The sequence below is a fragment of the Bidens hawaiensis genome, unplaced genomic scaffold, assembly GCF_021521415.1.
Source record: "Bidens hawaiensis isolate Kalapana, Puna unplaced genomic scaffold, B.hawaiensis_p1.1 tig00000512_1, whole genome shotgun sequence".
Taxonomy (NCBI): domain Eukaryota; kingdom Viridiplantae; phylum Streptophyta; class Magnoliopsida; order Asterales; family Asteraceae; genus Bidens; species Bidens hawaiensis.
In genome coordinates, this window is record NW_027491033.1 from 2,799,314 (window position 1) to 2,871,402 (window position 72,089).

Below are 72,089 nucleotides of genomic sequence, written 5' to 3' on the forward strand. Positions count from 1 at the left end.
AGTTCAATCAACCTTTTTGTTTTTATCCAAAACCAATCCACATATATATCTTTAAATATTATTTTTCAAAATAAAATAAATATTTGTGAATCAAAATCCGTGAATATCGTTACAAGTTATTCAGCCGACAAGGAGGAAAATAATCGATAGGTACACGTGTCAACTTTCCATTGGTGGACCCCACAACTTGTACAACTCACAATACTTTTTGGATTCCTCCAAACTTCTCTATTTAAACTCCATCCATTAACCACATAAATCAAATTTATTTTTTGTAACACTCCAGCCGATCATCTTACCCTCTCACCAAATACCATTACTCCCAATATTATTGGATAATCAAATACCTTTTACTAGCAGTAATGGCCGGTGGAGGACTAGCGGTCGCTGTGGCCGGAGGAGTCGAGTTTGAGGCCAAGATCACGCCTATTGTCATCATCTCATGCATTATGGCCGCTACTGGCGGTCTCATGTTCGGTTACGATGTTGGCGTTTCAGGTGAACACTTGATTCTTGTTATAGTCTAATAGATACTATCAAATTTCATGATCAATCTAAGATCGAGTCATGTTATAGTTACACTATCCCATCCTTTGTACATATAAAATATTTGTTATGTATATGTTGTTGTTTTATATATTTAATGTTATTAATAATGTATTTAAGGTGACAATAATGCTCTTTGGTCAATATCTAAACGACCGTTTTTTTAATTTAATTTAAAACACTGTGCCGTTCAGGAAAAACAAAATAAAATTTAAACACTAGTGAGATTATCTAATTGATTGATATTTTGATGTGGATGTACAGGTGGAGTGACGTCGATGCCGGATTTTCTAAAGAAGTTTTTTCCGGTGGTGTATCGAAAGACGAAAGAGGATCTTGATAGTAATTACTGCAAATATGATAATCAAGGGTTGCAGTTATTCACATCCTCGTTGTATCTGGCCGGACTTACCGCGACTTTCTTTGCGTCATATACAACGAGGCGGCTTGGAAGGAAGCTTACGATGTTGATCGCTGGAATTTTCTTCATCATCGGAGTTGCTTTTAATGCCGGAGCACAAGACCTTGCCATGCTCATTGTTGGTAGGATATTACTTGGTTGTGGGGTTGGTTTTGCTAATCAGGTTAGTTACTTTTTATTATTGTACGCTTTATATATTTATTATTATTATTATTATTATTATTATTATTATTATTATTATTATTATTATTATTATTGTCACTCGTTTATTACCGAAATTGACTAAAAGAGTCTCAAAATATCAAAACTCAAATTTTAAATGTATTTATACAAAATAAATGAATTAGATAAAGTCAACTTAATTGTGATCACAAGTACTTGAGTTCTATTTTACCCTCTAGTAGTTAATCTTTTATTATTTTTTTGTATTTAAATTGATAGTTTATAATTGACGTTTTTGTTTTGTTTTTATCGTTTCGGTCTGTTTCAAATTAAGTTATAAATGCACTGAGAAAAAACTGAAAGAGGTCTTTTAAGAATATTATGTGTTGGCAACTTGTCGAGTCTATATATATTAATCTACTTATTTAAATTATTATGTGTTAGCATGTTAGGGAGTTTGTATTTAGTCTATTTATTTAAATTTCGTGCACGTAGACAACAGGTTGTCTCTATATCTGTTGTCTTGCTTGTTACTTGGCAATTACTCAACAACTTTAGTCGTTTAAAGTAGTAAATTAAGAGAAAATTAATAGCATAAAATAAAATTATTTGGATTTATGCGTCAATCATCTTTGTATTAAAAATAATATAATCTCAACAAACTAAGATTCTAAATTGGACTTTTAACAACAATCATACGTATGCATAGTCAATATTGGCGCAGTTGATTGTTTGGTCTATTACCTAGGTCACATAGTTCGCTATTAAATTATTTATTCAATCATAGTTAACTTAAATACAAGTTAATAGTATTTCTGTCACAAATACTTAATTTTACTAATAATTTTTTATGTAAATATAATATCATTTAAATATATGCATAAAATTATCCATGTTAGATAAGGTTAACAAGTCCATTTGCTACTTTTATAGTTGTGTATGTGACTTTTTTTCTGGAACATTAAATGCATAAGATTCAAACTTTATATTATATATTTTGTTGAATAAATGACAGCCTTATTTTAAAGAGTATGACTAGATATAAGATAAAAAGGTTGCATCAAATCATGGGTTTTGTTGACAATTGAAATTGACGACATGTTTGGGCAACTATGCTTTGAATATTGCAATACTCATGTCTTGTGAATCATGTGATGCATATATTACTAACCTTTATATAGGATAGATCCATGTACTATATGATCATGTGTATCTATTTATTATATATAATAATATTATTATTATAAGAAAGAAGCAAAATATATTATGTAACTTTTGCTACCAACTAATTAATGGATTAATTTTTTACAATTAAATTTAAATTTTATAATAAAGTAATACATGATGTTAACATGACATAACCGATGTTAATTAGGTAAGCTACAAGTCCATGTTCTAAGTAAGAAAAAAGGTCTTGATTAGTGGTATAATTAGTTCAAAAGGAAACGTAATAAACTTGTTAAGTTACTTAAGTACATGACAAATTGTGAACTTTGTTGTTTAAATTACTACAAATTGTTTGGCACATGTAGACCAGTCAACAATTATATTAATCATTTTTCAACACATATTTGGTGCAGGCTGTTCCAGTTTTTCTTTCAGAAATTGCACCCACAAGGATACGTGGTGGCCTCAACATATTGTTTCAACTTAATGTCACTATTGGGATTCTATTCGCCAACCTTGTCAATTACGGCACTGCAAAGTAAGTTATAACAATCAACCATTCTTATTTTCATTATTTAAAATATGTCAATGATATGTTATTTTCAAACAACTTTATGATAAATATGGTTTTTCTTTTTCATTAATGCGTTAGTTATTTTTAAGATAGTGACTTTTGTCACACTTCTTGAAATATCAAGTATCAAACTTATTTAACAATAATATTTATGTTATATAGGATCGAAGGAGGCTGGGGCTGGAGACTCTCCCTAGGGTTAGCCGGAGTACCCGCATTACTCCTAACTGTCGGCGCACTCTTAGTCGTCGACACACCCAACAGCTTGATTGAACGAGGCAAACTTGAAGAAGGAAAAGCCGTCCTCAAAAAGATTCGTGGCACTGACAACGTTGAACCTGAGTACCTAGAACTCGTTGAAGCGAGTCGCATAGCTAAAGAGGTCAAACACCCATTCCGCAACCTCCTCCTCTCAAAAAACCGCCCCCAACTCATCATTGCCGTCGCGTTACAATTTTTCCAACAATTCACCGGCATCAACGCCATCATGTTTTACGCACCCGTGCTCTTTAGCACGTTAGGGTTCAAAAACGACGCCTCGCTTTACTCCGCGGTTATTACTGGAGCCGTGAATGTGTTGTCCACTGTTGTGTCCATTTATAGTGTTGACAAAGTTGGAAGAAGATTTCTTTTACTCCAAGCTGGAGTACAAATGTTTTTCGCGCAACTTGTGATCGCGATCGTGCTAGGGATTAAGGTTACCGACAACTCGAATGGCCTCCATAGTGGGTTCGCGATCTTGGTGGTTATTATGATATGCACATTTGTGTCCGCGTTTGCGTGGTCGTGGGGGCCGTTGGGGTGGTTGATACCGAGTGAGACGTTTCCTCTTGAGACGCGTTCAGCGGGACAAAGTGTGACCGTGTGCATTAACTTGTTCTTCACGTTTGTGATCGCGCAAGCGTTTTTGTCTATGCTTTGCCATTTCAAGTTCGGGATATTCTTGTTCTTTTCTGGTTGGGTGTTGATTATGTCATTTTTCGTGTGGTTTTTCGTGCCAGAGACGAAGAATATACCGATTGAAGAGATGACGGAGAGGGTGTGGAAGCAGCATTGGTTGTGGAAGAGGTATATGGTTGACGATGACGAATATGTTGAAGATGATTTAGCCAAGAAGAATGGGTTCGGTAATTAACTCGTTATAGGTTGATTTGAATCATATCGTTTTTGTTTTTTAATAAATAGGAAATGGGTGGCATAGGTTTATATAAATAATAAGAACTACATGGAGGAATTGATTTGTACTTGAGGTTTTATGTATCTTTCTAGCCGGAATGGGTGGATGATATATCAGTTTAGGGGTGTTTATCTGGTTTATAACTGGTTCTATATGTTAAAAAAAAAGTTTTAAGTTGAATTTTACATATAAAATGTTTGTCTTCAGTGGCGGATCCAGGTTCTTTCACCAGTGGGGGGAAAATTATGTTCGATATAAATACTCAGTTGTAACGGGTCAAAACAAGTCGAGTATAATGGGTCAAAACATGTTGATTGTGCAAGTTTTGGTTTTAAAAGCTACATTGCATAAATCAATTCAACTTAAAGAAAAAAACATGTAGAATGAATAGCCACTATGTCCAGACTCAGGAGCCTTGTAGTTGTATAAACCTATGCACTCCATCGTCAGTTACCCACTTACCCATGCATCAAAATATATATGCAGAAAAGTAATAGTTAATGCATACTATTGCTTTAATGGTTGATATTATAGCTAGTTCATTTAAAAAAACAAGAAATTGATTTGATGTTTTTCGTTTTCATTTGGGCTTTCTAAAGGCCAAGGTGCATTCTTAATTTTGTCTTGTGGGCACAGGGGCGGATTTATATAGAAAGGGGGTGGTTCCCCGAAACCACCTGAGTTTCGAAATAATAGTGTGCTTTTATATAGAAAATATTATAGGAACCATCTTATAAATTAGGAAGGAACCACTCTAACCTCAAGTATGCTCGCTGGTCGGCTGGTAAAGATTTGTTTTTGTACAGGTGAGGTCGCGAGTTCGATCCGGACTTGCTGCGTTTTTTTGGAACTGTTGGTTTTTTTATTTTTTTTTAACTAAGCGTTATTACCTTATATGTTATATCATATTAGGGTTTTAACTTTTTACCAGTTACCACATATCCACAGCCGCCCTCTCAAGAGTCACGCGCGCGCACACAGCCGCTGACCTGTTCTCCGACAGTCCGACCACCGCTCACCGCTGCTGCCCGCCGGCGCTCTCTTTTTCCGGCCATCCACACTCCAGAGAGCTCTGCGGCTCTGCCTTCAGCCTTCTACAAAGCTCGAAATCTCGAATCTTCCCACTTTAAAGGTATGTTCACATTCATTTGTTAAATGCTAATTACTTGTTCTTGTTAATTGTTATTTATTGTATTTTTATTGTGTAATGAACTTTGCCCGAACCATCGAACCGACCCGAACCTCAAACCGACCCGGAATTTTTTTATGTTAGACTCTTTGAAATTGAAGCGTCTATAAGTAAGTAGTGCACCACCCGAAAAAAATTCCTGGATCCGCCACTGTGTGGGCATGTGGGTTTTTTTTGGATTCCACTAACATATTAAGCTTGATGGGCTAATTTCAGTGGGGTCTATCCCCTCCCTGAAGCATGAATGAATCCGCCTATGTTTGTCTTGATGATTGTTTGTCAAATTATGTTTTTGTTAAATTTATGTGAAGATTGTCGATTTGTGTATGAATGTTAACGGAGAAATGATTAAGCATACCCTAAAGCTAAGATACACACTTTATAAATTTATATGAGCTTGATCACGCCAATGAGTAAATTGTCTTTCAAACGGCGATTACCAAATATTTTATTGTAAACAAAGGTGATTAGCAAAACAAGGTGATTAGCAAAACAAGCATTGCTCCGCACTGGTTCCTTTCTCTTTAGTGCGTAAGTCTATCGAAAGCCTTCAAATGATTTTCGAACTCATTGCAAACATATTTGAATATTACTATTTAAGAGAACAATAGATTCATCATGTCGTAACATAATATGCTAATCACCAAGATGACTAACTAAGTATGTTATGCATTTTATAATATGAATGATCTTCCAAGAACATATCCTACCTGATATTGTCACTTACACATCGTTGATTCATGGATTTTGCATCTTGCGTCGTTTGGGTGAAGTGTCTAGAATGTTATCAGAAATTGAGGGCAAAACGTTCTTTCCAAATGTTAGCATATAAGTGGATTCACTTTCCAAAGAAGAGTAGAAGACGTGGAAAGTGTTATCTGTCTTTAGACGACTCTTCGAGAAATCCATGTTATTTTGAAGCTTCCAAATAACTCACTATGCTACAAACAGAACAGCTCCCACCATCTTTCTTAGCCAAACTTAACGTCAAATCATCAAGGCAAACCTTAAGATCCGAAGGGAATCTTACCGGGAGATTCAACTTTAACCAACCTTCAATCAAATCCAAAAAGAAGAAGACTCGTTTTTGTTTGTAATAAGATCGAGATTCCACATATATATGTCGCAAGAACCGATCCTATCCCCTTACAGGTTCATTGTTGGTCATATCCATCGCTAATTAATCCAAACTCAATTGAACCATTTCATTGCATCATATGCCTCTTTTAAAGCATAAGAATCCATAGGGAATTTTTTTAAACAAAATGATTATTAAATCCGTTTCATGCCATTGACCATACTTATCAAGCGTAACAATACCACTTATGATTAACTTTGGAAAAAAAAATATAATAATAACATTAAAATATTAATAGAAAAGGAGCAATGCTTATAATCCAAATGTATCATTGACAAAATCTCCTGTAGATATGTACACATAAAATAAATGTTGGTGGAACATTTTCTTCATCGCCTTCTGTAGAGGTAGGGTACCAAAAAGACCCAAATACCCTTAAGTACCACCCGCGGGTTACGGAGAATCCTCTTATAAGCCACCCGCGGGACATATGGACCACCCGCATATCACGAATGAGGAGGAACGTCCTCACAACACGCGCGGAAGCGTCCTGGCATCCTCAAAAGTAATCCGCAGGACGAGATATCTGTCCGCTTAAACATCCAGAAGACAATGCCAGCGGGACAGCTGTCATCACTCAAATACTCTCTAGAAGAAGGTTCATGACTCTTACTTAGGAAATACGTGACTAGACAGCCAATAAATAAAGGACACCTGGCCAGTTTGTTATAACCGTGCACATGGCCAGGGTGCAATCCATCCTATCATTAGGCGACGCGTGTCCAGGTTGTTATACCCATGCACATGGGACGTATAGCTCAACCTATCACAAGAGGACACGCATCCAGGCAGTTATCAAAGATCTTCTGGAAAAAGACAGCTGGCCCAATCACCTTTCTACATCCTTCGGCTATAAATACCTTGTCAAACGGTATGAGGTACTCATTCACTCACTTGCATTCTGACTACACTTAGTCTGTTTACTTCAGTACTTTCTCCATTTATGAACGTTACTGATTCTCACGCCGGAGGGTGGTTATAGGAAGACCCCCCTCTTGTCCTTCCTGTAACGAGACTCACGGTGTCTGTTTTGCAGGTTCCGGTCATTGGACTTTGGGAAGTTATACTCATATCATTGGTAGTAATTATCGTATCTTACCCTGTGGACTCATTGGATCCAGGACCCATACCTGGGGATCGGATCCGTGTTTCTTCATTGGCGCCATCCGTGTTGGTGTTAGAACTGCATAATTTTGTCTCTGTCGGTTTTTTGGTTCGTTCGATATGATTAAACTTCCTGAAGGGCCGACGGGAACCCCTGCACCTGATTCACATGTAACTAACACAGAAGCACCTCCGGGTCTCAGTGTTTTTGCACGTATCACAACTCAGGGTGGCCGTGCTCTTGAGCGTATCACTGCTCTGGGGTCACGAATCACTGAGGTAACACCTGGGGGTTTTTCCCTAGAAAATGTTACAGCACCAACCGATCCCACCCCCACAAGCATGGGACGTGCCTTGGCACCGGAAGGTTCCAATTTGGGTCAAAAACGAATTACGGAAGAGACTCGCCGGAAATGGCCAGAGTTGGATATGGAAAATGATTAAGGCAATTCTGATATCGCGGGATCTCATCAACGTAATTCTAGATCCAGAGGAGCATTAACTCCTGAGGAGTGGCTCCACGTGCAACAACAAAGTTTGGTGGCTGAATACGAGCGAAGAAAACGTAATGAACGACTTCACGCTCGCACTTTGGATTATGAGGAATCTCCTAGGAGATCTCCTTCCCCTCCACCAATAGTGAGAGGAAGTCAGATTAGTTACAGCCAACAGGCGGAGCCAGAATTTGGCGAATTACCGAGGCTACGCCCTCGTCCTCGCATAGACATGCGGATACCATCCTATTTGGACGAGTTTGATAGTTATGATTCATCTTATCACCCGGGAGATTACAGTATGTATACCGGGGATAGTAGGATGAGCTCACAGGCGAGAAGCAGTCGTCCGCATGACATAGTCCGCCACACCGAGTACCATAGCAATGCTAAACGAGACTTTACCAAACCATACCGCCCCGCGGCTTTCGCCGAAAAATCAAAGTTTATAGCGAGCATTGTCATAGCACCCTTTCCTGTTAATGTTAAAATACCTACATCATAGGTAAATACAATGGTATGACTGATCCAAGCGATCATCTCCAGAATTTTTTGGCGGTAGGTGGTGTTAGTGGTTGGACGCTTCCCTATTGGTGTCACATGTTCGCATTGACACTAACAGGGGCAGCAAGAGAGTGGTTTGAAAAGTTACCTGATGGTGAAATTTCTAGCTGGGACGATTTGGTGAAAAAATTCTCAGCAGTTCAGTCAGCAAAAGAAACATACGCGGGACCAATCAGAAATTTTAGATGTCGTTCGGCGTGATAACGAGTCTATAGAAGATTTTATTACCAGGTTCAACGATGAGAGCCTGAACATCGGTGGAATTAGTAAAGACATGCTTCGGGGCACCTTCCGCAAAAACGTCAGATGTGATGATTTAGTCCGCACACTTACTGGCAGAGATGGAATGCCAAAAGAGTGGGACGATCTCATGACTGCGGCAAAGGTGTATGCTAACACTGAGAAAACATTGAGAAGTGGTAACCCAAAGCAAAAATTCAAAGTCGAGTTTCAAACTCCAAGACCTAATAGACAGGCGAAAGGCCCTATCTGATCAAGGCTTCAGCCAAGTGCGGAAGCATCAAAACCATTTGATGCGCGATCCCTCATAGGCAACAAAAATAAAGGGGGGGCCTCGATTACAGTTGGACTCCTCTTTCAAAGACTCCTACTGAAATCCTCACCACAGAAAATATAAGTTTCAGAAAGCCACAGCCATTAACAAGAAGATCATTCTTAGATGCCACGAAGCATTGTTCGTATCACGATGACATCGGTCATAATACGAATGAATGTAGAACACTAAAAAGTGAAATTGAGGCAGCTGTGAAATCTGGAAAACTCAAACATTTAGTGAAAGGGGGGAAACCTGACAATGGTAAAGCTCCCGCACGGGATATCCAAGGCCCGAGTAAAAAACAAGTCAGAGATTTAAACGTCCATATGATACAAGGCGGGTACGATACAAGGAAAAAGAGGAAGGAGTCAGATGATGAGGACTGGAAGAATGAGCCAGTGATCTTTCCTCGTATTAAGGGGGGGCCCGAATAACAAAAACCTCTTGATCATCACTGCTCAATTCGGACACTACCGTTCCCAATACGTCTTCTTCGACACCGGTAGTACTTCTGACATTATGTATGAACAATGTTTTGAATAGCTTGACGAGGAAGATAAGGAAAGATTAAAACCCATCCACGCTCCAGTATCGGGGTTCGGAGGGGAAATAATGCATCCGCGAGGTGTAATTTCCTTCCCAGTCACCTTAAGTGACGGAATTCACTCTAGGACCGAGGAAGTCGAATTTTTGGTTCTGCCAGCAACATTAAAACATGACATTATTCTTGGACGAGAAGCGATTGGTGACTTTAATGCTCATCCGTCCACAGCACACGATGCAGTAGGAGTTCCAACTTGCACTGGCATAGCAATAATTTATGTTAATCGGCATTGCTTTGCAACCGAGAGCTCAAAACCAAGCAAAATTCCAAAACAAACTGTGAAGACTAAACCAGAGAAATGGGTTTTAAACAAAAAATTTCCTGATCAAACTGTAACAATAGGACCAGCTATTTCCGAGATAGTGCGGACCTTCTTAAAACAGTTATTATCAAAGAATATTGATGTTTTTGCATGGCAACCCGCGGATATGACCGGTGTTCCGAGGAACATTGCGGAACACAAATTAAGGGTAAACCCGTTGTTTACGCCAATTGTTCAGAAACAACGTAAGATGGGTCCGGAACAAACAAAAGCAATGAATGAGCAAGTCCAGGACCTCTTACAAGCTGGAATCATCCGCCCAATTCGTTATCAGACCTGGGTTACTAATCCAGTTATTGTCCCCAAAAGCAATGGGTCATGGCGGATGTGTATCGATTTCAAATATCTAAATAAAGCGTGTCACAAAGATTGTTATCCTTTATCCGAAATAGACTCAAGGTTGATGTTGTGGCACCATTCAAATTAAAATGCTTTCTGGACGCTTACAAAGGCTACCATCAGATCCGCATGGCAGCGGGTGATGAGGACAAAACAACATTTCGTACCGATCAAGGCACTTTTTGTTACAAAATGATGCCTTTCGGACTGAAAAATGCGGGAGCCACATATCAATGATTAATGGACATAGCGTTCAAAGATCAAATTGGCCGAAATTTAGAAGTGTATATGGATGATCTCGTAATAAAAAGTGTTGAGGATGACCAGATGTTGAGAGATATTGAAGAGACGTTCGAAACCTTGAAAGGTATCAACATGAAGCTGAATCCGGCCAAGTGCTCATTTGGAATGGAAGAAGGAAAGTTTTTGGGAGTGATTGTCACGGATGCGAGCTTCAAAGCTAATCCAGATAAAGTTCAAGCTATAGCCCGCATGCCTTCCCCATCTTCCCTCAAAGAAGTTCTGACATTAAATGGTCGATTGGTTGCCTTGAATCATTTTTTGGCGAATCATGCAGCTAAGTCCTATCCTTTCATTTCAACTTTAAGAAATTGTCTCAAGAAAGCACAATTTAAGTGGACCGCGGAGGCCGAAAAAGCTTTTTTGGAGGTTAAAAAATGTTTGATGGAACTTCCCACGTTAACAGCGCCCCACGGGGGAGAACCTTTAACGTTATACCTATCAGCTTCAGACATTTCCATTGGGGCCTTCCTTCTGACCGATCGCAAGAATGTTCAAACACCGATCTACTACGTCAGCAGAACACTATCAGACCCAGAAACAAGATATTCCATGCTAGAAAAACTTGTTTTGGCACTGGTCTACGCTGCACGACGCCTCCGCAGGTACTTTCAAGGGCACCCCATCAATGTCTTAACTGGATACAAGCTCAAAAACGTTCTCAGCAAGCCAGAATTGTCTGGGCGATTGGCCAAATGGGCAATCGAACTAGGTGAACACGCAATAGAATACAAACCTAGGCCAGCAATCAAAGGGCAAGTGTTGGCGGACTTCGTGACAGAGGTCCCGCATCACAAAGAAAAAGATTGTTTGATTGAGCAACAACCCCAAGCACCCCCGGAATCAGGACAGATTTGGTCCTTATTTACGGATGGAGCTTCAAGCAGTGAGGGATGTGGCGCAGGCCTCAGGCTAGTAAATTCCGAAGGCCATGAGTTTACATATGCCATAAAGTTGGACTTCAAAAGTACCACCAACGAGGCAGAATATGAAGCTTTCTTGACGGGCTTGAGGATAGCTAAAAAGCTTGGGGTTAAGCATTTGGAAGCCCGAGTGGATTCCATGTTGATTGCGGGACAGATCAACGGCACATACGAAGCAAAAAATGATATCATGGCTTCATATGTGTCACAGGCGAAAAATCTGATGCTCCAATTCTCTTCTTGCAAAGTCATTCATATAAAGAGAAGTGAGAACAGATCAGCGGTTGCCCTCAGTAAATTGGATTCAACAAACTTCGAACACTTTGCCAAAGACATCCGCATCGAAATATTTGACCACCCGTCTGTCCCGCAACATAAGGTTTTAGTGATCCAAACGGGAGTGGAATCCTGGATGACAACGATTACAACATACCTGTCGTCCGGAGTACTTCCGGAGGGAAAAACAGCGGCCCGGAAGATAAAACACAAAGCCTTGAACTATCAAATACTTGACGGTGTCTTGTATCGACGTTCCTTCCTCGGACCACTACTACGATGTGTAGATGCTGAGGACGTGAACTACTTAATCAGAGAGGTTCACGAAGGCATTTGTGGTCTTCACGCTGGCCCGCGTATGGTCGTGGCGAAGTTAATGAATGCCGGATACTATTGGCCAGGGTTGCACTTGGATGCCGTGAACGAAATCAGAAAGTGTGATTCTTGCCAACGGCATGCCCCTAACACGCTACGACCAAAGAACGAATTAGTTCCGGTCACTTCAGCTTGGCAGTTCCAAAAATTTGCTATTGATATAATGGGACCTTTCCCTGAAGCCCCCGGCGGGTCAAATTCTTAATAGTAGCCATTGACTACTTTACAAAATGGGTGGAGGCCAAACCAGTTGCTTCTATAACGGCGGCAAGTGTAAAAAATTCTTGTGGGAATTTATCATATGCCGTTTTGGCCTCCCTTTAGAGCTCGTTAGTGACAACGGGACACAATTGCGGACAGTGGGTTACAAGAATGGTTAAAAGAGTTACACATTTCTCATACCTTCACCTCTGTAGCTCACCCACAAGCGAATGGTCAAGTTGAACGAGCTAATCGGACCATCAAAGGAGGAATCAAGGCCAGACTAGGAACTAAAAGGACGGGTTAGGTCGACGAATTGCCCCATGTGTTATGGGCTTTCCGCACTCAGAAAAATTCCAGTAATTTCGAAACCCCCTTTAGTTTGACTTATGGCACATAGGCCATGACTCCAGCCGAAATCGGAATCCCATCCGCCAGAGTTCTCATGATCGAGATAACGATCATGAACTCCGAATGAACCTTAACCTCCTTGAGGAAAGGAGAGAACTAGCATCAATCCGCGAGCATAATTAGAAACGACAGTTGCAAAAATATTATAACTCGCGGGTTCAAAGATGTGAATTCGATGCTGGAGACTTTGTCTTCCGCAATAATGAAGCCTCCGGGCAAGAGCCTTCGGGCAAGCTGGCTCCTACCTGGGAAGGACCTTATAAAATCCAGAAAGGTCTATCCAAAGGTGCCTATAAACTTGAAAGGTTGGACGGGGCAGAGATCCCTAGAACCTGGAATGGGGCCCAACTGAGAAAATGTTACATTTAGTTGGTCTTTCTTTTGGCCTGCGTGCCTAACTAGATGTTAAGAACCTTTGTAATTTCGTTTCTTGTAATTCGGCTTATGCCTTAGTTATGAAAATTTTCATTTCAGTCATTTGAAACTTGTATTATTACATAATCCTTTATTCGTACACAAAGAAGATCCGTCGAAAACACTTATATTATATAAAAAAAAGACAACAAAATAATAAACAAAGTGTGTCGGATGCAATAAAAAGCCTTCTTTATTTATACGAAAAGGGATTACAAATTGTGGAGAAGCCTAGCTAAAAAGAAAAGAAAGATCTATCTATGGCGCGACATCTTCGTGTTCCGCATCGTTGCCTCCCGCATCTTCCTCTTCTTCATCTTCTCCATCAAGCTCAAGAAGAGTCTTTAGCTGCTGGATACTATCTTCCTTGTCAGCAAGCTCGGAAATCTGGTCCGTCAAAGAAAATTTCAACGAATCAAAGTCCTTTATTTTCTACTTAAGGATGGCAGCAGTATCTTCACCAGCTAAGATGTATTCTTCAGGAAGCTTAGAAGTTGAACCAAATTGATAACCTTCTTGGAAGCCCATTTGGCGACCAGCTTGTTTAGAAACCTTCAGAAGGATAGCAAGCAGTTCCCAAGCTCATCACTAACCCGAACATCGTCGATGATCTGTTGAAATAATCATACATGAGTAACTCTAAAACATTTAGATTATTTATGATAAGAGTAAAACACATACCTTGGGAATGGCTTCCGACAGTAGCCATTTACGATCCGCTTTGGCTTGGACAAGTTCCGGCTTATGACTGACGCGTTCCAAGGCTTACGCACGGTTATTGGCATTAAGGTCAAGTAGACGTTTGTCCTTAGAAGCTGATTCAGCTTGAAGGGTCTCCGGCGAATTGGCTTGTTCATTCATCAATTTGGCTTGTTCGTCCAATTGTTTCTGGAGAGCACCCCTCGCTTCCTCAGCAGCGGATCGAGCAGCCCTTTCCGCCTCCAGGGCCTGGTTGGCTTTCCTAGCTTCATTGATAGCCCTAAGAGCTTCTTCTTTGGCATCGAAAGCAGAGGCCGCCAGTTCGTCCCATTCTTCATTCACGCCAGCCAATCTCTGGTTATCTCATGGGTAGTGGAAATAGAATTTGCCACATAGTAAGTATGGGAGTTCAGCAACTCCTGGCGGACACTGATGCGACGTCTTTCCTTTTCACCATGCGGAAGACTCTCCCGCAGAAATTCATAACATGCGTCCACGTCACGGAATGTCGAATCTCGACGTAAGGTCCAATTAGGTTAATGCGGGGTAGAGTCTTCCTCTTCAGGAGTAGGGGAAATTTGGGAAGCATAAGGGAACGTGCTTATACCCCCTTGATCCCTGAAACGGTAAACATTATAAGAGGGCGACACCTTGGCATGATCAGTCGTGTCGACCCTCTTATCCTTCAAAGGCGAATCATCCGACACAACTACCGGGTCCTTGGCAGTATTAGGAGGCGGTGGTGGCGGACGAGGAGATGACTCTTTCAGACCGGAAATACCTTCGGAAAGGTTATCCAGGCTCACTGAAAACCATTAATGAAGAATTAGGATTTGCTTTCTTGGATTTTTTCTTCTTTAAGGTAATCGTGACCGGATTAACCTAGCGCTTCCCAGCCACTTTGGAAACGTCCGCATCAACGACTGGACGTTTACCCGCGGCGGTGACATTATCAGCTTCCGGACCCTTGGCTTCCGCAGCAGCATTAACGTCGTCTTGACCCGCCGCCTGACTAGAAGTGGCTCGTTGACGGGTAAGACCTGCAATTGAGCCCACAGCTTTGTTAACATCAGTCGAATATACTTCTTCACAAAGTAATGACTCCTCACTAGATGAAAAGAGTACGATCACTCCGCTAGAAGTAATAGCAGTTACGGGTCGGGGTTTCAAAATGCCCTCACCTTTGAGTACGATATCTTGAACGTACTTCTCACCTTTGGCATACATAGGTTCGGAAACCAAAGGTTCCGGACGAAAGGCAGTAGGGAATAAAAAATTGTTGCGGGTTCGATCCAAAAAGGGGCCGTCCCTAGGTTCAATCGGACGACGTACCATCATCCCCCCTTCATGATCCAACAAGGTGCTGAAGGCGGAACCCTCACCTATACAAAGAATAAAACAAGTCAGACATTGGACGTTCATAGTAAAAGAGAAACACAGATATCATACGAAACTTACTCTTGTTGGTCATTTCGTAATACGGTTCGAACTTGGGAAATGGCCACAAACGGCTTATCTTGGCACTCACCATTGCCCCTTCATGAATTGGGCGCAGGGGAGTTGGCGTGGATATCAGCGTCTTATACCACGCCTGGCCCTCATGAGCACTAGCGGGAACCACAGGCATGGGAGCGCCCGCCTTGCGTTTGGTCATCTTGAAAGGAATGACGTCTTCCCGGATCCAGAAAAATTTTGGCTTCTAGCCATGGAGGCTACGAAGCCACTCCGTACCTATGGTCCTCTTCTCGATGGATGCAAAACTGTACCATCCATCACGAAAAGTCATCTTATAAAACACGACAAACATGCCAACAGTTGGTTCAAGATTGCGGGATTGGCAACAGAACTCGAAATGCCGAATCCTCAACATCCCAAAAGGATGGATCTGGGAGAGATGGACCCCATAAGTCGTCAGGATCGATTCGACAAACTTGGTCACCGGAATCCGGAAGTTCCCTGTTGTGAAGTGGTCTACGTATACGGCCATCTTCCTCGGAGGAGGGTTACTGGCAATAGAACCACTAGCAGGACGCTCCGGTTCCCACTCCGTCGGCAATCCGTACACATTTACAACGTCGTTATAATATTCTTCGCTTTGTCACTTCAAGTATGGGTATTCTTATTCTTTTCGGGTTAGGTGTTGGTTATGTCGGTTTTCATGCCAGGGACGAAGAATATACCGATTAAAGAGATGATGAAGAGGGTGTGGAAGCAACATTGGTTGTGGAAGAGGATTTCCACACCCTCTCTGTCATCCACAACTAATGTTGCTTCCGCACTTTGTTCGTCATCTCTTCAATTAGTATATTCTTCGTCACTAGCTAGCACAAAAAGGCCACACAAAACCCAATATAACCAACACCCAAACCAAAAGGAGCAACAATACCCCAATACTTGAAGTGACAAAGCATTGACATGAACGCTTGCGCGATCACAAATGTAAACAAGTTAACGTACACAGTCACACTTTGCCTCGCTGACAATATCTCAAGAGGAAACGGCTCAATTGGAATCAACCACCCCCACGACCACGACAACGCAAACGCCGACACGAATGCGCATATTATAATTACTACCAAGACCGTGAAACGATTACATAGGTTATCCGAGCTTTCAGTCCCCTTAATGCCTAGCACGATCACAATCACAATTTGCACGAAAAACATTTGTCCTTCAGCTTGGAGTAAAATAAAATTTCTACCAACATTGTTAACACTATAAATGGACACAACAGTGGACAGGACAATAACGACTCCAGTAATATGCGGAACAGAGCGAGGCGTCGTTTTTGAACCCTAACGTGCTGAAGAGCACAGGAGCGTATGACATGATGGCGTTGATGCCGTTGAATTGTTGGAAAAATTAACGCGACAACAATGATGAGTTGGGGGCGGTTTTTGGAGAGGAGGTTGCGGAAGGGGTGTGACTTCTTTAGCTATGCGGATCACTTCAACAAGTTCTAAGTACTCGGGTTCAACGTTGCCAGAGCCGCAAGTCTTTTTGAAGACGACTTTTCCTTCTAGTTTCCTTCGTTCAATCAAACTATTCGGCATGTCGCCCACTAAGAGGGCATCGATAGTTAAAGAGTAATGTGGGTACTCCGGCTAACCCTAGGGAGAGTCTCCAACCCCAGCCTCCTTTGATCCTATATAAACATAACTCGATACGATAACAAATCACACGCTCTTTTTTTATTAAAAACTAGTTTTTTACTCACGCTTCGCGGTACGGGCTATGAGTTTGCAAGTAAAGGATGTTATATAACATACTAAACGGCTCAGAGTCGTAACATTATAAACTCAAAATCAACATAATGAAGAATTAAGCTTTGCTGATCACATTTAAAAATAGAGAGTTTGACCCTAAATGTCAAACAATTGGGTATATCTTATCTCATATGCTATTTAAATAAGCAAAAATATTATAGGAGTAAACGGGGGTCTCACGGGTTGACGAATCCGTTTTGGAAGTTTTTTTTTTCCTCTTTGCTACCCACTAGCTTAAGTAGCGTAAGTTAGTAAATAATATGTTTTTAAATTTTGATCCGTTTAGTTTAGAATCCTTTCTAATCTGATGTTCAAAATTTACTAAACCTTGCAAATGCGGTGTATGCAAACTTTGAAAGTAGGAATATTCCCATTTTGCCCCTGCTATTAAATGTCAAGTAAATCTGCATAAATTATATCAAATCAAATTGCAACTATCTGTATCTCAAATCTCAATTATGAGGAATTCAAAAAATGCTTTTGTTGACTTTATGCCTTATGGCTTCCAATTGAAACAAAACTTCAATTCATCTGCAATCTGCCACTTTTAAGTTGAATCTAAAAATTCAACTTTTAAGGCCAAAACATAAGGATTTAAAGCAGCAATTAGTTCACCCAAACTGCTTTCCTAAAGTTAAATATCAATAAAGTCAAGACACAATTTTGTAAAACTAAGCTCTAAAGCACCCTTTAACTTTACGATTAGTTTAGTTATTTTAGGTCTAATCCACCCAATGCAAAAATAAATTTATATATATTATTATGACTTGATTAATTTTGTTTATGTTTTTGTCCTTGAGACTTTGAACTTTAAGTTGTTTATGTATATCCGTACATACCTTGACATTTTGTTTATGGATCTGGTACTGTTTATAATGATTTTATTTATATTTCCGCTAGGTGACCAAATTTTGATTTTGTTCATAACATAGTGAAAGTGAAACATTATTATTATTATTATTAAATAAATAAATAGGAGGATTTGTGAGACTTAATTACCTTCAATTTGAGTGTGTAAAAGATCTTTTATCTCTTTCTTGAATAACCTTAATTTCAGGGGCATCTTCTTTGTTTGTGAACTTTGGGGTGGGGTTCTGATAACTCAGTGTAGTGCGAGTGGAGTAAAGCAACAAGCACCGAGTTGGAATTGATGGGTGTGGATGTAGAAGAAGCATCAAGAACAAGAACAAGAACAAGATCCCCAATGCACCATATACCTGGGTGTACGTCCATGGTGTCTTAAATCTGGTGAATGAAAAGAACATGGGTACTGAGATCCCCAAGCTATCAGCTTTGTTTAATTTTTAAATAGATGCTTCTCATGCATTTGACCCGAATTCACTGGTATTGGTCTCATCAAACCCAGATATTTTCTTAAACAGGTTATAACATCTCATTAAATTTAAAACGAATCTCACAAAATATTTGATATAAAAATCTTATATACTAAAAATTAATATATGATTTATTTAAAATATATATATTATTTATAATTAAAAAACCAATTTTATAGTAAAAAAATAAACAGGTCTTGGGTCTCATTAAACTCATATAGCTTTTAAACCGGGTTATAACATCTCATTTATTTGTGAAATAATTTATCATCAAACCATAAGTATATTATTAACATTCATACAATAAAAAATATAAAACTTCAAAAAATAAATAAATATCATAAACAAATAATATAAAACAACCCCCGTAATACGGGGGATAAAAACTAGTAAAATATATAATATAATATGTCTTTTATGTTGTAAAAGTGAACTGAAAACCAAATATGTATTTCGGTTCGATCAGGCCCGTCTTCGAGAATTGATTAAAAATTTTGGGCCGAAGGCGAGTATAAATTCAGGCCTTTAAGTAAAATACAAATTTGATAACTCATATATAAAAATTAAATGATACGATGATAATTGTGATTTCGATAAACAAAACATAAATATTGTAGCAAAATAATCTAACTTAAATACCTGAACGAGACGTGACGCTCTCCTAACAATTTTTTATGCAAAACTCTCGATCAATTCTTGATAATCTATATTAGTTATTTACTATTAGTAATTATAAAAACTTAACAAAACAGTAAACATTAAACAATCAAAGTAATTAATGTCAGTGGAACCAAAACATTTCAATCAGAAGGTTACAAAAACATTTTTTATACTGTAACTCAACCTCTAGATTAACATATCGTTGTTTAATAATCACAATATTTTCTACAAAGTCTTTGCTTGAATTGTTTTTACTATAATATCCCTAACAATATGTCCCTAATTAACCAAAAAGAAATTCCTTAATCATATATTTTGTTAAAGAGAGAAAAAAAAACTAGAAAAAGTCAAATATATTTAATGCATCAAATGTAAATAGTAAAAATTATTTATTAATTACATATATTGTTAACAGGGTAGAAAACTTAGAAAAAGTCCAATAAAGTAATACAAAACAAACATGAAAAAAAAACTAATAAATAAATTAATAAACTTTCTAGTAGAAACCAAAAGATAAGTTAACTCAATTTATCAATTTATAAAAAGAATTGTAAAACAAGAAATTTCAAAACAATCTAATAATTTATTAATATGAAATAGTATGCATAATAAATTATAGGGGTTATGCTATGTGTAGTGGAGGGGTTACAAAATGAGGCATTTTGAGCCATGTAACGCCCAGTTAGCAAATGGTTGGCCTGAGGAGCCGAGGTTGAGGCCAAAATCAAGCCTATTGACATCATCTCTTGCATTACGGCCGGATTATTACAAAAAAAATTGATTGCCCGGTTAATGAATGGGGTTTAAACTTAAATAGAGAAATTTAAAGGAATCCAAAAAGGATTGTAAAGCTGTTAATAAGTTGTAACATAACTAAATTAAGTACATGTATGAATAAGGTAAAATAATATGGTTAATAGACACTATAAGAAATCAATCTAATATTTATTTTTTTATCTAAATCTCTAATTAATAAAGATATTTATTATGATGGATCTTTTTTTATTGAGATTTTAACAAGATTTTTTATCCACTTAAATCCTTATATTTCTTCATTCTCTCGTATAAATCTCTATTATTCTTCGTTTCTCTAGTAAATATAAAAAAAATGTAGTATTGTTGGTATTATTGTTGTTATTCAACCCACGAAATATACACGGTTTTAACCTGGTAATAAAACAATCTTGTATTACTTTTTTGACAGTTTGTGTTAACCTTTTTACAATGATATATACTGTTTGCGAAACAGTTTATATAATTTTTCAATCGTCTGAATTGACGTTTCGCTTTGGTTTTTATCATTCTGGTCTGTTTCAAAAAGAAAAATTAAGTATATGGCTACTTGAACTTTGTTGTTTGAATTACTGCAAGGTCTTTTGACACAAGCTGACCAGTCAACGAATAAAGTAATCAATTTTCAACATAAATTTGCTGCAGGCTGTTCCAGTTTTCCTTTCAGAAATTGCGTGGGGCTGAACATATTGTTTCAACTTAATGTCACAATTGGAATTCTTTTTGCCAGCCTTGTCAATTACGGCACTGCAAAGTAAATCCTAACACTTATTAAATTAAAAATTCTTATTTTCATGTCAAAAAGGTTATGTTATTTTCATACAACTTTATGATAAATTTTGTTTTTCATCTTTCATTAATAGGTTAGTTAATTTTTAAAGACTTTCGTCACGAGTCATGAAATATCAGACCGGTAGGGTGTTTAATGTTCAGTATCAAATTGATTAAAACGAAACCATTCACAATCGAACCAAAATGCATATCTGGTTTTCGATCCGTTTTTAAATTCGAAGGACGTATTATTAAAAATTAAAAGATGTATGATTCTCTATCCTATCAAATTCTATGTTTACTTAGGATCAAAGGAGACTGGGGGTGGAGACTCTCCCTAGGGTTAGCCGGAGTACCCATTACTCCTAACAATCAGCGCCCTCTTAGTAGTCGACACACCGAACAACCTGATCGAACGAGACAAACTCGAAGAAGGAAAGGTCGTCCACAAAAAGATTCGTGACACCGACAATGTTGAACCTGAGTACCTAGAACTCGTCGAAGCGAGCCGCATAGCTAAAGAAGTCAAAAACCCCTTCCACAACCTCCTCTTATACAAAAACTGCCTGCAACTAATCATTGTGGCCGCGTTACAATTCTTCCGACAATTCACCGGCATCATGTTTTATGCTTCTAGGGTTAAAAATACGACGCATCACTTTACTCCGCGGTTATTATTGGAGCCGTTAATGTCTTGTCCACTATTGTGTAAATTTATATTGCTGTCAAAGTTGGTAGAAGATTTCTTATACCACAAGCTTGAGTACAAATGTTTTTTGCACAAATTGTGATCGCGATCGTGCTAGGGATTAAGGTTACTGACAGCTCGAATAACCTTCATAATGGGTTTGCGATCTTGGTAGTTATTATGATATGCACATTTGTGTCAGCGTGGTCGTGGGGGGCTTTGGGATGGTTGATACCGAGTAAGACGTTTCCTCTTGAGACCGTGCGCATAAACTTGTTCACGTTTGTGAACGCACAAGCATTTTTGTCGATGCTTTGTCACTTCAAGTACGGGATATTCTTGTTCGTTTTGGGTTGGGTGTTGGTTATGCCGGTTTTCGTTTTTTGCGCCGGAGACGAAGAATATACGGATTGAAGAGATGACAGAGTGGTTGTGGAAGCACCCTCTCCGTCATCTCTTCAATCGGTACATTCTACGTCTCCAGCACGAAAAACCATATTAAAACCGACATAACCAACACCCAGCTCGAAAAGAGCAAGAAAATCCTAAACTTAAAATGATAAAGCATCGACAAAAATGCTTGCGTAATCACAAAAGTAAACAAGAAGTTAATGCACACGGTCACACTTTGCCTGGCTGACCACGTCTCAAGGGGAAATGTTGCACTTGGAATCAACCATCCCAACGGCCCCATGACCACACAAATGCCGACATAATGTGCATATCATAATTACCACCAAGACCGTGAAACGATTCCCTAGGTTATCTAAGCTTTCGATAGCCTAAATCCCTAGCACGATCGCAATCACAACTTGCGCGAAAACTTCTACCAACTTTGTCAACACTATAAATGGACACAATAGCGGACAAGACACATTAACGGCTTAAGTAATAACCATGGAGTAAATCGAAGCGTCATTTTTGAACTCTAACTTGCTAAAGAGCACAGGAGCGTAAAACATGAGGTGTTGGTAAATTGTTGGAAAAATTGTAACGCGACCACGATGATGAGTTGGTGGCGGTTTTTGGAGAGGAGGAGGTTGCGGAAGGGGTGCTTCATTTATATAGCTATGTGTCTCGCTTCAACGAGTTCTAGGTACTCTAATTCAACGTTGTCAATTCCACAAATCTTTTTGAGGACGGCTTTTCCTTCTCCTAGCATCCCTCGTACGATCAAACCGTTTGGCGTGTCAACAACTAAGAGGGCACCAATTGTTAGGAGTAGCGCGGGTATTGCGGCTAACCCAAGGGAGAGTCTCCAGCCCCAGCCTCCTTTGATCTTGAAAACATAAAAAGTTCGATAAGATAACAAATCATACCTCAACAAAACCTTGTTACACGCAGCCCGCTTGAAAAACCTGAAACTACTTTACTTTGTTGTTCTGTTTATCCTTTAGTGTCCAAAGCCTGTATTCATGATGATCAAACAAAATGTCAACTAAAAACCTCCAAACATCCTTTATAATCCTTAGTCCAATTCACCATACAGTTGAAGACAGACGTGAAATTTAACAACACAATTATGAGAAAAAGCACAAAAAAAAAAAAAAAAAAAAACATAAAACATAGCAGCAAGCACCTTGCAAATACAAACAGCTTAATCTCACATGTTAAAACTTGAGCTCAGATTAGTGCGTAATAAAGTGGAAAATGGGTGCTTGTACATAAAGCAACAAAATTAAGCAATAATCGAGAAGAAAAGTCCAGCTGGATGCAAAAAATACATACCTCATCGTCGTCACCATGAATCACTACAGATCGGAGCATTAATTTGAGGATTTAGGGTTTCTTATTGTAGATGGCGGTGCTAGGAGTAAACCACCGAATTGGAGGCATTCCAGCGTAGACTCAACACGTTGTGGTCAGGAGCTGCTGCAGCGAAGGAGATATGACCGGCTGCGCTAGTCCATTTTACCGTTTGGAACTAATAATGGAAGAGAGAGAGAGAGAGAGAGTTATGTTGCAGAGATAAAAATGGAGATGACGAATTTTGGAACTGAAAATACCAGAAAGGGAGATTGAAGGGTGTGTTTGGGATTCCTTATTTTTATCAATTTATAAGTTGTAAATTTTTTGAAAAGTCAATAACGTGTACAAGATGTTTGACAAATCATAAGGTTTTATGGATTTTAAGAGCAAGGCAAAATAAAGGGGTTTTGAAAAGTTAGGAATATGTAACTTATTAATTTAATGAGTTTGATTTACCTATTACACCCCTCTCACCCTTAAACCTCATTACACTCTTTTTAAGGGTTTTTCCCAACACATAAACCCCTTTATTTTGCCTTGCTCATAAGTTAAAATCCATAAGACCTTATGATTTGCCAAACATCTTGTACACCTTATTAACTTTTCAAAAAGTTTATAACTTATAAATTGATGAAAATAAGGAATCCCAAACACACCCTTCAATCTCCCTTTCTGGTATTTTCAGTTCCAAAATTCGTCATCTCCATTTTCATCTCTGCAACATAACTCTCTCTCTCTCTCTCTCTTCCATTATTAGTTCCAAACGGTAAAATGGACTAGTTCAAAGAGTGTCCTTTTTAATCATTTTGGTTTTTCCTAACACATAAGCTAATCCAAACATTTTTTTAAAAACTTCTTTTCAAAATTTCATAAGTTTATAAGTACTTTTAATCAAAAGTCCTTTTTCACTTAAATAAGCAATCCCAAACACACCCGAAGTTACTCATTCGAGTCCACTTAATGTAGTCCATTTTTTTTACGGACAACAAAATATCATAAAATAAAAACCATTACAAGCAAAGTGTTATCAACAAAAAAGATCTGGATAAAAATCCCTAGCTCCATTACAACTTATTTAAATTAAAACTATACCACCTCTTTCACGTAATCTTTGTAGGATAAACATTTTGCAACTTATAGATTTACTTTAAAAAAATCAAGAGATATAAAATCTAAAATGGTATTATCGTATAAAGATTTTGCAAGTTATGTATTATCGTTTTTATTTAATAAGTTTTTTTCTATTAATATTAGTTTACAAACCTATAAAGAAAAAATATAAAATAAAATATCGTTGAAGCCTCCATTCACCTGAACTATTAAGGATCATGTGGTTTTAGCAGGGGCTTTATTCAGTGCACAGTCATGGTCAGGTCAGCGTCATGTAGAGCAATATTAGAGGAAAAGTCCGGGGACAAGCTTTAACTACAACACATAGTCTTATGCGAAGAAATTTGTAGACCAACCAACAAGAAGATGTACAAACTTTGTTGCACAATGTACAAACTCAATTGCGCATCTAAGTTCCTAATTGTATGTATGTATGTATGTATGCATGCATGCATGCATGCATGTGTTTGCCAATTCCAAGTGACCCATGTTCGAATTCTACCCCACGATTTAGTTTTGACGACTCATGGTGATGATGAGAGACAAAGCGAATAGGCGGCGGTCGCTGGTTTGATCCTTCAATCTACCTCACCACACGGTTGTGCCTTCAGGCGAGTATATTCCGATGTGATGAATTCCACCAGTAGCTCATTTAAAGGATTCGTTGACCTAGTGGCGGATTCAGGTTTTTTTTTCAGGTGGTGCACTAGTTTTGAATGCTTCAATATCATGGAATCAGATATAAAATTTTGCATTGGTATGATGATCTGCGTTGGTTCATTACATAATAATGCGTTACCACTGCTTTAATTTGCTACTTATAATCTAAAATTTAACAAATAACTTAACAATTAATAAATGAACATAAACTCACTGTCACAGTAAGAGGATTCGAATAAGAGTAGCAAATAGCAAGGCTGGAGGAAGGAGGCCGGAGAAAGGTACAAGTTCGTGGCGTACGACAATGGTATGTGGTCGATCGGATGCTCGAGCTACAGGAGGAAGGAGGTGTGGCGCCTGTGTAAATTTGTATCTTTGTTTAAAAGTTTTTGTTTGTAAAACCCTGAAAGACTGCAAAAAAAAAATAGTGTAAAACGGATTTGAACTTGTGACATTCAATTAACCAACTCAAAGAGTTATCCACATCAACTTATATACTAACCAGATGGTTCTCTTATAATTTATAAAGTGGTGCACTATATTATTTTCTATATACAAGAATACACTATTATTTCGAAACTCGGGTGGTTCCTGAGAACCACCCATTTAAGAGGCGGATCCGCCCATGGTTAACCGTTCAAAATAAAAAAAAATGTAAAATTGAACCAAAAAAACCACATATGTATTTTAGTTCGTTACTCGTGACGAAGAGCATTCACATCCAATCCTCTGTCTTAAAATCCAAAATTATACAAAAAATCACAATATTTTCTTATTTCTTTCAATTAAATAATACTTTTTATACATTTATTATTATCATTTATCTTTCTTTCATTCATAACCACTTTCAAAATTTATTAAAAAATTATAAGGTGTTAATAGTATATTTTCAAATATACAAAAGAATTATTGCGTTTTTCTCTTATTCACTCGTAATACCCTAAACAACAATACGCTATAAAAACTTCAATCACATGTTTTAATAAATTGAATATGTTATACATTATTGTTTCATTATCTCTTGTTATCTCATTCCTTGAATCCAATTCGAGAATCCATTCACCCAAGTCGACTTCATCTCACTTTCATTCCAAATCTTCATTCACCCATCAAACTCCCATCCAAAATATCACCAAACTTGATGATGCCTACAAACTGTTCGACGAAATGTCTCAAACAAACCCTCTGCCATCTGTTGTCAAATTCAACATGTTATTAACTGCTGTCACCAACATGAACCACTATTCTTGCTCAATCAATCTTTTTAAACAAATGGGTGTTGTTCATATTCCGTTCGACACGTATACCATCAACATTGTGATCAAATGTTGCTGCAAACTGAACTATACTAACTTGGGCTTTGCGGTTCTGGGTTTTGCCTTCAAACATGCGGTTGCACCCGATGTTTGCACGTTTAACACCCTCTTAAACGGACTCGTTATAGAAGATAGGATCCTCGAGGTCGAATTGTTATTCAAAAAGCTTGTCAAGCAAGAAATTTGTGAACCCGATGTGGTTATGTACTCCACCGTGATTAAAGGACTTTGCAAGATTGGAAATAATTTTATCGCCATGAATTTGCTTAAGTTAATGTCGGGAACTGGTTGTAAACCTAGTGTTTTTACGTATAACACGATCATTGATAGTCTTTGCAAAGACAAACTGGTGGACGATGCGTTAAAAATCTTCAATCGGATGATATTCAAAGAACGCATCCCACCTGATATCGTCAATTGCACGTCATTGATTCATGGGTTTTGTATCTTGGGCCGTTGGGGTGAAGTTTCTAAAATGTTGAAAGTAATGGAAGGCAAAATGATCTCTCCGAATGTGCGTACGTTTAGCGTATTAGTCGACTCACTATCCAAAGAAGGAAGAGTAGAAGACGTGGAAAGTGTGATCGGTTTGATGATAAAACGAGGTGTAGATATTGATGTAATAATATACAACTCACTTCTTGACGTGTATTGCTTACGTGGCGAAATGATCAAAGCGAGAGAAGTTTTTGATTTAATCGTTTTTAGAGGTTTGACCCCGGATCTTGTTACTTATAATAGTTTGTTGAACGGATATTGCAAGAATTTAAACATACAAGAAGCCAAACATGTGTTTAAAGACATCATTAAACAAGGTTTGAAACCGGATGTAGTTACTTACAGTACCATGTTACAAGGATTATTTTTGTCGGGACATTGTGGGGCCGCACATGAGCTTTTAAACGAGATGCGTGCACAAGGGCTTTTTCCAAATTCATACACTTATGGAATAATATTCGATGGTTTATGCAAAAACCGTGAAGTGGATGAAGCGTTATCTTTGTTCCGTTCTATCAATGACAAGAATGTAAAATCTGATATTTATGTGTACAATATTCTTATAAATGGTGCAAGTAAGTGTGGGAAGTTTGATGTTGCTAAGACTCTTTTTAACGATTTATGTGTTGAAGGGTTGCAGCCTAACATTAGGACATATAATGTTTTTGTCGGGAGGGTTTAATAAGTGAAGCGAAGGAGTTGTTTTATAAAATGGAAGAGAGGGGTTGCGCTCCGAATAGTGTGACTTATAATCTTTTTCTTCAAGGACTTGTGAAGAACAAAGAATATGATGTGGTTAAGGAGTTTATGAAGGAAATGGATGAAAGAGGGTTCTCACTTGATGCTTCTAGTTTATCATTGTTAGTTAATCATATTGCAGCTAAATCACTTGATGCTTCAGTTTTATCATTGTCTACCAAAATATGTTAGCACTATTGCTTTTGAGTTGTAGGAAGTTTGAAAAGAAGGTATGTGATGCTTCAGTTTTTGTCATTGTCTACCTAATTAAGACGCCCAAAACATGTTGATAGTATTTGAGAATTGGATGCTAGGCATGTCTTTGTATTTTATTTTTTTATGTTACATTTTTTACTGAACTTTATTGTCATTAATCATTATTAAATGATATTATTATTGGATGATGGAGATTATACTGTTATTGTTTCAGGACACAATACTATGTAATTATTCAGTATAGAATGAATTTTATGTAAATGTTCAATGTCTCATTATTATGTAATATTTGTGTAGATTATCAATTTCTCTTGTAATATTATCAACTAAATATCTTACAACTTTTTAGGTACAAACAGACTTTGTTTTAATTACTAGGCATTTGTTTAATAACTATTTTAATCAACAAATCCTGAATTAATAAAAAAAAAAGATCTATAGAACAATGTCTTAAGAGGAATATGTTTAAATAACGTTCTTAAACATCACAATATGGTCAGAATGTACTACAATAATATAAAATAAATGTGGCTTTTGTATAGAATAATTGTTTTCAAAGAAGTTTTCGGCCTGAAGACTCGGATGCTGCAAGCTCTTCATACATACTTGCTATCGCTTTTGCAAAATGCTCCTTTGCTTGCGGCCTCTTAATCTGCAAAATCACGTGCGTTCACTTACTACGTGCCATTTAATCAGAGGTGACAAAATAAGCGAGTTGGATAACAGTTCAAAATAGGTGATTTTGGCACCGGTCAGAACAGGTTTTGGAACACCTTTTCCGAATGGTTCTAATGCTTTATAATAACCTGTATGCCGGGCACAGTTTGGAATAAAACTATAGGCTGTACTAAGCGTACCCCTCCTATTAATGTTTTACTAAACACGGCGTACGTTTGTTTAGGCAACCCAAAAATTATTTGAGAAGTTGTACTTAAAGTAAGTTTTGTGAACTTTCAACATATTTTATTCATTTGTCTCGTTTAAATTTTAAGCTGATTTTTTAAACCCTTTTGACCCGTTTCAGATGAAATAAAACCTGTATCAACTCACACAGAACTCACAAGTAAATGGGTCGAAATGGTCATCTTCTATATTTTCATTTTCTCCAAGAAAGAAAAGTATATATATATTTTTTTAATAAATTATGATGTTAGTATTTACCTTAAATGTTGGAGTGAGTAAACCATTTTCCATGGTGAATGGTTCGGCTACCAGAGTGACCGATCTTACAAACTCGAAACCTCTCAGCTGCATCACAATAACGTTTTTTGTGAAACCAAAAAAGCATAGATGGCAAATTATTCATAAAGTAATCATTATTGAAATAATTTGATGAACTTTTTTAATGTGACGAATGCTGCCTGAAGCCTATTATTAACTAAATTTAATTATTTGTTGAGATAATTTGATTTTCTAATCATATTTGTCAAATTAGTTGTTTATGAATAATTCAAATGATTTTGGAAAAAGAAGTTTTAATTGTTTTAGTCCCTTACCTGACACGTTCAACCAACCCATTTTGCAGCATCTAGTCTTTTCTATTAATAAACCAAGATATACAAAACAATAGGCGAGTAAGCAGAGGCGGGTTACCTGAGCTTCCTTTCCAACCGCGTCCATGTCAGCAAGGACAGCTGTCCTTGCCCGGGGGTCATCGCACAATTGTTCCAAACTTTCAAACTACATTACAAATCAGAATAAATTTCACTGTTAAAAAATGTAGACTTTTGTAACCTTTTAGATACATTACTATTAATAAGTAAAAATAATATAAACTTTTGTAATCTTTTAGATACAGATAAGCCACATAAAATTATAAAGAAAAACATATATATGACTTCTTGTAATCTTTTAGATACACATAAGCTATAAAACATTAAAAATTAAAAAAGATATATATTTTTTTGTTATCTTTTAGATCACCATATAAACTATATAACATTAAAAACTACAAACTATGTATAAAAGTTTGCAATTTTTTGGATACATATAAGCTATATAACATTTAAAGAAAACTATATAAACATTTATAATCTTTTAGCTAAATATAAGCTTAATGACATTAAGAAGTAAAAAAAAAAGAATATACATTTTGTAATCTTTTGATACATAAAAGCTATATGACATTAAAAACTACAATATAAAATATATTGAATTTGTCACCTTTATTCCTTCATTAGCAGCCCATGCTTTTAGCACTTCAGGGTCCACACAGACAATAGCAACTAAAGAAGAGTTGAAGCTGTCACCTGTTTTCAACCAAAATAATTAAACAACTAAAATAAATTTATACCATTTTCAAAAAGATAAATGAATTACAAAATCTTTAACAAAAAGGAGATTACTTACCATATATAAAGCTTTGTGCCACAAATTTGCACTTCGCGTATACGTTCTCAATTTTCTCGGGAGCTATATACTCTCCTTGTGCCAATTTAAAGATGTTCTTTTTCCTGATATTAAAAAAATATAATTAATATTTAGAATGATACTTAAGGTTGTAATCCTATTGGCGGTAAAGTCGGCCCGTTTACGTATGAATTGATCGATTTGAGTTACATCTTACCTCTAACAGGAATAACAAAAACAATTTTAGCTAAAACCTCCTACAGCATTATATTAAAAAAAACTAAATCATTATTGAAATAAAAAAATAAACATAATTTTTGTAACTATTGTTCACACACTAACTACTAGAAGTGTAAACTTCTGACACGACACGAACCTAGCACAACATTTGTGGGTTTGGGTTTAGTATAAACAGGTCGTTTTCGTCTCTACCGCCGAATGTTTATGTTGTGTTCGGCTTCTTATATCTTTCAGGATTTCCGGGTTCATGCTGGGTTGGACCCACCAACCCCAATAAGTAATAACTACCGAAATAAAAATAAAAAATGAAATCTCTAGACATATAGGGTTTCAACCTGACCCATGAGAAGTTGACTTGTTTTCACCTGAACCTATTTGACCCGTTACCTACTCGATATGTCTGACCCACCCATTATTCCAACTATAGCAATTTTTTTCCTTCACTTAAAATAATTATATTACATCATACCGGTCAATTATCTTTAAACGGCCTCCAGGTGACCACAATCCTATGTCTCCGGTGTGAAGCCATCCTTCATCATCAATCACTTCTCTCCTGATCAAATTAATTAGATGTTAACTAAACTATTAAATATGCATAATGAACAAGCAAAAGATGGTAATTAATTAAGACTTAATTATACGTTTGCACTTCATCTTTGAAGTAGCCTTGAAATACAATCGGTCCCCTCACGCAAATCTCACCACGAGGATACGGTTGATCATCGGATGTATAGTTCATTTCAGGAACATCCACAAGCTTTACTTCTGAAAAAACAAATTATTAAAAAACTTAGATTACTATTATTATTATTATTATTATCAGGATCATTTCAGAACTTCCAAATAATTTAAGAACTCTTAACAAAAAATCACTTTTATTATTTATTGTATATATTTAATACTGTTTGAGGGTAGTTTTGTCACTTATTATATGTAATTTTATGATCACATATATGCAAATTAGGGGGTGTTTGGCCTAGCTTTTTTATTTTGGCTTATGCTTATATTTTAAATTAGCTTATAGCTTATTTTCTATTATTTGATAAGCTATTTTTAAGTGTTTGGATTAGCTTATATTCTACAAGTTAATTATGTGTCTTAATAAGTTGTTATATCCAAAATTATTTAATTTGTTAGAGTAATTAGTTGCTTCAATAATTACTAATCCATCACCAGTTGAGGGAAAATGAGTAACATACAACCTTAAACAAATAAGTTTCTTCAAATAAGCTAAAAAACCATCTTCACATAAGCTTCTCTAAATGAGCTTATATAAGCTCATAAGCATAAGCTTAAAAAGCTAAACCAAACACTAAATTAAGCTTATTTTGTAAAAAAAAGCTAAAAAAGCTATAAGCTTTGTTAAAAAAGCTAGGCCAAACACCCCCTTAGTTATAATACATATACATAATATGGTCATTACATATATGTAAGCGCGTAATTACATATATCTAATCACAAAAATAAATGACAAATCTATCCTCAAATAATATTAAATATATAAATAAAATAACTGGTTTTTAAAGAATTCTTGAAGTTCTTAAATTTTGAAGTTCTATATATATCCAAACCCATTATTTCTTTTACTACTATTATTACTATTATTAGAAGTAACATCTTTTAACCCGAACCAATTTTCACATTTACCCCAAAAGCCAGCCCAACCACCTCTAATTCATATTTTTATGTTTTAAGTTTTAACAGGTCTACTAAATTAGTGAGAGCAAAAGTATAACCTCCCAAATTAATCTCATCATTCAAAGAATATCAAATTATAGCTTACAATATTTTGTTAATAAAAACAAAAACTGACCGCAAGCAGGATTAGGAGATCCTACGTGACCCGAGGTGGGATCATCCTCATTCATGAAAGTTATAACACAAGAACTCTCGGTCATTCCATACCCCTCCAATACCGGACAACTAAAGCACCTGAAAAGTTGTTAACTTTATGTTAAAGAAAATTAATACTTACATTATAATACAAGCCACAACCATCATATGACCTTTGTGATAATTAAGAATTATAAACTAGCTTACACTCGAAGAAAATCCATGACATCAGGAGACAAGGGTGATGCCCCTGAAACCATGAAACGAACCCGTCCACCAAGTTTGGCTTTTATTTTGTTAAACACTAATCGGTCCCACATAGGAGAGGGGCTCTTGCCTAAAAGATGAAAAGGGAAAATTATCAATTCCAAATTAATACAAACTGAATTAATTGCATTTTACTATATATACATATATGCCAATCCTAACCAATTAAATACAATGATTCTGGTTTTCTGTATACAAATATACTGTGTGTGTGGGTGAGGGGGGGGGTCCACATTTAAAAAAACTGTACTTTTTTTGTTTGTTTTTTGAACAGGAGTATTTTGGTCATTTCGTACTAACCTAACAGAAAATTTTAGCACACGTTTTGAATATGTAGCAGGCCCGAGATTGCAAGATAATGTGCTTTTTTGTGCTTTTTTTATTTTTTCATACCCACTTGACAAAAAAAGTTAACGCCCGTTTTTAAAATGTTATGCAGCTCAAGATTATAAGATAACAAGTTTTTGTATTTTAGCTTTGTTTCCAAAATAGGGGTATTTTGGTCATTTCACGCCCACTTAACAGAAAACGGTAAGGCCCATTTAAAATATGTAGTGTGGCCCAAGATTAAAAGACAATGTATTTTCTTTATTTTTGCATTTTAAACAGGAGTAATTTGATCATTTTACACCCACTTAACAAAAAAAGGTAACGCCCGCATATGGAAGAGACCATCAGTAATTCAGTGTTACCAGCATGCAAAACTTTGACTAAGTTTGTAATTTACAATACATATATATCAAATCCATAATACTGGCATCCCACATGGACCGGACCAACTATGTAATTAATTATATTTAAAATGGCATATGTTACCTTTGAGTAATGCTTGCCTCTTTGCATTATATGCAGCATTAAATAGTTTTTCCTTCAAACCACCAGACGATTTCACTGCATTTACAATACTGAAAAGACCACATGCAGAGTCAGCATTAAATAACCCATAACAATTGCATAACTAAGCATATTGCTGATCATACCCGTCATATACTCGGTTATACAACCGAGGAACACTGCAGAACACAGTCGGTCTTAATAACGCCATGTCATCCAATAATTTCAAGTTGTCCTACACAAATTAATAAATAAATTAGTATCATTGGTTATGATACTAATTAGTATCATTGGCTATGAAGCTATGGGAAAGAGTGATTGAGGTTAGACTTAGACGAGAAACTCAGGTTACGGTCAACCAATTTGGCTTCATGCCGGGGCGTTCCACCACAGAGGCAATACACCTTATAAGAAGATTAATGGAAAAGTATAGAGAGAAGAAGCGTGATCTACATATGGTGTTTATTGACCTAGAAAAGGCCTACGACAGTGTGCCACGACAGGTGCTCTGGGAGTGCTTGGAGGGTAGAAGAGTGCCCAGGAAATACATAGAGATAATTATGGATATGTATACCAGGAGTGAAACAAGTGTCCGTGCGCCAGTGGGTGATACTGATTTCTTTCCTGTAGAGGTAGGTCTTCACCAGGGTCAGCGTTGAGCCCGTTTCTTTTTGCAGTAGTCTTGGATGAGTTGTCAAAGTCGATTCAGAGGACTCTCCCGTGGTGCATGATGTTCGCAGACGATATTGTGTTACTTGCTGAGAAAAAACAAGATCTAAACATGAGGCTTGAGGAGTGGCGAACAACCTTAGAGACAAAAGGTTTAAAGATTAGCCGATCTAAGACGGAGTACCTCCACTGTGATTTTGGTGGGATAAACGACAATGAAGACGCACAGATCACAATTGAAGGGCAGGTGGTCCCGCAGGTAACGAAGTTCAAGTATTTAGGATCATTTGTACAGAGCGATGGGGAATTAGACAGTGATGTGACCCACCGAGTTCAGGTAGGATGGTGTAGATGGAAAGCAGCCACAGGTATATTGTGCGACAAGAGTTTCCCGACTAAACTAAAGGGAAAATTCTATAGGGTGGCAGTTAGACCTGCAATGCTATATGGAACAGATTGTTGGGCCATCAAGAAGGCACAAGTGCGGAAGATGGAGGTAGCAGAAATGAGAATGCTACGTTGGATGTGTGGGCACACAAGGCTAGACCGAATAAGAAACGTTGTGTTTCGTGAGAGATTAGGGGTGGCGAACATAGCAGACAAGATAAGAGAGTGGAGATTGAGATGGTTTGGACATGTAAAGAGAAGACAGACGACGAATCATGTTAGATCCGTAGAAAACATTACTATAGAGGGGAGGAGGGGTAGAAGACGACCGAAATTGACTTGGGATGAGAGGATTAGGCATGATTTGATAGACCTAAACCTCTCCGAGGACATGGTTGAGGATAGGAATTCATGGAGAAGTAGAATTAAAGTTAAGGATTTTTAGAGAGAATTGAATACCTTAGGGCTTAGACTTAACTTATTTAGGTCACATACCATAATGGTATTTCCCTTACATATATTATTATTATTATTATTATAATTATTATTAGCTTTTATATAGCTGTTAAACTGTGATCTTATTATTAATATTATTATAATTAGTAGTAGTTTTTATATAACTGATAAACTTTGATTTCCTTTATTTTGTTTCATACACATGTACTTAGAGCCGAGGGTCTCTCTGGAAGCCACCTCTTTATTCCTTTGGATAGAGGTACGGTGTGCCTACATCCCACCCTCCCCAGACCCTACTTATAGCTTCGCTGTCGGTGGGATTTTACTGGGCATGATTGATTGATTGATTGGTTATGAACTTAATAATGAAAGAACATAAACTTGAGTTTCTTACCCCTTGGTAAAATCCAACCGAACCGCCATAGTATGCCAGTATAACCTGGTTGAATCTTTCATAGATGTGTGCCAAAGGAAGATATGATATATAACTGTTGAATACGATTAAGTTAAAAGGAAACAAAACAAATAATCATGACAAATTGGCATATGAAGCAATATTAGGCGATTGATAGTTTATATTTATTAATACTCACACGTCCGACGGAAAGAATTTAATTCCAAAACTTCCACCGGCAACATTTGCAATCATGTTTCCATGTGAAAGTACAGCTCCCTAATCATGTATGAAAATGAAAATTTTCAAGTTATAATAATATATATTCCACTTCAATAAGAAAGTATAGGGCTAATAGAATAAAGATCAATGTATTTTCTACTTATTTATGAAAAGGTACCTAAACCAAACTTAGCATTAAATTCCCTCAACTTGTAAAGAATACACGAAAAAATTCACCAAACTAATTTTGTATATTAATGTCCTAAACTTATCTTAAATGCACTTACTTTTGATTTATCTTAAGCAATGATTTTTTAACTCCAAAAATGGGTCAAGATAAGATGGCAATGAAATTTATTTTCTTTTTACAAAAATATTGAATCACTTTTTAGCTCCTAAAATGCACTTTTGATTTCTTTTCAATAGTTAACTATAAAATTGGTCCAAATAAGATGGTAATAACTTTTTTGACAAAAATATTAAATGACACTTTATCAAATTTTGACCAATTTGAAAGTTAACAAGTCTATATGTATTTTAGACAAGTTTACTTTAATATACAAACATAAGTTTAGTGACTTTTTCATGTATGTACTTTACAAAGTAAGGGACTTTTTCGTTAAAGTTAAGAAAGTATATCGGTTTTTAATGGTATTAACCCAAAAGTATAAGCGAATGAGAGATAATAACCTTTGGTGTCCCCGTTGTACCACTCGTATAGCATATTGTAGCAACATCCTCCGGTTTTGGTGGACAAAAGGGGTAATGGTTGCTTTTACCCTAAAAAGGTACCAAATTATTCAACAAAGAAATTAACAACCAAAAAGCAGAAATCAATGTCTTGATAAAAATAGAAGATATTGAATTAATTACCTGAGTAATTAGTTGTGAAAATGATACAACTTTAACCCCGGTTGATGATGGAAGAGATGGCATCAGTTCATCAATCCCTCCAACCACCTACATTATTAGCAGACATGAGTTCTTGAAGTTATTAAACTTTTTTATTGTACATAGATACAAACTTTTATGTAAATAATAAAAGAAGAAAACGAATGGTTAACGGTCATACCACTACTAAACGGACAGAAGGAATCTCGGACAAAAAGCTCAGAAACTGAAATGTCAAAATGTTAGGCGCATATTATTCAACATTAGTTACACTTAGAATTTTTTTTAATTCAAAAAAAAGTGGATTTTATTAACAAAATATTATTAATAATGTAAACATGCACTATACAATGTATAAGGCATACAAAATACAATAAGAATTTTTGACCCAAAAAAAAGGGGATTCAAAAACTAAATTAGAATCTTTTAATTCGAAAAAGTGAACTTCACACATTTACTAATAAAATACTATTAATAACATAAACATACACTATGCAGTGTTTGTGGCACACAAAAAATATTATAATCTTTGATATATAAAAAGCGGGCTCGCATTTAACTAAAATTAGAATCATTGTGGTAAAAAAAAATGTGTCATGCGTTTTGACACATTGTTCACGATCACGTTTGATCAATAAGTTTAAACTTATGAGTGTGTCAACACAAGTGTATACTCTGTTTACATAAACATGCACTATGCATTGTTCATGGTACACAAAACAAAATTAAAACTTTTGACAAGAAATTATAAAAAAAAAGGGAATCAAATTTAACAAAAAGCAGAATCTTTTTGGTCAAAAAAAGTGGACTTTACACTTTTACTAATAAAATATTATTATTGCTAATAACATAAACTTACACTGTTCAATGTTTGTGGTACACAAAATATGGCTTGTGCAGAAGAGTGATTCACAATATACTTAACCGCATCCGGGCCTACAAGATTACGCATTAATCACACTTTTAAACATCCACGAAAAGATAAAGAAAATTTTAATAAAAAAAGATACGACTAACCAAGGGTATCGTATAAAGGGACTGATATGTATGAATACGCAGAGCAAGCATGATCAACAATTATCCACTCAGGTCGGTTGATAAAATATATTCCAATACTTGATCCCTGATGCAACATTAACCAATTGCACATTTTAATAAAAATAAATTACACGAATTCTACAGGGACCATCCGTATAACTAATTTTACAACTTAATTATAAAAAATAACGAACATATAATAGTTATATGCATGACATGCCTTAGGTATTCCATGGGCCACTAATCCTGAGCCAATAGCTGTCCGAGCTGCAGCTGTTTCCCCATAAGTTGTCCATTTGTACCTGTAAACTTACGCGAATGTTTTAAAAAATAAACGGGCGTAACTTGCCTGACAAGTAACAAGTAAGAGAACTAATTAACTTACTCTCCAACAGTTCCATCTGTGTGAATTCGTGTACCTAAATACTTGTAATCTCTGAAGGTTTCTGATGCATACCTATATTTAAATTGTGTGAAAACGTATCAAGATTTGTGAAAGTTTGGGTGATATAAATTATTTCTGTAAATTAAAGTGGACTTACACAAAATTATCATGCAAGGTGCCAATTTCAGGATGATCAGGATATCTACTGACTAACTTTAAAGGAGATTGTGCAGATCTGTGACATAGTAAAATGTTAAAAAGGTTTCTTTAAGAAATATAATATTTGACCTGAACTTAAAAGAAAGGGCGATGTTATATAAACACTGCCCCTAAAAGTGTACACCAGTTTGACTGTCATGTTTATAGGGGTTGTATGATAGGGCCAAAAATAGTCATACGGTTCGTTTGACTTTATTTTTAATCAAAACAGCCATTTACTTTGTTAGTCAATGCATCATACAGGTCGCATGATGTCAAATCAACTCTGTGCGACTGAGCCTGTCACATCATAAGGGCTGGCTGTATGATAGGGCGAAAAATGGTTTTATGAGTGGTCAGATCAATGATGTTCTTTATCAGCCAACATATCATATGGGTCGTATGATTCGCCCTTCATACAACCCATTTGATCATTTTCGCTTGTCATACGACCCTTATGAACACTTTTCCTTGTCATACAGCCCACAAAGACCGTACAGCATGTATGGCACGTCACTAGCGTCTGGATAGTGCGTCAGTGGTTACATAAATTATTTTCTTTGCCAGTCAAAACGTCATACGGCCATATGATCATTTTCGCCGGTCATATGACCAGTATGATCATTTTCGCCGGTCGTACGACCCGTGTTATCATTTTCACCGGTCAAACGACCGGTATTATCATTTATGGCCCGTATGACACGTCAGTGTTGTCTGGATAGCTCAAACCAGTAGAAAAATACCTGTAAACATTCCACTTTCCTGTTTGCAACTTTTCTGGAAGAACAACACTGTACCCTTGTTCTACAATGGAATCAAAATCACTAATTACAATAATCACATATAAATCAAAATATAATAATATGCATAAAGACCCCTAAAACACAATCAAAATCCCATCTTTTGAAGGTACCCTTGAAGCCCAAAACCCCAAAATCACCAATAAATATGAGATTTGATACCCATAGTGACTTCTCGGACCCACAAATCTTCCGATGAATCAAATCAAAACCCACAACTTTTAATTGATAAAGACCAAAAATTAACAATGACCCACCAATAAAATCACAAAAAAGCATCATAATTCACAAATAGATATGTTTCAAGAAACCAATCAAACAGTATACCATGAAAGAACTCGCCGGCGGTCTGGTTCAGTTGCACGGCGGACTGTTGATCTCCGGCGGCTGCGACGGTGGTAATGTGGTTCTGGATAGCTTGAAGCCGGCGACTGGCTTTGGACTCCATTGCAGGTTAAATGATAATGATAGCAGATTGAATGAAACGTTTGTAAGAAAATGTGAATGTAATTAATAGGTGATATATTATTAAGAATAATATTAAATGTGGGAATGGTGAATTGTAGATTATGATGCAGTTGAGATTGTGGATATATATGTTATGAAATCAAATTTGTCTACTTTTGGGCATTAATAATAGTCAAAAACTTTTTAGCTTTCATATTTTATGTCGAACAAGCATGTGACAAAGTAGTAAAACTAATGCGACTTTGGACGTTAATCATTGATTTATTTGCCTTATTGATGTGATTTAGATGCTCTAGTTATGTAGACTAAATATATAATTTATTTTCTAATTTAAAACAAAGAAATTGGAATAACAGAAAATGTGATGTTTTTTCCTTGTCTTTTATGATATTCAAAAATAAATATGGCAAGTTAGTTTAATTGTTAATTACCTATACATGAGTTTATGTGGTGGTCCATTGACGAACGCCTTTAAAACATCATGGATTTGGAAGAGGAGTGTCTTAGACTAAAGTCCTACAGATAACTAGGATTATAAAGAAATTGCCGTTCAAAAAATTACCTACACAAATATATTTGCTTCATTGTTTCTTTCATGTATATGATCTACTTAGTTTTAAAGACATCAGTGTGATGATGAGAGACTAGGCGAATAGGTGGTTTTCACTAGTTGGATCCTTAGACTGAACGGAATCTCACCGTACTATCGTGTATTCGGGCGAGTGTTCACGGGCGTTGGTCTTAGGTGAGGATTTTTCCTGAATCAAAGGACGAGTGTATCCTGATGCGGTGAATATAACTAGTAGCCCATTTAGAGGGTCGTTGGTCATTCAAAAAAAAATAATTTAAAATCTAACGGATTCAGATTTTTTTTTCTCATGAAAATTTAGCGTGATATAACTCTTATTATTCATAATTAAATGACTCATGTAGTGTTCTACTTTTATTTTATATCATAAATACGTCAACTATTAAATTGGTTGATAAGTTACGTGGTAGTGTTTACTGTATGGTTAGTGATGGAACTTTCGGTAATTAAACTGATATATTTTTATCTAGGGATGTAAATGATTAGAGGTTGCTTTGTCTTACCTTGAGTTCAATTTGTTTAACTTAAAAGATAAATTTGTTCATTATTTTAAAAGAGCTTGATTAGCTCCGATAACTTAGCACAAACTTGCACGTTTCAAGCTCTCCTTTTTGAGCTTGAGTACATCTTCTTTCGAGCTTTATATCCAAATCTTAGATTAGGATCGTGAGTGGTTTTTCAAGCCGAGCTCGGTTCGAACTCAGCTCTTTTTTACTAACAGTTTAATTTGTTTCTATGCACACAGGTATAAATATAACAATGTTTAAAGAATGTATGACTGCACATATTTTTGCTCCCAAGTTTTCGATGAACATGTGGCATCCCATGTGGATTATCACATTTTTTGGTATAATTTCTTCTTTAATGTAACCCTACTATATGTATATGTTTATGTATAACGTGTGTGTATATATATTGTAAAAAAGGGCTTGTTTTTGTATTGAAGCTCTAACGTTCCGCTCCCGAGTTTTATTTAAGGAGGGAAAGGAAGAGAAAGAAAAGGGTGGAAATAAATTGATGTGCTCCTGAGTTACATTTAAGGAAGGAAAGAAGAAAATGTGTGTTCCCGAGTTTAATTAAAGGAAAGAAAAAATGAGTGAAATAAAAAGTAAATGATGGATAATCTCTTTCCTTCTAAAATGGAAGGAATTGAGGAGAGAAAGGAAAAGAAAAAGAAAAGAATAGAAAGGAAATGAAAATGTTTCATTTTCTTTCCTTTCTTTGGTTAAATGAACTCGGGATAAATGAATTTTTTAGTCAATGTTAAACTCGTTTAATACTGCTGATTCGAGTTTGTAGTGACTCAAATCTTAAATGTGTTACGAGTGACTCGGCTTGATTAACCTTCCTATAAAATACCGGAAGACAGTATATGGTTGTAAAATGTAAGTTAATTAAACAATACATCACTATTGTGAGACAAGAGTAGACGACATATTAACGTTTTCAGATGAAGACATAATCAGTAATACCAGATATATATAACCATGGATGACAAAGATTTTATTATTACATAATTGATATTTGGTAATAAAATAATCTAAGAATGTTAGTTGCATAAGTATTATTTAACAAAAAGGCAAATTTACTATATATAAATATATTATATAAGGTTAGAATATTAAAATTGAAGACGGAGAAAACAATGAAATAAAAGCGTATACCTTTTATCTTCATGTTTGGTGTTTGGCTTAAAGCAATAGTAATAAAATAAACGTGGGGACATACCCTTAGTTATTTGGGTATGGGATAGAGATGGATTGGATAAATTCCCAATAGACAGCAACCAACCCGTTATTGTATTATTTATAATTCATTACATGAATTTTATAACATGTTCAATCAATTGGCTACTTAAACATGTAAGTTAATTAAAGAAAAAGAAAATGAAATAGGATTTATAAGTCAAATTAGAGGAGATGTCAATAAAAGGAAATCAAAAGGTAATACCAAATTTAAAAAAGAAAAAGAAATAAAAATCAAAGATCAATCAACTGAAAGTCAATAAAATGTTACATATTTAAGCAAAAATAGTAAACTGACACATAACTCAAATGAATGGCATTAAAGAGAATTACACACACTTCGATCGCGTTGCGATAACGTACGACACGAATTCGGTTGACATTGACGACAACAGTACTAAATCACTAACATAAATTAGTACACCTAAAAAATCAACATAAAAAGAATTTAAAAATAAAAGGAAAAAAACAATTGATGTGACAACGTTATAACGCGTCTGATAAACTAATAAAAACACCGGTGCCACCCGCCATGATTTTTTTTAACACTTTATGTAATTTTCCTGATGAAGTTGGGAGTCTAGACTGTTCTTTGCCACTTGTGTTACATGAATCAAAGTGTTTTGTGTGTGTGGTCTAGCCTGGCACATACATATTGGTAACTTAATATTAAATGCATTTGGTTTACCAGCAAACATGACATAACCTACTTTAGAATGTGGTGTCAAAATAGTTTATTACCAAGTTAAGACCATTAGCAAATTCGACACGGCAATAGCAAATTCAACACCACATATAGGAATCAGAACAATTAATTCACGCATCAAGAAGAAAAATGAAATTTGAATTTGTTAGATTATTAGATACTAAAAATTAATTAGTTCATTTTGTGTGTATAGATTATTAGAATTAAAATTAATTAAGCAAATTCATGGGCCATAAATCGTGGCACAAACCAAAAGAGACTAGCCTAAAAAGATTGTGTCCCAAGCATGAGTCTATTTTCTTATAACAATTGGGCCAGGCCTCATGCATAGAAAATCATTATATTACGTGATAATCGTGATGTGTAATTAGAATATACACAAAATGTTACTATGTAACTTAGTACGTAATTTGTATGAACATTAATATGGCCCACACCTAAAATTCATGTATCATAGTTTAGTGGATCCCTAAAACTCCATCAAGTTTGCCAGTCAAGTGGATGTCTCTTTGATCTTTGACTTAATTCAAATGAATCTAACTAACTTTATTTTTTTTACAGTCTTTGTTCTCAAAAACTTTATTATTTCTAGCTCACCAAATACTCATACTTTAATTCAAAATGTTGTTTATATTAAATTTCTAGGAGTGTTGTTTCCAGTTTATGAAAATTTTGATGTTCCATCAAATCTTTGATCGAGAATGCATAGAAAAGTGATAATTTACACAGTTGAGTAACACTTTACCAAATTGAAATTGAAATTGAAATTGCAATTAGGCATGACACAATTATGTGTTGAGCCGATTCTTGAACATTACTACATTGAGGACAATAAACCCACTTAACCCGGATATTCCTTTTTGCTAAAGCTTCAAGTATTAGTAATCTTCTTCATTTTAGCCATCCAACCAAAAATATTTACTTTCTTCATAATTTAGTTGTTCCATTGGTAAACCCCAATATTATTAATACGTTGAGGTTTATCAATCTTCAATTATTTAGACTGAACCGTGAAGGCTCCACAAGAGTCTTCGGCCCAAACCCATTCCCGGCTCCCTATCTTTACACGACCCAACATTGTTTTGCATTCCAACAATTGGTCCAATTCTTCCTGACCCGTGGGTTGACGTGACCACGGGCTATAATTTTATATTCAGGTTAGTATTTTATATATTTAACTTTCTAATTTACGCATCAACATGTTCAATTTTTTATGGCTTTCATATAGTCAGAAGACAAGATGCTTACCGTCTCCAACTAAACCTCCTTATTTTATGATGTAGCACTTTTACATTTTTGCTAACTATTGATCAAGTATTTGCTATCTTCCATACATATGGTTTCAAATTTTACATGTTTTTTTTTCACGTTGCACTACTTATTCGGAGAACAGGAAAGGTTTTGATTAATCTAAAAAAAATTAATACATAAAAATGACAATTACAACTTCTAGTCCTGTGAGTGAAAATTATATCAAAGAAGGTGATTTTTTTTATTATCAAACCTCAAAGGCCAATCAAGAGAATAAATACAAGAGGAAATTGAAAACTAATAAAAAACAAATAACCCAACTTCTATCGGTTTAAGCTACTGGATAATCATAAGGAAATAAATAAAAGATAAGGCTATAAATTTGATTTTGAATCCAATACTCCCCCTCAAGCCGGAGTGTGTAGGTCACGAACACCCAACTTGCCAAGTAAAAGACGTAACTGATTCGCCCCCAATGGCTTAGTAAAAATGTCTGCTATCTGCTGTTTAGTGCCAATATGAATAGGTAAGACTTCTTTGGACTCAACCCTTTCTCGTACGAAACAACAATCCATCTCAACATGTTTCGTGCGTTCATGAAAAACTGGGTTATTAGCAATATGTTTCGCTGCAAGGTTGTCACAATACAACGGAGTGGCAGTGATGCAAGTATATCCATCTCAACATGTTTCGTGCGTTCATGAAAAACTGGGTTATTAGCAATATGTTTCGCTGCAAGGTTGTCACAATACAACGGAGTGGCAGTGATGCAATATACTTGCATATCCTTCAACAACCATCTAATCCATAAAACTTCACTTACCGTGCTGCCCATAGCACGATACTCGGCTTCAGCAGAAGAATGGGAAACAACAGACTGCTTTTTTGTTTTCCACGAAACAGGAGCACCACCTATCATCAACAAGTAACCAGTGCGCGAATTTCGTGTGATGGGACAGCCCAACCAGTCTGCATCGCAGTAAGCAACAAGGTTTAAATCTCCTTCTTTGGGCAAGAAAATACCTTGACCAGGTGTGGTTTTCAAATACCAAAGCACACGAGTAACAGCTTCCATGTGCTCGTGTCTAGGATCTGAGACAAACTGACTCAAAACATTAACGGAGTAAGTAATATCGGGTCTAGTTGCTTGCAAATATAATAATCTCCCAATTAAACGACGATACAACGGAGCATCAACCTTTTCGCTTTCGGTACACTGATCAAGCTTCAAATTCTGCTCCATCGGAAATTGACTCGCACGACAACCGATTTGGCCGCTGTCTTCAAGAATATCCAACGTATATTTTCTTTGGCTTAAAACCATTCCGTTGGATGATCGAGCAACCTCAATTCCCAAGAAATACTTTAAAGACCATAAATCTTTGATACTGAATTGCTCGTTTAAGTAAAGTTTGGCTTCTTTAATCTTCTTAACATCGTTTCCCGTTATTATTATGTCATCTACATATATTAGTATTGCAACAAAGGTGTTTCCTGAGGTAAAAGTGAACAAAGAATGATCCGCCTTTGATTGAATATAGCCATAACTCAATAGGGCTGTAGTGAATTTATTATACCAATTTCTAGAAGCTTGTTTTAAACCATAAAGCGATTTACGTAGTCGGCAAACTCTAGTTTCATTTTCTTTGGCAAAGCCTTGAGGAATCTTCATGTACACCTCTTCATCCAAATCCCCATGTAAAAAGGCGTTATTCACATCCAATTGATCAATTACCCAGTCTCTCTTTACTGCAACAGTAAGAAGAGTCCTTACCGTTACAAGTTTAGCAACCGGAGCGAACGTTTCATGGAAGTCAACACCTTCCATTTGAGTGAAACCGTTCGCTACCAAGCGAGCCTTATACCTTTCAATTTCTCCATTTAGTTTATACTTTATTTTATAAATCCATTTGGAGTCAATAGGATGTTTGCCGGTTGGTAACGACTCTAAAGTCCACGTTTTATTTTCTTCGAGCGCTTCAATTTCTCTTTTCATAGCCTCGACCCAATTCTTATTTTTGACGGCCTGGTGGAAATATTTTGGCTCATCATTTCAAGTAATGGCCGCTAAGAAAGCTTTATGAGAATCAGAAAATCTTTTATAAGATAAATAGTTGGAAAGAGGGTGTACAGTGGAAGAAGATTGATCGTTTGTGGCACGTGAATGGTCAATGGATGGTGGTAACTTCACATCAAAACCCTCAAACTTCTTTGGAGGAAAAATGTTTCTCTTCTCATGACGACTAACATTTTCATACTCTGTCGATCGACCCATTTCGGTTACAACAGGCTCTTGTGAGTCAATGTCATCATTATGTGGATCAAGGTCATTAGTACGTTGACTTGGCCTGCTACTTTCACCCTTATTAGTTTCCAGGTTATGGTCCTCAGACCCAACTTTTGGGTCAAGTCCATCTTCTTGTTGTGGGTTATGGTCATTGCCATTTTCATCATTATTGGGCATGTGATTATTATGTTCCCCGTTTATCTCAACAGTGGGTTGGACAAATAGTAGTTCCCATTCTCTTTCATCAATGACAGGTGGTTCAAATGATTGGTGTTCGTTTGCCCTTGACCTTATCACTTCAAAAGGATATCGGTCCTCTATAAATCGAACATCACGAGATGTGATGAATTTGCCGTGTTCTATATTGTATATCTTGTACCCTTTGGTACCTTGAGGATATCCTAGGAAGACACCAGGTCTCCCCCTTAACTGGAATTTATCCCCTCTTATTTCTGTGCTTCGATAATATACTAAGCAACCCAACACCTTCATATTTTTATAATCGACGGACTTACCGAAAATAATTTCATATGGAGTCTTGTTTTTAATTGCCTTTGATGGGAGCCGGTTTATAATATATGTGGAGGCTTGTATACATTCACCCCAAAATCTTCTTGGTAAGCTTGCTTGAAACATGAGAGAACGAGCAATTTCAAGTAGATGCCGATGCTTACGTTCTACCACCCCGTTTTGTTGATGGGCGTATGGACATATGGTTTCCAAAATAATTCCCTCTTGAGAATAGAACTCCTTCATTTTATTTGATATGAACTCTCCACCATTATCACATCTTATCCTTTTGATTGGCTTACCAAATTGGGTTTTAACCATTCTTTGAAAACTCATTAAACACTCACTAGCATCACTTTTGTGTTTGATGAGATAAGTCCACACAACCCTACTAAAGTCATCAACAATGGTTAAAAAATAGCAAGCATATGAAGTGGAAGGTTTACGATATTTTCCCCATATATCACAATGAATAAGGTCAAAACATTCATTACTTTTGATAGAACTCTTTGGGAATGGCAAACGAGTAAACTTAGCTTTATTACAAGCATCACAACCAAAGTCTTTAGAATTAAAACAAGTACTTTCAAAAAAACCAATGTGACATAGTTTATCAAATGAAGCATGACCCAATCTTTTGTGCCAAATGTCAGCATCTATCTTTGACATCATAGCTCTTTTTTTTCTAACCACCATGCCCATCCGATAGAGACCATTCACTCGTTTACCCACTCCAATCATCTTCTTCGAATGTAAGGCCTGCATACAACAAAAATCAGGAAAGAAGCTCACAACGCATTGTAGGTCGGTGGCAAGTCTACCGACCGAAAGCAAATTGCAATTAAAATCAGGTATATATAACACCCTATCTATTTTTGTTTGATTTGTTAACATGCTTTCCCCCATTCCTTTAACAGTTATGTTGTCACCATTTGGAATCATTACTGGTGTCTCCTTGGTAAGTTCAATATAATTTTCCAATAGATTAAGTTTGTGAACAATATGATCCGTAGAGCCAGAGTCAATAACCCACTCATTGGGTTGTATAGGTTTACCTGCCATGGCCATGTTGGCTTTAGAAAATTGATCACCTTGCATGTTTTTAGTTCCTGTGAAGTGCTTGAGAAGAGTGTTGTATTGCTCTTCAGTTAGGCCACCAATTGTATCACCTTGACCGCTCTCAACGCACCCAGCCTTCTGCTTTTCTATCTCCCTTTTCGCCTTTCCTAACCACCAATCGGGATACCCGATTCTTTCAAAACAAGAATCTTTCACATGACCCGTTTTGCCACAATGAGTACATAATTCGCCTTCATTGTTGCGTTTCACGTCTTTTGTACCTACCGCCCTTGTATTTTTGTTGGGTAGCTCCATTTTCTCGCCGACCTGTTTGGTATGCAACCGATTCGATTTGTGACCTTTTGGAAGAGGCTATGACTCTTTGCTGTTCATCCTCGGACGCCATACGATATGTTTCTCCCAACGTAGGAGTAGGCTTTATCGACAGTATGTGAGTTCTTATGGTGGTGAAATCAGAATCTAGGCCCATGAGAAACTCATAAAGTTGTTCTCTTTCCCTAAAATTGTTCATCTTTTTTCCGACCTCGCATGAGCAGGTACCACAACTACACCGTGGTGGCGGCAAAATTGTATTTATTTCATCCCATATGGAACGTAGTTTTGTGTAATAGGTTGAGACCGAAGCACCATCTTGTCTCGTCAAGGTAAGAGACTGTTTTAATTCATAGGCCCGCGGTGCGCTTTCTTTTCCGAACCGTTCTCTCAAATCTGACCAGATTTCATGGGAAGTGTTAGCATACTTGACACTTCCTCAAATATCTTTCTCCATGGCAGTGGTCAACCATCCTTTAATCATAGCATCACAGCGAAACCAGGCCATATAGTTATCTTTGGTCTGATCCGGTTTTGGAATAGACCTATCAACAAACCCCATCTTGTTTTTTGCAAACAAAAAATTTGTCATCTCCTGGCACCAATCGCTGTAGTTTACATCAGTGAGTAGGTCGTTGACTTGCATCTGTTTAGGGTAGTCGGAAGCGTGAATATAATAGGGTGAGCTGGGATCTATGGCTTTGTAACGATTGTTGTTACTGGAGGCTGAATCGTCATCTCCAGCCATGGCGTTGTCTTGGAGCAATTAGGGTTTATGATTTTTGTAGAAACCCCTGCTCTGATACCATGAAAATTATATCAGAGAAGGTGATTTTTTTTTATTATCAAACCTCAAAGGCCAATCAAGAGAATAAATACAAGAGGAAATTGAAAACTAATAAAAAACAAATAACCCAACTTCTATCGGTTTAAGCTACTGGATAATCATAATGAAATAAATAAAAGATAAGGCTATAAATTTGATTTTGAATCCAATATTCCATAGATGCCTACAATGTTGAATTAATGAAAATATTCACATGTATTCAAATTACCTTTTCGTCTTTTACTCGGGTCAGTCTTATTTTCAATCATAGTAGAGTTTCAGGTTGGTTAGAGAGTTTTATAATTTTTTTTAATTATGGCGAGTTTCCATAAAAGAGTGAAATAAAGATGACCAGTGAGACATTGATTCAAATTATCGTAAAACAAAGAAAAAAAAAGATTTTGATTCGGTTGAGAAATGAAACTGTGACACATGGTTGTCATGTGACCCCTCTCTCTAGTCCACCACATGTTATTATGAGGTAAAACATTTGACTTAAATAGTTAAATTTGCTAAATTATGAAGCTACCCTAATCAAAATATCTAGTCTACTTTTGTCGGTCAATGATCTTGGATGCGCATAAACTAAAATAAAAAATTTGGATAAATATAGAGAGATCATGCTGGCGTTCTTCATATTATGTGTTTAATACGTTTGTTAGTCAACTTTGCATTTAAAAAATGGTTGTATGGCATTATCATCATTATAGTATTGCACATGAATGTGTATTTTCTAACTAATAACGTTTGGATAATCAATTAATCATAACTACAATTAAAATAGAGTTGAAACAATGACATGTTTGTAGTAGCTAGAAACACACCTACACAAGAAAAGATGTATGTAACTCATGTAGTATGAAAGCGATCTAGCGAAGCTCATCACCAGTGCGAGCAAGATAGAACGGTGGTTCTCTGTCTCGGCACTAGAACGAGAAATTATGTGTTCTCAGAACTCCAACAGATGAGTTTTGGTCGATGAAACATATAATAACTTTGGGTGGATCAGCAACCATCTGAGCAATCTGCCCGATCGACATCTAAATTAACATGGATAGCCATAGTAAAGAACCAGCAGATAGAATTAACCCATGAATCCATATGTAGTAAGTAACCTTGTTTAATATTTTGTTCGTGTCATTAATCAGCAGCTACCATCATCTAGAGAGGCCACCCCTAGGTATAAACTCTTTAAAATAAAATTAATAATACAAAATATAAAATATAATTGCACTGTATATATTTATATATTCAGACAAATTTATAAAACTGTATACATGTTATTAAAAAGTATATGACAATAACATGAAGAGTTGATTTCTTTGTGTCGGTGTCGAAAAGAAATGCCAGCTCAAATCAACATGCATGCAAATTATAAGATGGTATTTTTTTTTTTGAAAGATGAACACTGTCTAAACCTCTAGAAAACTTTTAGTGGGTTTCGATGTCGTGAGGATTTATCCACCCAGTGGTGCTTCACCAGTTCACCCAGGCTTAAACCTGGGAATATGACATATGAGTGGGATTTGAACCCGCGATATCAAAGAAAAGAAACCCTTGGTACGTAAAACTCCTGACTACCCCCACCTAAGTGGGAAGGCATAATTAAACCGGTATTAAATCATGAAATGGGTAATATATATGTGAGGCAGTATTGATGTAACAAAATTAGGTTTTTTATTCACTGATTTTAAATGTGATGAGGCCACCATAACTATTGCGGTTTAATGCTTTTCTCTAATATTTGAAGCTTGAAAAGTTGAAATAATGTCACATAAATGGTGATATGTAAATTCTGGTCCTCATCTATGCATATTGGGGCAAAACCTTAAAACGAAATATGAATTGCATTGGCCATAAATTTATGAAAGGATTCATGCTGTAGGGATGAAGACTTCTTCGGTTCGGTTTAATCAACTGATCAAAACCAAATCCACACCTGATGTTTTGAGTTATATAATTGTTAGGTATTCACAATCCAATCTCCATTCCCATGTGATGTGCTATATGGCGCATATAAAGATTTAGTCAATTTTGATGTACGATATGACGCGATCACTCGCTACGACACCCTAGGGCAAGTGCATCCATTGTTGTGCTAGTATGGCAAATGTATGATACCAAAAGCGTTCAAGAATACAAAGACTTGTAGTACCAGGATTTGGTCAGTGTCTAGCCAAACAAAAAAAATATTTCGTTTTTGAAAGTTTTAATTAAAATTCATAAATAAAGGAAACAAAAGATAAGTGTTTGAAAACAATCACAAGACAGAATCATGACTTGTGTTTAATTTACCTGTTAATTACAAGATTTAACACTTTAGTTGTGGGCTTCCAAACGATCATCATATGAAGATAGAAATGTCTCCAGATAAGGTTAGAAGAAAGCGAATATACGTGCACGGCCAAACATATCATATAGCCTACTGCAAGAGAGAGAGAGAGAGAGTGCGCTAATGGCATTAACTGGAAGGAACCCGGTTACAGGGATCACGACCCTGAACAAAATTGGAAAGGTTCCACGTACGAGCAAATTACATGACAACCATCACAAATGTTGGAATTAAAATATCACATGAATATCTTTCACAATGGGTTTAAACCACCAACTACCATGGACCTCTTGATATGGTGCTATCTCAACAAGAGTAGCAACGATGAAATAAGCCAAGTCCTCGCATATCGAGCATACAACCGCTCAACGTGAGGCAAGAATTGTTAACCCACGAAATTTTAGCCCCCTTCAAGGCAATTAACATATTTAAAAGTACATGTATTATTAGGAAACATGAAAGTTAGAATCAACAAACATAAAGTTGTGTTTGAAAAGTTCATTTTCAGTATAGAAAACTATTTTATTTGAAGTCATTAACACACACCAAAAAGATGTCCACAACAAATTAAGGTAATTCAAAGTCATTAAGGGTTCAGCTTCTCCAAGCAATGCAAGAACTTAGCCACTCATGGCTATACAGATAAACATCATCAAACTTGAGTGATTAAGGGGTTTTCTTACAATCTTTGATCCTTAGTTAAACTAAAATAACAAAGGAAATTGGTGGACATGGATGATGGATGATGATGGTAAAGTGGGTGGATGGATGATAAGTGGTTCTTCAAAGGGAGAGTTTGTAAGACATGGTCGCGAGCCTTAGGAATTTTGTCTCTTTTGACGGATAGAAAGTTGATGAAGTGGCCGTGTTTAATCAGTATATCAGGTATAGCTTCATGTTCTTGCTGTCTTCTTTGTCTTCCTCAGGATCAAGGTATAGGGCGGTGTTTTGGCAGACACGACCCCATGTTGTAAACATGATGCTCGGGTGAATTTATGTTAGGTAACTTCGTTAATTATACACTTTTATGTGATTTATGTTTGAAATATTGTTACTCTAAGTATGTTCATGGTTTTCAAGTAGTTGGAGGCTAATTACATCTTTTGGTGGTGTTAGTAAGGAGTTTGGACGAAAACCCAAAGTTGGAAGCAAAATCTGAGCAAAACAATGTGATAAAATGAGTCAGAGCTTAGGATTAAGTAATTTCCTTTAATTAGGTGAGATGAAATGAAAATGAATAAAATGAGAGATGTAACCTATACATCGAGTTAAGGGGCATGAATAATATCTCATCACCTATTCTCCTGGACCTAAATCATGTGATCGTAAGTCCTAATATTATATATCTTATTTAACTTAAAAGTACTGAATTGAAAAAAACAAATATATCAAAGGATATTATAGAATACTTATTCGAACAAAGTCAACAAACTACATCGGCGACTTCCTAAATTTTGATTGTCAACGGTGTGACGGACTATACATTAAAAAAAATATAATAATAATGTTGGACTTGCTATCACTACGAGTAAGTTTTATGAAACTTTTTTTCTTTAACACCATGAATTTTGTGTCCTTGTTAAAAGAGTTTGATAATCTAATAATTAACTTTCTATCAGTTGTATTGCATTTTCTACTATATTTAAGTTACAATTAAACTTTCATAAAGTTCTCATAAAATTAGTCGTTGACATCAATTATGAAAAAGACATCGATCTTAAAATCCCATGACAAAAATGGTGTCCATAATAAATTGAATATTAACAATTTCTAGTAGGGGTTTCAAATATGTAGTTTTTTTTTAAACACAATACAATTTTTCTAGTTTACTTGTGTTCTAATTATTCACCTCTGCAACATTTTACATGCACCAAAACTTACAAAACACATGGAAAAGACTTATCTTTTTAGGCTTTTAAGTGTATAATGTCTCAAAGCATCTCAGTTGAGCATTACATGTACCGGAACTTACATAAAAAGAGGATCTTTTAGCTCATTTGTTCCATATCGTCGTTGTCTTCGATCTTTTTTTCAAATCCTTTAGGACTAACTCATAGTCTTATAGTCTTCTTCTGGCCACCTCTTTTTGGTTTCCCTGCTTCTTCATTTCAATATTTTCTTTCTCCCTTTTCTTTAAGGAATTTGTTACGGCTAATTAGATATTAGATAATCTCAATTAAAAGGTTATGGGTTCAAACCCTATAGTGTGCAAAAATTATGTAGTCGTTCAAAAAATATTATGTTTATTTAACAAGTTAGGTTATTGATTTCGAACATAACTTATGTTGTTATTCTTGTCAGAAATATTAACCCTAACACAAGCATATAAAATCATAGATAGTCTGAGCACAACCCATTCAACCTACTTATCTAAACTTATCAAAAGAGTTGACAATAATAATTGAATTGTAAACACGTTAATCAGGTAGGTGGATAGTAAAAAATGAGTTAAACGAGTCATAATTAGTTTATCAGGTGCGTTTAATTAAACTCACTGACAACCAGTCTTTTCAATTACACGAATTTTAACAATTTAATTTAAAAAATACTCTTTTTAATTAAACATGTTAACCAGATCACACCCTTTTATTTTAATATTATCTAAGTTATTAGATATTAGAAAGTAATTAAAAGTGTCTTTTTCTTTATAGATGTGTGTTCGTGTTAGCAGTGGCGGATCCAGGAATTTTTTTCAGGTGGTGCACAACTTTTAGATGATTCAATTTCATAGAATCGGGTATAAAAAATTCCGGGTCGGTTTGAGGTTCGGGTCGGTTATATGGTTCGGGCAAAGTTCATTACATAATAAAAATACAATAATAAATTCCGGGTCCGTTTGAGGTTCGGGTCGGTTAGAAACCATATTCACACAATTAACCTTACCTCAACAAAAAACATCCACCGACACCACCACTCTTATCTTTCCAACTATTTTAACACCCAACACCAACAACCATGATTTGAAATATACTATTCGTGACCACAAGCCATTAAAACTAAATTTAACAAATAACCTAACAATTAAGTAGTTAGCAATCAAGAACAATTAACAAGTCAAGAACAATTAACATTTAACAAATGAATGCAAACTTACCTTCAAAGTGGGAGGATTCGAGCAATCGAGCTTCGAGGAAGAGTAGAAGACAGGAGGAGACGAAGGCAGGAGGTTGGAGAACGGCCGGAAAAGCTGCGGTGGTGGTCGGGGAACGGCCGACGGGGAAGAGGGGACAGGGGAGATAGAAGGCGCCATTGTGTTTAGTGTCTGTGTGTTTTATTTTTTGACTAATAAAACCCTAAATGGGTTGTGCAGTAGTTAGTAAAAAGGAAGAGTTCAAGAAAAAAAGTTCAAAAATTATATGGAAATCCGGAATCAAACTTGTGACCTTCAAGTTACAAAACCAGCACCTTACCAGCTGGCCAAACGTTTCAAATGTTTTTAAGGTGGTTCCTTCCTAATTTATAAGGTGGTTCCTCTAATGTTTTATATATACAAATACATTATTATTTTGAAACTCGGGTGGTTCCGGGAAACCACCCATTTGGAACCATCCATTTCTACTATAGATCCGCCCCTGCATGTTAGTGTTACATGAATATAAAAATATAGCTTGGATCTAATCCTAACACACATTTAGAGCATATGACAAAAGAAGTTCAAGAACTTTAATATTCTCACCGTCCAACTTACTCCCAACAAAATAACAGCCAGCCAGCCAACCAATAAAGTATCTCTCATCACTCCCTATATACAATACATACATACACCACTACAAACTCAACTACAGCTTCATCTTCACCCAAGACCATTAAAAAAATAATGGTCTCACTTGTATCTTCTCCGGCAACTGCCACGTCAGCCGACGATATAGACGATGCAAACTTCATCACCATTAACCCACACCACAAGCAGAAAGAAAACGAGAAAACAAAAACTGGCGAGTTTGAGTTTTTGTCAACCACATTAACATCTCCGACAACAATGTTGTCTGCTGACGAGCTGTTCTTCCAAGGGAAGCTGCTTCCCTTTGGTCAGAAACAATGCCACGAGAAGCTTATGAAAGTAAATCCTAAATACGAAGATCTTAATGTGAATGTTGCAAAGGAGGTCAAGTTGGAAGATAATAATATTAATATAAATATTAATATTAATAATATTAGTATTAGTAGTAACACTGGCAACCGTAACAGCAGTAGTAGTAATAGTAACAGTAACAGTATTAGTAATAATAACAGAATGGGTTGGTTTATCGATGAAGATCCATCTCCTAGGCCACCTAAATGTACGGTTTTATGGAAAGAGTTGTTAAGGCTAAAGAAGCATAGGGGTTCTTCGCTTTCGGCATCGGCTTCTAAGTCTTCCTCGTCGTCATCTTCGTCTTCGATTGATGAAGAGAGTAAGAAAGAGAAAGTGAAGAGGGTGAAGAAGGGGTTGGAGAGGACTAGATCTGCCGGTATAAAGATAAGGCCGATGGTTAACGTGCCGGTGTGCAGCCAAGCACGGAGCAACTCTATGCTGCCGGTGTATTCCGGTAGGAAAGGAATGCTGGACAGGTAAGGTGTTTAGGTAGTGTACTAGTGTCTGCATTTATTTTTTCAAGTAGTTTGCTTCAATTGGTATGAATGTTGTGGTTAAATTATTTAAGTGTTGTTAAGTTAAGTTAATGTGTAATTATATTTTTAAATAAGGTTAAAAGGATTCAAGTTAACTTTTGTTAAAGTGCTTTAGAATTCGGATTAGTTTTAATATTAACAGAATTTTAAATAGATATTGGTGACCATGAAAACCTGTTGTTAATAAACTCACGGAATCCCGCCAGTAACATGCAAACAACTAGATAGGGAAAAAAGTTATAAATGAGTTAAGATGGAGCTCATGTAAGCTTATGTTCAGCTCGTTAGTACAAAAGCTCGAAATTAGCTAGTTTAGTATTTATTAAATATAAAATATGCAAAAGCTTGGTAGTTCTATTTATTGTAATTTTATACATAATAATTATTATGTAAATATACATTTAATATAAAAAAGTAGTAGTTTTGTTAGTCTATTCTAGTTTGATAAGCTTGTGCTCATTTAAGTCAATTTGCTAAGTTGTTTGAAATCGATCTCAAGTAATACACGAGTGGCTGAGATCGCCTACACTCTTATTTTCATATAAAATAGAACTTGATTTAGATACTAGCATAGGTTGTTAGACAGCTAACATTCATTCAAGAGAGTTAAAAGAGAGAAAAGCTAGCCTATGCTGTAGAGTCTAGTGCAAAAAGAGTAAACACTTTTAAAACTGAATTAAATACAAGGGACCAAAAATTTAATGAATGCATTATATTTATATAACTTTACAAAGTACAAACAATTTTTCTTTCACTTACATAAACATTTAATTAATTCACAAATTTGTAACCAAAAAGAATAAAAAAAAGAACTTGAATGACACCACCTTGTGGTTTGGTGAAAACTCTTGTATAGCTCAAGAATTTTGTGGGTCAACCCTGAACACCAAAAGGAAGATGAAAAAACCATATTAGATTCCCAAACAACAAACATAATTTTTTTAAGGTAAGGTAACAAGTATCAAAGGTTACCTTAAGTTTGATCCTAGTTTCTCTTTGAGGCTGCTCGGAACACGACCCGTCAAGTTATTGTCTTGCAAGAATCTACAATAACAAATTATACGAGACATTATTCAGGCAAGTGTTTGAATACAGTGGGGGGTGTAACTTAATGTTTTAAATGTACAAAACTAATATAATACGTTGCACATCATATAACAGATTGGCCCCCATGGCCCACCATAAGTAACCAAACAATGTAACATTCACTTCATCTGCATAATATTAGAGCTTACATGTCCTGCAATCCATCAATATTTGCCAAAGACGACAAAGAGCGATGAAATAAATTCAGTAAACGGGTTCCATTTTATTTAACTTATAATGTAAATCAATTTTCTTTTTCTTTTTATTGTTTTTGGACTCAAAAGACAATCGTACATTCAAAGAAACTTCAGTATTTAAATGTTATTATTTTATTTTATTTTATTTTATCCATTTATTAATGTTACATTTCATAAATAAACAAAGCATAGATCCATTAATTGTGGCATGTTCTTATTTAGTTAAGATAAAAAAATCAACATTAAAAACAAGAATCTAAAACTTACAGAGTCTTTAACATCCTCAATGTACTGAAATCAGGAAGAGATCCAGATAAGCTATTATTCCCAAGCCATCTGTCAAGTACACCAAACAGTTCATTAAACTTCCAATTCTATAAAATTTACACATTTTGCATATAGAACTTTAATTTTGTGACAAAAGTTTAGAAGTAAATAAGTTTCATACAAGTCACTTAAAGCAGTCAAATTTGCAATGTTGGGAGACAAAGATCCTGAAAGCCTCATGCTTGTAAGATTTCTGAAAACAAAACACAAATTAAATCAAATTCACAAGTAACAAAATGTGATCATCATATATATATTAAGGTCAACTGAAGTCAACTCACAATCCGGTAACGCGAATATTAGTTCCGTTAGAGCATGTAACTCCAGTCCACGCGTTTTCCTTAGGTAAACAAGGATCACCATTCCAATCAAACGGAGGGTTCTCAAAAGCGTTCTTCAAACCATTCAACCCGATCACTATAAAACACAAATTTTTTTAATAATACAAAAATTATGACCCGAAAACGTGTCATCAAAGTATAGTATTCAACAAATGATCATACCATCTCGCGTGTGAGTTCTTCCACCAACAGGAATCACTTCAAACAACTCTCCACCATTAATCAAAGGACCAAGAGTTGATCCACTAGCAGGAGTTAGTGTAATCTTTGTGGGCCCCGAAAGCGGCCATCGGTTCGCAAACAAAACAACACCAGATTGAGTGACACTAAGATTATTATAAAATGTGACATTATTTATGGTAATGCTTAATGATCTTGAGGTTGTTCCGGTGTCATCTGCGAAGTAGAGAGCAATGTAGTAATCTGAGTTTATGAGGGGTTCAGGAGGCCATTGAAGCTCCAGGGGCCGTGGCGGGTTGACCGTTAACTGGGTTTGGAAGATCTTCCTTGGAGGTAGGTTCCAGAACCCATTGATTGCTACATTTTCTCCTTGTGATGGTGTAGGATTGTTGGCACCAGATGGCTCCCAGTACCGGTCAAATGGATCATCTGGGAACCTGTAATTTCATGGTTTTTGTTAGACATTGTTTACAAATCTTATGAAAAACCATTCTAGTACTTTAGGGGATTCATTGTGTCAGTTTGCTGGATTGGCGGGTTGAAATTTTCAATCCTAACACGACTCGTATTTTTATTTGTGTAAATATTGTCAGCTATAACTAGGACACACCGACATGTTTAACCCATTCATCTAAACGTGTCAAACAGGTTGCGGGTTGAATTGCTCAATCTTGACATGTCTTTATTATTATTATTCGTGTAAAAAACATCAACCGTAACCCGCATACATTTAAGATTCTGTAACCTAAACATGACCCATTTTACCCATTTTTCCAACGTGTCAAATGGGTTGGCGGGTGATAATCAAGTTCTGAACGTGTTAATCAAGTTGGTGGTTTGTAAATATAGGTTAAACGGGTCATGAATAGGTTAGTGGGTTAACTTGTGTAACTAAACATGTTGGTGGGTTGAATTGTTCAATCGTATATAATTGACGGGTAGAATCGTGTCAAGTTGGAGGGTTGAATTGCTCAATCGTATCAGGTTAGAGGGTTCAACCCAAACACGACTTATATATTTATTCATGTCAAAAACATTAACACTAATCCACACACATTTAAATCTTGTAACCCGAAGAAGAATAATTAAAGCCATTTATGTATACATGTCAAACTGGTTGATGGGTGATAATCAACTTGTAAACTTGTTAATCGGGCTAGTGGGTGATAGAAAAAAAATCAAAAAATGGGTTCAACGGGTCATAAATAGGTTAGTGGGTCAACTTGTTTAACTAAACAAGTTGGAGGGTCGAATTGTTCAATCGGGTCGAGTTGGTGGGTTGTAAATTTGGTTAAATGGGTTAGTGGATCAACTTGGTTAGCTAAAGGATAACGGATTAAACAGGTCAACTAAAACACGACCCATTCAAATAAACATGTCAACCAAAACACCACTCGTTTTCTAAATTGGTTAGTTGTGCCAACCCATAACTAGATGATTATCAAATTAACAAAACTAACATACCCGATCACCGGTCCATCGTATCCAAAACTGTGCCTTGCAACCAACCTCAAACTCGAATTACCAAAATCCGTAGAATTATACAACGAATCACCCAACAACACAAACTCTAGCGCCGATATAAACGGGTTGGATTCCGTATACGTATTCGCAGCCAAACACACACTCATCGACTTCCCAGCCGCCCGAAACACGCCTTCATAATACGAGGCGTTTCGTTTCAAATAATCCTCGGTCGTATTCACAAGGCTCCAAAACGTCCCGTCAACAATCTGATCAAACACGGGCGGCATATCAAAACCCCGCCCGTTGACACCCCCATAATAATAAGTCGTCCGCACGAGGTACTTCCCCGTGCGGTACACGGGGACCACGTAACAAAACTTCCTCCTCCGAATATTATTCGGTAGAAGAGGAAATGTTCTGACCGTGGAAAGCGTCCTGTCCAGGACGCTTTCCATAATGTTTCGGGAAACACCCGTTGATATAAACTCGGTGTCGGGAAGCCATTCCCGACCCTCGATCACCGAGCCTGTGGTGGCACCGCAGTCGATGAGGCGGGCTCGGGGAGGTTGTGTTTGAGAATGAGAAATGGAGATGAGAGAGAGGGTGAAGAGAACAGAGAGAAACAAAGCCATATGTTGAATGATGGAAATGGGAATGGGGTGGATGGAATAAGGGAAAGGTAGTGGAGTTGACAGAGTCGTTGTTGACTCAGTAATGGAATGGGAAGGAAGCAAGGAATAGAATAGAATAGGAAAGTTGAAGTTGTTGAGGGTGACGGTGACGCGGGAACTAAAGTTATTATATTATTCTTTTGGTTGTTTAATGGTTTGGATAAACGACTTATTTGTTATTTTATTTTATATGTTGTTTGATTGTTTCATGGATAATAAACAAAGCGGCAATATGGGTTTTGACCTTTTATTTTAACTTTCGTGTTGGAGAAAAAAACGATTAATCAAATCCAAAGTAAAATAACACCGTCAACGGAAAGTAATTTGCCTACATGGGGTGTTACTTGCAAGTAAGCGTCCTAGACGGGAAGTAAATTATTAGGGGAGGCTCAGAGGGTGTGCGAGCCGTATTATCGGCCGGGACACATAAGGTTCGGGGACACAGAGTTTTTTTTTATACATATTACGTATATATGTTTTTTGGTGTTAAAAATAAGGTTTATTGCAATGGTTAATGAGATAGCTACATGCTCAGAATGATTTTTGCTTATAATAAATCAGTCGATAAAAGTTTTATCCATGTACATTAGCGAATAAAAAATTTTCGTTATAGCCTACGGGCCATTTTATATTGGCTCGACCGAGATATTTAAATTCTCGGAGACGATCCTGTAAATTATAAAGAAACTAATTGTTGGGAAAATATTTAAAACAAAATACGTTGATATGAATAAAAATCAAAAGAATACATATAATACTAAAGTATTCATAAAATTCTTTAATACTATAGACATAGTTTATATTTACTTCTCATGTTTATTTATTAAGTAAAGAGAAAAAATCGGGAAAACTAAACGAGGGCTCATAGACGTAAGACAAATAGCAATAGATTACTCACTTGACCAAGTTCTTGCACCATTCTAGTAGACTAGTACTTGCGTAACCAAAGTTTACTCTTGTTAAGTATGTGCGGTTGGCACACCCGTGCCTACTTGGCTACTTGCACACCTATGTGCATAGACTACTAGCACGAATAAGCATTCACTTCATGTATGTGTCGATCGATAGGTTACCTAGCTACGTTATACCCATGACTACCTATTCATGAACCCAATTACTAAACTAAGTAAATATAAGCTGCAAGGTTTTGGTTGGGGTTATAACTTCCCGACAACAATTTTCACGGAATTTGTATACAAAACTGCCCTCGATGAGCTCTGCCACAATAATGTGCATTCTCTCTTTAACCCTCGATATTTCCAGTATCCTATAAGTATATAGCAGCGTATACTCATGTTGATTATTTCTTCTACACCCTTAACAAACATAAATAAATTAAGTAAGATTTCGACACTTGAGCGAGTATCAAAACAAGGACTCGTTAATGGAAGGTTCCCACACTCTATCTAGTTCCTCTATTTACAAAATGAGAAAATGAGCAAAGAAATGTGAATCCAAACACATTAACATATATTGAAGGCTTTACTACATATGAGTTTCGTGGGGTTCATTTGACTCGTATAGGTGAAATCATTGGCCATGGCAGAAACAACATTGATTGCCATAAGAGCTATATGATGTCACATGGACCGTATCTTCGTCATACAACTCGTATGTTTGCCATATGTCATGTATGAGTAAAGTTTCACAACTGTCATACGTCCTATATGGTGCCATATGCCCCATATGTTTGCCATACAACCCATATGTGATATGGGTAAAGTTTCACAAGATAGTTTGGCCCTTAGACCATGTGTAGTCATAATGCATCACCTCAGGGTATTATGCGTCATGTGGCGCTCAACCAGAGTTATGCTTTTTTTGCTAAAAGAGGGTGTCGTCATAATAACTCACCCTGAGCATTATGCGCCATGTGGCGTCCGGTCACTTTTACACTTTTTTGTTTTTTTAAATGATAATTCATTACATATTTAAATATAAAATTAAAAGAACTACATTAAAATAAAAAAATACATCAAAATCATAAATAAAAACTACATTTAAATAGAAAAAATACATAAATTAAAAAAAAAATACAATAATAATAAGACTAAATGTTGTATTTTTCAAAAAATTTATTTTGCGGGATTGCTTTTAAAGATTTGACTCTCGGGTGATATTCGAATAGCTTGTTTGTTAAAACCTCGATGTAGTGGTCCAGTTAATTCCTTTTAAGTACTTCGACGACATCTAAATTTACTTGAAGACGTTGAGCTCCAAGTTCTTGTATACCTTTTAGTCGAATATTCATTTCTTTGAAATACCTTTTCATTTCGGCATTCCAACCCATTGACGACGACGCCGCGACCCCTTTTCCCCTTCCTTTGCTTCTTCTACCCCCCGGTCGAGGGATCTTGGCAACATCCGCATAGAGATTCCGGTCTTCATTATCGCTTAAGTTGAAGTTTCGAGCGTCGGAACGCTGGGTTTCTATATCAACCGAAGACGATGTTTTAGACATTTTTTTAGGCCTAATACTTTCGGTGTCAGCCTCCATATCCGAGGCCCATTTAGGGTGAAACCTCAGGTGATTATTCCAACAACCAAAGTAATTGAAGTTCCCTGACTTCTATTGATCCTCTGTCAACGCCCTTTCCATGATTCAGAAACACCACTACGCGCCACGTTCGAGTCATCCGAGAGTGAACCGCATGGTAATTCGTGCATTTGGTGTTTATATCGGTCCATTTCGAGATTACCAAATCTTTTTCCCGACGCGAGTCCTAACTAAGTTCGTGGAACAAATCTTTTATTTTGTTCCAAAATACGCCCGATGCTTGAAAGTTCGCTAAAAAAAATAAAAATATTACAAATTCAATGTTTGTTCTAAGAAATTTTAAAAAAAATATATATATTTTTAAAACTTACCGCACTCGGTATCTTCCGATATCACGCACCAAGCATGAGAAACTAGCTCACACTCGTCGGGATTCCACGGTATAGTGTTCTTTTTAGCCCGAGCTTCGCCGACGGGTTTCATTACATGTTTTCTCCCACGTCCATGTTGGCTCGAACCGTCGTGAGTCTCCGGGACGGGTTGTGGTTCCGGGTTGATTTGTGTCTCCGGCACCCGAACTGGCCATCATATTCATGGTTGTGTTTTGAAAATCGGGCACCATATTTGGGTTAGAGACTCCAGAACTTAGATATTGTATGTAAGCGACCATTTGCGCGTCAAACGAATACGGGGTTTGAGGGGTCGAGATTATTGGCATCGGGATGATATATGGGTTCGGTTGTGGATTATTTGGGTCGAGATTGTTTGCATTACCTTGTCGGGCATATTGACCGAAAACGAGAATTTGGTTGTGTAGAGGTAGGGTATGAAACCCACCATTCGGCTAAGTATGAAGCTAATTGCATGCGCCAGGCGGAACATTATACGCCAATAAGCCACTAACGCAAGGCGTAGTGCATGGCGCAAATAATTGAAGCCCAAAGTAACTTTCCCTGACACCTCAGGAATAGTAATGAAAAGGTCCCACCAGCATGGACAAAAAGATGGTAACCCACCTAGGGATAAACACCAAACCAATGGGGATTGAACAACACATAAAGGATGGTACAAACAGTATAATCACATCCTTGTCAAAAGGCCATGATGCCCACCAACTCCCACCAACCACCACGACCACACGAGTGGAGAATATTATTGGTGGAAAACCTGACAAGGTGGGTGGTCACACACTCTCTCCTCCGGCTATAAATACCAGTAAACCTCCAAATGGTAAAGGATAGACTCTCTCTTACTATCACTATCAAATTATACTACCTCGTATTATTGAATACTGATTCTCACGCCGGAGGGTGGTTACGAGAGAATCCCCCCATTCCTCGTAACGAGCTCACGGTGTTCTATTTTGCAGGATACACTTGTCTGCGCCAAGAAGGTTTTATAACCCATCGTGTAGAATACTTAGCCATTACCCTCGGACTAACGTGTTAGACCTTGAGGGGTGGATTCGTGTTTCTTCATTTGCGCCGTCCGTGCATAAAGCTAGAACAGTAACTCACTCCGTTCTTGGCTCAGATGAGTGGCAATTCTACACCAAAGGAGGTTGGCCAAAAAACCAACCTGGAGGGAAACATCGAAAATCTGGACGTAGAAAATATGGATGGAGGTCTCCTTAATGCCTCCATCGTTCACCCTACCATGACAGATAAGCAGCAAACAAAAGCGCGTTCCAAAGCAGCCATGCCACCGGACATCATGGCGTGGCTCGAGGTTGAACAACAAAAGTTGAGAGACAAAGTACAAGAAAAAATGGCATCCGTTGTGAAACCTAGATCACTGTTTGAGACAGAATCTAGTAGCAAAGAAGAAGAATCTGAAGAAAACTCCACGCCGGCTCAGGCGAAAACACCATTCGCCAAAACACCTCCTGCTTAGCAAAACAGCAAAGTAGGAGAGAAAGCCCAGAGGTCGAACCAAAAGGCAGACTCACGCCTAGACGACCCTGAAGCGGCGGTAGATTTTTCCAAACCATACCGGCCAACAACATCGGCGGGAAAATCAAAGTTTGTGGCAAGAATAGCCGAAGCCGAACTACCAGAAAACCCCAAAATCCCGCCAACGGTGGGTCAATATGATGGTATCTCAGATCCAGACGATCACTTACAAACCTTCACAGCTGCGAGGTTAGTATCAGGGTGGACCATGCCGTTATGGTTCCATATCTTCACATTAACCCTAGTAGGAGCCGCTAGAGCATGTTTCGAAAGATTACCAGATAACCAAATCACAAGCTGGGAAGACCTAGCAAAAAAGTTCACTCAACAGATTAGCCAGCAACGACAACACATCAGTGACCCAGCAGATATTCTGAATGTCATCAGAAAGGATAACGAAACGCTTGAAGACTTCATCACTAGATTCAACCAAGAAGGCCTGAACATCGGCGGCGTAAGCGAAGAACTTCTGCGGGCAGCCTTTCGCCAAAACGTAAAGTGCGACGATCTCATACGGAACCTTACGGGCAGAGATGGCATGCCGCAGCGATGGGACGATGTTATGACCGCGGCCAAGAGATACGCGCGAATGGAAAAAAAGTTTGGGAAAAGAACTGGCAAAGAACGATGTCAGGAACGACATTAATAGGGCCCGCCAGGGTAAAAGAATGTCCTCCGTATGGTCAAGGTTGAACAACGAAAGAGAGTCCACATTCGATCCATCCAAAGCAAGACAAAAAGGTCAATCGATTACGCCTCAAACGAACGGATCCAGATGGACCCCGCTGACAAGAAGCCCAGCCCATATAATGTATAACGAAGGAATCCAGCTGAAGAAGCTGACACCGGTCAAACAGGGGCCAAGCACAGATATGAAAAGTTATTGCGACTTTCATGAGCAACATGGCCACACGACAAATCAGTGTATCAACTTGAAAGACGCGATCGAAGAATGTGTCAAAAATGGCAAACTGGATCACCTTGTCAGAAACATACGAGGGAAGTACAGACGCCCACCTCCAAGAGATAGTGGAAGACCAGAAAAGAAGATCAAAGATCTACATGCTAATATGATCTCGAGCAACGTTCAGAGCAAGAAAAGGAGGACAGAATGGGCGCCATGGAAGGAAGAACAAGTCATCTTTCCAAGAGTCAGAGGAGGGGCGTACAAAAAGGCACCCTTAGTAATCACAGCCGTTTTCGGTAATTACAGGACGCCGCGCTTCTTTGTTGACACAGGGGCAACGTCCAATATCATGTACCGCCAGTGTTTCGACCTAGTAGACGAAGAAGACAAATGCCGGTTGACAGCAGTGAATGCCCCAATCACAGGGTTCAACCAAAGCATCGCATACCCGTTGGGACAGTTGACATTCCCAGTCGAGCTAAGCGATGGGCTCCACTCCCGAACAGAAGAGGTTGATTTCCTAGTAATGGAAACTTCTCACCCACAATACGATATAATCTTGGGAAGAGAAGCCATTGGTGACTTCAATGCCACCCCGTCAACAGCACATGGGATGGTCGGAGTACCAACCCCGACCGGGATAGCAATGATCCACGCCAACAAAGAATGCAACATGGCAGAGAGGAAAGCGCCAAAAGTGCAAAAAACGAACATCAGAGAAGCAGAAAAGTGGGCGCTCAACAAGAAATTCCCAGGGCAAAGCGTAACCATTGGCCCAAACATCTCAGAAGGAGCGCGTGGGGCGCTCAAAACCTTATTACTCAAAAACATCGATGTCTTCGCTTGGACCCCAGCGGATATGACGGGAGTCCCGAGAAGCAAGGCGGAACATGAGTTAAAAGTTAACCCAAATTTTGTCTCGGTGGTACAAAAGTGAAGAAAGATGGGGCCAGAACAGGCAATAGCCTGTGATGAGCAGGTCCAACAACTAATCGATGCAGGTATAATCAGAGAAATTCAGTACCAAACTTGGGTAGCGAACCCAGTAATGGTACCTAAGGCGAATGGTCAATGGCGCATGTGTATCGACTTCAAAGACCTAAACAAGGCATGCCCGAAAGATTGCTACCCTTTTCCAGAAATCGACCTTAAAGTTGACGCACTGGTACCCTTTCAGTTCGAGTGCTTTCTAGATGCTTACAAAGGGTACCATCAGATCCATATGGCGACAAAAGACCAAGATAAAACGGCGTTCAGAACAAACAGCGGAACATATTGTTACAAAATGATGCCGTTTGGCCTCAAGAACGTCGGGTCTACGTACCAAAGGTTGATGGACAAAGAGTTTAAACCTCAAATTGGGAGGAATTTGGAAGTCTACATGGATGATCTCGTCATTAAAAGCAAGACGGAAGAAACCATGTTAAAGAACATAGAGGAAACCTTCAAAACTCTAAGGTCAATTAGCATGAAGCTCAACCCAGGAAAATGTTCTTTCGGCATGGAAGAGGGAAAATTCCTAGGAGTAATCGTGACGAATGGTGGCTTCAAAGCCAATCCAGAAAAATTGGAAGCCGTGCGAAAAATGCCATCGCTAAAATCGGTAAAACAAGTACAAACACTTAATGGCCGGTTAGTCGCGTTGAATAGGTTTCTGTCTAGTCACGCTGAAAAATAATTCGCATTCGTCTCAACCTTGAGAAATTGCTTCAAGAAGTCTCAGTTCCGATGGACGGAAGAAGAGGAAACAGCGTTCCAAGAAATCAAGTCACGACTGGAAGTGCTGCCAACACTCACAGCGCCCAAAGCTGGAGAACCATTAATAGTATACTTAGCAGCATCAGAAAAACAGTCAGCACAGTCTTGTTGGTGGAAAGGAACGGCATTCAAACGCCCATTTATTACATAAGCCGAACTCTGGCGGATGCAGAAACAAGATACTCCACCTTGGAAAAGTTAGTCTTATCTCTGGTCTAGACAGCGCGACGTTTAAGAAGATACTTCCAGGGCCACCCAATACATGTTCTCACCAACTTTCGCTTGCAAAATGTACTGAGCAAGCTAGAACTGTCTGGGAGGCTTGCTAAATGGGCGATAGAATTGGGAGAATATGCCATTGAATACAAACCAAGGCCAGCAATCAAAGGCCATGTTTTGGCGGATTTCATCGCAGAAATTCCTCAAGAAAAGGAAGAAGAATGCAAAAGAGAGATCGAAGCCCCCATAGATCAAAAACAAGATGAAGTCTGGAAAATGTTCACAGAAGGAGCTTCCAACGACGAAGGCGCGGGAGCGGGCTTAAAGATAACCAACCCAGAAGGGCAACATTTTACCTACGCATTACGCCTAGAGTTCAAAAGCACAAACAATGAGGCGGAGTATAAAGCATTGTTGGCAGGGTTGAGAATCGCTAAAAAGCTAGGGGCCTGCCATTTGGAAGCACATGTAGACTCCATGTTAGTGGCCAACCAAATTGAAGGGTCATATGACGCGAAAGACGACAAGATGGCATCGTACCTAGCGCAAGCTAAAGCGCTAATGGCAACTTTTGCCACATGCAAGGTGAAACACATCAATAGAAGCGAGAACAAACAAGCTGATGCTCTAAGCAAACTCGCAGCCGTTGGATTTGAACACCTTGCAAAAAAAGTCCGCGTCGAAGTCCTGGCAACGCCTTCGATAATGAACAGAGAAATCCTTGTTTTCTCAGAAACGGAAAACAGTTGGATGACACCAATCATTAATTACCTCGCGAGAAGTATCTTTCCAGAAAAATTCGTGAAGGAATTTGCGGCGTAGACCCGCAAGACGCAAGTTATCTGCTCAGAGAAATTCATGAAGGAATTTGCGGCGTACACGCAGGTCCGAGAATGGTGGTGGCGAAAATCATAAATACGGGATACTATTGGCCAGGCATGCATGTTGACGCTGAAAAAGAATTGAGAAAATGCAGCGCCTGTCAGCGCCACGCACCAAACACCCTGCGACCAAAAAACGACATGATACCGGTGATATATTCTTGGCCATTTCAGAAATGGGCAATTGATATAACCGGACCATTTCCAGAGGCGCCGGGCCGCGTCAAATTTCTGATAGTCGCAATCGATTACTTCACAAAGTGGATCGAAGTAAAGCCGGTAGCAACAATTAATGCAACCGGCATCAAGAAATTCATCTGGGAATTTATAATCTGTCGATTTGGATTACCCATGAATTCGGTCAGCGACAACGGAACACAGTTTGCTGACCAACATATCCAAAAATGGTTAAAAGAGCTCAACGTCACGCAGACGTTTACCTCCGTGGTTCACCCACAAGGGAATGGTGAAGTGGAGCGCGCCAACAGAACAATCGTCGGCTGAATAAAGAAAAGGTTGGCAAATCACAAGTCAGGATGGGTCGATCAATTGCCTCATGTACTATGGGCAATAAGAACGCATAAAATCACAAGCAATGCAGAAACGCCGTTCAGCCTAACCTATGGTACCGAAGCAATGATCACCGCCGAAGTCGGCGTTCCTTCACCAAGAGTCACACTACCAAAAGATAACGACGTTGAAAGGAAGTTAGACCTAATGCTTCTCGAAGAATGACGAGAGTTGGCAGCAATAAGAGAACAAAATTACAAGCGCCAGCTACAAAAGTATTACAACGCCAAGGTGAAAATATGTGAGTTCAACGTCGGAGATTACATTCTTCGCAACAACGAGGCATCAAGAGCGCAACCACAAGGCAAACTAGCGCCATCTTGGGAAGGCCCATACCAGATCAAGAAAGTATTAGGAAAAGGCGCCTACACTCTGATGCATCTCGATGGCTCAACGATTCCTAGAACATGGAATGCAGCGCAATTGCGAAAGTGTTATATGTAAATCGATTCCAATTGTAAAAATAGGCCAAGGGTCAAACTTGAATGGAAACGATACTCCGCATTTCACAAAACAAACTTTTCATTCATAAGAAAATTTACAAGAGAATAACAAAAACAAAATACCTAATCTACGTCGTTGACACTCATCCCAGAATCAACGACGGAAGTGTCTTCTGGGTCGCCAGCAGGAGCGGCGGAAGGACCAGCCTGCGAAGGCTCAAGCAAACTCCTCAACAGCTGCACGCCATTCTCTTCCTTGGCATACTGAGCAACTTCCGAAAGAATAGGAAATGTGAGGGAATCATAGTCCGTCTCAGCAGCAGCATATTCCTTTTCTACGTCAATAGCATGAAGGACATAGGCTTCAAGAGGAAGGTTATCGCGCAAATGCGCAATACCATCCTGGAAACCGGCCTTATGACCAAGCTGTTGAGAAGCATTGTCAAGGGCTCCAACACAGCGCGTCAAATCATCATCGCTAATTATGCGTTGGGCAACCTAAACAAAGAAAGACATGAAAGGAATGAACAAAAAATCATATATAACAAGGGAAAAGAGGAAGACCAATCAAAAGAAGAAGATATCTTGCAAATAGCATGCTTCAGCAACCAATCGTGGTCGGCAGCGGTGGCAGCGAGCTCATAGGTCAAAACTTTAATGGCCTGCTCATTAGAAGCAAGCGTGTCAGCTAGCTTGCCAGCATCCGCCTTCCTCATTACGGCTTCCGTCTCCAACTCTTCAATACGCTTGCGAAGATCAGCGTTTTCACTCTCGAGTCGAGCAGAAGCCTCCTTGGCAGCAACGGCGCGGCTGCGCGCGTCCGTAAGATCAGCATTAGATTTCTTGCACGCAGCCTCAAACTCCTTGTAGCGGGCGGCGCGATCCGCCTCAGCCTTAACCAATTTCGCTTCAACATCGCTTAAAGCTTGGCGATGATCAGCCGACTCTTTACCCGCTTTCCAGGTGCCGGCTTCAGCATCTTTCACCAATTGTTCTATCTCTCTCATACGAACACCGGCATCAATCTTATCCTCATGAAGGGCACGTTTTTCGCGCAGCAACTCTGCAAAGCAAGAGAAAGCTTGAACTTGGTGAAAAGAAACATCGGAATATAAGCTACTCCGGGCCTGGATCTTCCGAGCGATGCGCTCACCGGGAGGAACCACATACTCCAAAAATTCAGAGCAAGTGACAGGATCCTCAAAATTGGCGCCACAGTTAACCTTCCAGCGAGGGCGGAAAACTTGGCTCGCCTCCATGGAGTCGCGGGGGTCCATATCTACATCTAGGACACCCCCACCCAGACATCCACTCAACCCGCCGCTGCTACTGCCTTGGATTTCGAAAAATTTACCCTGCACCGTCGCGCCAAGGCGAAAAGGAGGCGGCGGCACAGCCTCATCACCATCAAGAATTAAATCCTTGTCTGGTGAAGACTGTCTTGACTTCAAAAAATCAGCAACAGAGAGACCCGCTGATTCAAGACTAACCTTAGGCGATTTGTCCACAATCGCCTTCATTGGTTGCGCAGACGAAGCTGGCAGCGAGACAACTGGAATTAGTCCAGCTGACGCACGAACAGTCGTCACGATAGTTTCGGCCTCAGACGGGCCAACCACACCCTCCATCATTGGCAAACTCAGCATCTGTACAGTAGGCCCAGCCTCAGACAAGCCGCCAACACTTGTCATCATCGGCAAACTGGCAAAAAGGGCTGCCAGAGAAGATGCGACGCTAGAGGACGCGAGACAAACAGTCAATGAAGAAATCGCCAATAAGCCTGCAAAGAATAAACGAGTTTAGAAAAGGTCAAGTTCAATAAATAGGAAGAGTAGCAAAAATTATACCTGACGATTTAACAAGACCACGCTTGACAAAACCGCCAAGACGAGGTTTCTTGACGAGACAGAACACCTCTTCATCATCTTCATTAATCACAGGGGTGGGACCCAAATGGTGTGGAATAGTGAACGCCCCACCCAATGAAGAGGAAGAGGAAGAAGATGGACCAGTAGATACGAAATTCGTATCCACAACGGTTCCAGAAGCCGCAGCTGCAGAAACCACATCAGTCGCCACCAAAATTGGAGTGGCAACCGCTGTAGTCAGCGCAGACACAGCAACCACAGGCTGTGAAGAAGTTGGCGAGGAGAAGCCAACAGAAACCTGCGCGGAGGTAGTTGGGGAAGACGTCATGCTGGCACTCGGACCAAGTGCCTCAAGCAATGATGCGGAAGAAGGCACCGGATCTGAGAAAGGCACGTGGGAGATCATGACGACATCGTCATCATCATCCATGGTGTCTAGTGCGGCGGCGTCTATCGGAGACGCAACCGTCTCCCCAGCACCGCGTTGTACGCCCCTACCACTGCACTTAGGAAGGCACACAACGTTAGATCTTCTACCTAAAAAAGAAAACGAGAAGTTAGCAAGATGATCAGACAGAAAGCAAAACAATAAAAAAAGTCGGACCTACCACTCTGAGGAGCAACAGAGCTAGGAGGTGGCAGCGGTCGCGATGCAGGTGATCGCCTCATAGGAAGAGGAAACACAAAGTTTCGAGCGGTCCGAGCAAGGATTGACTCCTCGCGGGGACCTAACTCCCTCCGCCCCAACACTTTGACGCCCTCAGGCGCAGGCTGCAGGAGGAGTATACGGTCGTCCACCTCTGAAAGAAAATCAAGTTAAAACATCGCAGAAATAATTCACACTTGGGAACAAAAATTAAAACTGCTGCTAACTTTGACCGCCGTTAAGAATAATAGGCACAAATGCCACATCTTCCCAAATTTGGCTCATGCCAAATAACACCAGCGCGCGCTCCTTATAATGACGGAGTGGAGAGAGGCTAGCCTTCAGAGTGTTATACCAGTCAGAACCGGTATCAAGATCCACTTTCGGCTCATGAAGCTCCTTCACATCCGTAAAGAACATGGGATATGGAACCACGCACGCAGAGACGTAGAAGAACACACTCTTCCACTCGTGCAAACTCGATGGTGCATCTAAGGCGATAGCCTTGGCACATGGACGAGTATGCAAGTTAACAGGTATATTCGAAATGCGAAGGAGAGCCATTCCGAATGGATGAATCTGGCTGAGATGCAGCCCAAACACATCCAAGACGTCCACCAAGAACCGGGTAAGGGGCAATCG

At 37.7% G+C, this 72,089-nt stretch overlaps 4 protein-coding genes and 4 pseudogenes across 4 annotated transcripts; 4 read left to right on the top strand and 4 right to left on the bottom strand.

Annotated features, from left to right (window-relative positions):
• Window positions 1-213: 213 nt before the first annotated feature.
• Window positions 214-4,251, top strand: LOC143634071 (sugar transport protein 13-like). The gene is made up of 4 exons (XM_077102252.1): window positions 214-498; window positions 811-1,130; window positions 2,710-2,834; window positions 3,033-4,251. Exons 1-4 carry the CDS (start codon window positions 363-365, stop codon window positions 4,003-4,005), a joined length of 1,554 nt encoding a protein of 517 aa, XP_076958367.1. The 5' UTR covers window positions 214-362; the 3' UTR covers window positions 4,006-4,251.
• An 11,966-nt stretch (window positions 4,252-16,217) lies between these two features.
• Window positions 16,218-18,455, bottom strand: LOC143632847 (sugar transport protein 13 pseudogene; annotated as a pseudogene).
• A 1,651-nt stretch (window positions 18,456-20,106) lies between these two features.
• LOC143632857 (sugar transport protein 13 pseudogene) lies at window positions 20,107-21,900 on the top strand (annotated as a pseudogene).
• Window positions 21,901-21,903: 3 nt separating this feature from the next.
• Window positions 21,904-22,723, bottom strand: LOC143632867 (sugar transport protein 13 pseudogene; annotated as a pseudogene).
• A 3,286-nt stretch (window positions 22,724-26,009) lies between these two features.
• LOC143631320 (uncharacterized) lies at window positions 26,010-27,752 on the top strand (annotated as a pseudogene).
• Window positions 27,753-28,171: 419 nt separating this feature from the next.
• LOC143634080 (long chain acyl-CoA synthetase 6, peroxisomal-like) lies at window positions 28,172-39,190 on the bottom strand. The gene is made up of 23 exons (XM_077102257.1): window positions 39,048-39,190; window positions 38,664-38,724; window positions 37,880-37,957; window positions 37,723-37,794; window positions 37,558-37,639; window positions 37,317-37,422; window positions 37,159-37,235; window positions 36,481-36,525; window positions 36,282-36,368; window positions 36,099-36,188; window positions 35,386-35,465; window positions 35,187-35,280; window positions 33,427-33,515; window positions 33,263-33,351; window positions 32,387-32,516; window positions 32,160-32,278; window positions 30,988-31,111; window positions 30,813-30,899; window positions 30,104-30,207; window positions 29,918-30,003; window positions 29,348-29,434; window positions 28,916-29,002; window positions 28,172-28,406 (listed from the first exon to the last, which is right to left on the bottom strand). The coding sequence occupies exons 1-23, from the start codon at window positions 39,166-39,168 to the stop codon at window positions 28,308-28,310; spliced, it is 2,094 nt and encodes a 697-aa protein (XP_076958372.1). The 5' UTR covers window positions 39,169-39,190; the 3' UTR covers window positions 28,172-28,307.
• Window positions 39,191-54,409: 15,219 nt separating this feature from the next.
• On the top strand, window positions 54,410-55,520 carry LOC143631330 (uncharacterized). The gene has a single exon (XM_077100125.1). It carries the CDS (start codon window positions 54,644-54,646, stop codon window positions 55,379-55,381), a length of 738 nt encoding a protein of 245 aa, XP_076956240.1. The 5' UTR covers window positions 54,410-54,643; the 3' UTR covers window positions 55,382-55,520.
• A 614-nt stretch (window positions 55,521-56,134) lies between these two features.
• On the bottom strand, window positions 56,135-59,882 carry LOC143631339 (putative LRR receptor-like serine/threonine-protein kinase PAM74). The gene is made up of 7 exons (XM_077100134.1): window positions 59,033-59,882; window positions 57,551-58,005; window positions 57,329-57,464; window positions 57,169-57,240; window positions 56,988-57,056; window positions 56,410-56,481; window positions 56,135-56,316 (listed from the first exon to the last, which is right to left on the bottom strand). The coding sequence occupies exons 1-7, from the start codon at window positions 59,665-59,667 to the stop codon at window positions 56,295-56,297; spliced, it is 1,461 nt and encodes a 486-aa protein (XP_076956249.1). The 5' UTR covers window positions 59,668-59,882; the 3' UTR covers window positions 56,135-56,294.
• Between the last annotated feature and the right edge of the window lie 12,207 nt (window positions 59,883-72,089).

Coding starts and splice junctions, on each gene's coding strand:
- LOC143634071 (XM_077102252.1), top strand. CDS start 363: ATGGCCGGTGGAGGACTAGCGGTCGCTGTGGCCGGAGGAGTCGAGTTT. Junction 499..810: donor TTACGATGTTGGCGTTTCAG/GTGAACACTTGA, acceptor GTGGATGTACAG/GTGGAGTGACGTCGATGCCG. Junction 1,131..2,709: donor GGGTTGGTTTTGCTAATCAG/GTTAGTTACTTT, acceptor TATTTGGTGCAG/GCTGTTCCAGTTTTTCTTTC.
- LOC143634080 (XM_077102257.1), bottom strand. CDS start 39,168: ATGGAGTCCAAAGCCAGTCGCCGGCTTCAAGCTATCCAGAACCACATT. Junction 35,466..36,098: donor GTACAACGGGGACACCAAAG/GTTATTATCTCT, acceptor ATACATGATTAG/GGAGCTGTACTTTCACATGG. Junction 28,407..28,915: donor TACTCACTCCAACATTTAAG/GTAAATACTAAC, acceptor GTGATTTTGCAG/ATTAAGAGGCCGCAAGCAAA.
- LOC143631330 (XM_077100125.1), top strand. CDS start 54,644: ATGGTCTCACTTGTATCTTCTCCGGCAACTGCCACGTCAGCCGACGAT.
- LOC143631339 (XM_077100134.1), bottom strand. CDS start 59,667: ATGGCTTTGTTTCTCTCTGTTCTCTTCACCCTCTCTCTCATCTCCATT. Junction 58,006..59,032: donor TACGATGGACCGGTGATCGG/GTATGTTAGTTT, acceptor ATGAAATTACAG/GTTCCCAGATGATCCATTTG. Junction 57,057..57,168: donor TTGACTGCTTTAAGTGACTT/GTATGAAACTTA, acceptor TGTACTTGACAG/ATGGCTTGGGAATAATAGCT.